This window comes from Coenobita brevimanus, chromosome 44, assembly GCF_032717465.1.
Source record: "Coenobita brevimanus isolate Jiangsu-jjx chromosome 44, ASM3271746v2, whole genome shotgun sequence".
Lineage (NCBI taxonomy): Eukaryota > Metazoa > Arthropoda > Malacostraca > Decapoda > Coenobitidae > Coenobita > Coenobita brevimanus.
Genome location: NC_136997.1, coordinates 22,770,307 through 22,842,395, shown reverse-complemented (window position 1 = coordinate 22,842,395; position 72,089 = coordinate 22,770,307). Strand labels below are relative to the sequence as shown.

General features: G+C 41.5%; 1 protein-coding gene across 1 annotated transcript; it reads left to right on the top strand.

The window, feature by feature from the left end:
• Window positions 1-26,943: 26,943 nt before the first annotated feature.
• LOC145398011 (uncharacterized) lies at window positions 26,944-42,833 on the top strand. Its single transcript, XM_080270977.1, has 5 exons — window positions 26,944-27,000; window positions 27,845-27,947; window positions 28,686-28,867; window positions 30,144-30,660; window positions 42,691-42,833. The coding sequence occupies exons 1-5, from the start codon at window positions 26,944-26,946 to the stop codon at window positions 42,831-42,833; spliced, it is 1,002 nt and encodes a 333-aa protein (XP_080127103.1).
• The last annotated feature ends 29,256 nt before the right edge of the window (window positions 42,834-72,089 follow it).

Here is a 72,089-nt window from a genome sequence, read left to right as displayed (position 1 = left end):
ATACGAAACAAAAGAGAAAATGTAGTAGCCTAAATTTTATGAGAGTGTTATATATATATATATATATATATATATATATATATATATATATATATAGCCCGTTTGCTTTACAATACAAAGATCCATAGAACCTTTCAGATAATGCCATGTGTAGTCAGTTTTGAAGGCAGATTTAACTAGGAAGCAAGGAGACTCGTTCCTCCCTCATATCTACAGCTGATCGAATTTCATGTATTCAAGAGGCAGTATTTGAGGGGTTGCACATCTTAAAGTCCCAATGCACCATAAAAAAAAAAAAAAAAGCCAGAAAACACCAGAAATTGCCTCCCAGGAAGTGATTTCTGGCGTTTTTGTGTATGGCGCATTTGGCTCTTAAGACTGGCAACCCCTGTAACACGTCTTAAGGGCCAGTCGCGCCATCAGCAAAAGAACGCTAGTAATCATATCCCAAAGAGACGACATCTGGCATTTTGTTTAAATGGTGCATTGGAACCTTAATACGTGCGACTGCTCAATTAAGCTTTGGAGTTGCGTAGTTTCAGCAGATAAGTAAATAACTAATAAATAAGTAAATAAATAAATAAGTTGGTAGGTGGGGGCGCTCAGCATCCACTCACTTGATGTAGTGCTGCTTTGGGTTTCTGGCCTTTCCTCTCTTCCCTCCTTCCTCATCTGTCTTTCTTCTCTTCATTTTTTCCTCTTCCTTCTGCCTACAGGTGACTTTACACTCCCTCTTCTTTCTTTCTTTCCTTCACTCTTTCCTCTTCCTTCTGCCTATGGGTGACTCAACACTGCGTGACAAGCCAAATGGTTTCCTGTACACCTGGAAATCATTTACTAAGCTGGGTGGTAACCATATAACCAAATAATGGCCCCTGATGGTTTAGTGGGTAATTTAGATGCACCAATCGGATTGAGCCTGTATAGGTTTATATCCAAGGAGTGGTTTGGGTTTATTGCTCAAGTAATGCCACCCACGGATGAGTGAAGCTGATCACTCTCATCTTAAATGTTAGGACCAACATGCCTAGCCCCGGGCTCCTACGCTCCTCATGGGGAGGTACAGGACTGGATGATGGATGGATGGATGAATAAATAAACGGAGGCTAGGCATAGACAGAAAAGTAATGTTTTTCCTGTCAGAAAAAAAAAAAAAACACGATAATAGAACTACATGCAAAACACGGGCACGGTGCTGGCCACGAAGAAGTGCCGTGGAAAGAATGAAGGGTTACAATATTCAGCCATTTAGTTACGGGAAATAGGATACCGAGGTGTAATGTCCAGAATAAATAGCTGAGAGAAATGCATCACGAAATTTCCACAGCAAATTAGAATAGGACCCTAAAATTAAAGATGAGTTTGACAGAGAAAAATGAAATGAGTGAGGTAAATGAGATGAGTTTACTTTCATCTACAAGTAACTAACCTTAGAGATAGATAGATAGATAGATAGATAGATAGAGAGAGAGAGAGAGAGAGAGAGAGAGAGAGAGAGAGAGAGAGAGAGAGAGAGAGAGAATCACCAGCAATATGGAATGAAAATTTGCTGCATTATTATGGAACCCTTGATATGTAAATGAATTATTTATTATCTGGAGAGAGAGAGAGAGAGAGACAGTAAACAAATCAGCTAATCCAGTGTTAATTTTATAATCAGGGAATATGATAACCTGAAAAATAAATCGCACTTGCAAAATTATTCAGATCTCTATAATAGGCATTTACGCGTTTATCTCTCTATCTATCTACCTGCCTACCCATCTATCCACCTCTGTATGTATATATCTATCCATCCATCTGTCTATTTACCTACCTACTTACCTACCTATCTTTTTGTCTATCTATGAATCTATCTATTCATCGACGTATATATCTGTTTGTCTGTCCATTTATCTATCTCTACCAATCTATCTACCCATTTATCTATCAATTTATCTATTTATCCATCTATTTATCTATTTATATATCTATCAACGTATCTACAAACAATCTGAATATTATTACTATAACAATTCTGTTATAATCATTAACATTAATAATCATGTATAAACAATGACTCTTTATATTATCATTATTATTATGCAAGGAAGAAGAAACCAAAGGCCAGGAACCCGTAAGATTGTCCCCTCCAAGAAAAAAACAAAAACAAGATACCAGAGCCACATTCAAGATCCTTTCACTCTCATTTACACATTTACAAACACAAACACTATTCCTGGCTGTGTAAATGAGTGTAAATGCCTGTTAACATCTCTCTCTCTCTCTCTCTCTCTCTCTCTCTCTCTCTCTCTCTCTCTCTCTGATCTTCAAGTCTCCTTCAAGATGGCCTTACATAAAACTTAGCTTTTATAAGATATAAATGAGACGATTATGTCAAGAAATTGGTTTAGTTCTAAAAACATAGGAAGAGTGGTATTTTGTGTGTGTGTGTGTGTGTGTGTGTGTGTGTGTGTGTGTGTGTGAGAGAGAGAGAGAGAGAGAGAGAGAGAGGTACACAAGTATACCTGCCTGACCCCCTGTTCACCTCAACACAGGTGCACATACCCAACCCAAAGGCTTCTTTACCACAAGTGCACATACCTAACCCCCTGTCCATCTCAACACAGGTGCACAAACCCAACCCCCAGGCTTCCCTACAACAAGTGCACATACCTTATCTCCGGGCTCCCTCACCCCAACCAAGTAACCCTTATCCACTGCCTCCACCTATCAAGACTGGAGGTACACCGGCAACGCCACCCATTACTCAATCCAACAATCCCATCAGCTCTACTGACACTAACATCAGTAATACCAGCAACAACAACATTAGCAGTGACACCAACAACACCAGCAGAATCACCAACACCAACAGCAACAACTCCAATAATACCAGCAGAATCACAAACAACACCAGAAGAAACACAAACAACAACAGCAGATACACCAACACCACCAGCAGATACACCAACAACAGCAGTGGCAACAGCAAGAGCACCAGCAGCTACTCCAACAACACCTGCAGCAGCACCAACAATATCAGTGGCAACACCAACAACACTTTAGAAAATCATCCAACTAAGAGCACCTTCATAATCTGCACCCACAACCCAAAAGGCAAAGCAGGTTGTTGCTTCAACAACAACAACAACAGCGAGAGTTGCCCATCACAGTCTTCTTGGACCTCCCAGGATCATACGCACCCAGCTGCAACCCAGACCCGAGAACCAGGTGGACCTGAATCACAACCAGCCGACTCACTGACCCCTCCCGCAGTCCCCAGACGTGACAACCTACCTGGTAAGAAAGCCAGGACTCCCCCTCACACATCAATCAACAAGACGGACCGGCCAGCCCCACACTGCCACACTGCACGTTCACACAACCCTCATACAGTGACACCCCACCAACCAGCCCCACTACTGCCCTCGTTAGCTACCCGAGGCTCATCAAAGACTTACTACTACCACTGCAAAAGAAGTGGACACTCTGACAAAAATTGCCGCTGGCTTAGCTGGTGTGACCACTGTCACAGAGCAGGTCACACCATTGAAAACTGTCGCACCCTTCAAGCTCAGGAAAGGGAAGAGACAATCTCCCATCAGCTGTCACTGCTGGTTGTCACCCTCAACAGGCACTTCTTGAGGGTTCCACCCATCAGCGGCTCACCAACCCCAACCTCTCAAAACCCAAGAACACACAATTCCCCCAGTCACGCCGGAATTATGCCAGCCGTTAATAATTTAAAGAAATTGACCATCATTTCAGCAAATGTCAGGGGCCTCCAAACCAACATAGGAGACCTGAATCATTCTTTTATTATACCGCACAATCCAGATATCATTGCCACTGTTGAGACCTTTCTCAATCCTTCAGTACCTGCTAATTTCGGCCAAATAAAAGGATACTCAACATGCCATCGAAGGGATCGTACCCACGGCACCTTTGGGGGCATCACTGTCTGCTTCTGAGATGACCTCGCTGTGATGGCCCTAGATGTCAACATGGAGGAGCAACTGGAGATGTCATTCTTCAAGCTGCGGACAAACAACAATGACACCTTCTTACTCTGCATCTGCTACCAGCCTCAGTGGCAGGGAAGTGCCCCCATCCAGTTCATTCATGCCAACTTAGACTCACTGTTCCTCCAGCACTCCTGCAAACACGTTATTATTGTTGGTGACCTGAACCATAACCTTGTGGCAAGACCATTTCAGGAGCTATTAACAGATTATGGACTCACCAATCATGTCACTTCTCCCACCTATATCTCAGGCTCATCCCTGGACCCAGTCATCTTCGGCCTTCCAGAGAAAGCGATCACCTGTGGCCCCTTGGGAATGGTGGGATCATCGGACCACTCAGCGATCCTCACCACTATCAGGACCTCAGTTAAAAGGGACGTGCCTGCGCCCCGCACCAACTGGCTGTGGGCTCAGGGAGACTGGGACAGCCTCATAGGGGAGCTGAACTCAATGGAGTGGACGTTATTACTCCACAGTGACGTCGACTCACAAGTAGACGTCTTCAACAACGTCCTACTATCCCTACAGAGGAAATTCATACCCAGCCAAGATCAGCCATGGTTTGGCTTTCAGTGTCGGACTGCTGCTGATGCCAAGAGCAGGACCTCGACGAGGTACAAGTCTCACCCCTCATAGCAGAACAAAAATGCCCACAAAGAAGCCTGCAAGAACATGAGACGGGTCCAATAATAAGTCATACAATGCTGGAGAGAAGCTGTAAAAACTAAACTCAGTGGTCGGACTGTAAGCAGCAAAGAGTGGCGGAGTGGGGTTCAACAGCATCATGGCCTGGTTGCTGAGAACGCCATCCCATCACTCACCAGGCCTAATGGAAGCATAGCCACCCATGCCACCGACAAGGCCCAACTATTAGCTGCTCACTTCTCCTCCAAAATGTCTGTACCGGATCCCACACTGCCTTCCCCTAAGATTCCTCCTCTCATCACTGCCTCACTGGAGAGTTTTAGCATCATCACTGAGGAGGTCAAGAAACAGCTGCTCCTGCTGGATCCCCAAAAGGCACTTGGGCCTGACAACATCAGTCCTCACTCCCTCAAGAGATGTGCTGTATAGCTGGCCCCACCCCTCACCATCATCTTCAACAACTGCCTCTCCTCATGTAAGTGGCCAACGCAGTGGAAAGAAGCTAGAGTGGTGGCAGTACACAAGAAAATAGCAAAAGTAACCCAAACAACTGCAGACCAATATCCTTTCTCTCCATCGCTGGAAAGGTAATAGAGTCACTCATGGCCAGCAATATCACCAGCTTCCTGGATCCCCACCATCTCCTCAACACCAAGCAGTTTGGCTTCAGGAAGAGGAAGTCAGCTGCAGACCTCCTCCTCCTTCAGTCCGCTGCTTGGAATCACTCTCTCGACAGAGGATTGGACACTTTCGTTTTGGTTCTAGACATAGCTGGAGCCTTTGACAGGGTGTGGCACCAGGGCATCATCGCCAAACTTGGGAGCCTGGGTGTGCGACGGTGCCCTCCTGAACCTTATCCAGGATTACCTAAATTGTTGGACCCTCAGAACGGTTGTAAACAGTCACACATCCAACCAATTCCCCATAATGGCTAGTGTTCCCGAAGACCGTGTACTCGGGCCTCTCCTCTGGAACATATACTTCAATGACATCCTCCAACTCGTCCCAGAGGCTAAAGCATAAGCATATAACTGCACTCTGTCATTTTCCTGTGACAGAAATGAGTGGCAGGACACAGTCTACCGCATCAACCAGGCACTAGAGAACACTGTGTATTGAAGCAAGCGATGGCAAGTCACCCTGGCCCTTGACAAGACACAGATCATGCTTATTTCCCGCAGGCAGGACCTAGCTGACCTGCCCCCACCGGATGTACAGCTAGAGGGAAAAAAGCTTCCCCTACAGGACTCCATCAACATCCTCGGAGTAGAGTACGATGTGGGCCTCTCGTTCACCAGCCATGCCAGGAAAATGGCCAAGAATGCAGCCTGGAGACTGAACTGTGTCCGGCGAGTATCTCACCTGCTGGACGCCAAGGGAGTGGAGGTGCTTTACAAGGCACAAGTACGCTTTGTCATAGAGCATTCTCCACTTGCCTGGTCTTCATGCCCTCCCTCTTACCTAGCCACCCTAGACCGTGTCCAGGCCAGAGATCAACGACTAGTGCAACTAAAAGCAGCCCCACACTAGCCTACCCCTTTCCAACCCCTCCATGAGTGCAGGGACAAGGCAGGTCCGTGTGTGATGCACAAGGCTCACATCTTACATACCCACCACCTAGTGACCCTGCAACTCCCTTCGCCCCCACCGGCCACACACTACCAGAGCAGCCCCATTCAGACAACAACAAGTGGACGTCCCCTACTCCAGGACGGAACACCACCTCCGCTCCTTCCTACCCCGATAAGGACGCCTGTGGAACATGCTGGTGCGCAACACTGACATCGGCCACAGCCTTCAAGCGAGAGGTCAACAGATGGGTGGCGTCAGCAAGAGGCTACAATAATTTATTAGCTACAGGTAGCACTAGTGTCGACAACAGGGTATACTTAACTTAGTATGATCAATATGTATGTAAATATGTAAACTTTCTACTACCAATTACCTATAGATAGCACTAGATTCAAACCTAGTTGCTTTAGCTTAGATTTCGAAGGTAACTTTTAAGTCCTTGACAACATCAAAATGTAACTCTGCAATAAACCATGTTTAAATAGAGAGAGAGAGAGAGAGAGAGAGAGAGAGAGAGAGAGAGAGAGAGAATTACTTTGACTCACTATTTTATTGATGAGTTTTAAGCGAAAACAAGCTGGGAATTTAATGAGAGAGAGAGAGAGAGAGAGAGAGAGAGAGAATTACTTTGAATCATCATTTTATTGATGAGTTTTAAGCGAAAACAAGCTGGGAATTTATTGAGAGAGAGAGAGAGAGAGAGAGAGAGAGAGAGAGAGAGAGAGACTTACTTTCCCATATGCAGATAATGTTTTCCATTTTTTTTTTTTACCTTTTTGCATAACCACGCCCCTCCAAAAAAAAATTTCCTCCCGTACTCCCATTTAAAATAATCTATATTACCATTATTTTATTTATGCATATATTACAGAAAACGAAGCAATAAACAACATATACAAAGAAGTGGTTTAGACTATAATAATAATAATAATAAATATTGAAAATAAAAATAAAAATAATAGTAGTAATACTAGCAGCAGCAGCAGCAGCAGTAGTAGCAGCAGTAGTAGTAGTAGTAGTAGTGGTAGTAGTAAAATAAATGACCGAAGACATTTTCTGACAAATAAAACAACAACAGCAACAGTTCTATTTTATAATTTTCCTTTTTTTTTTTTTTTTTTTTTTTTTTTTTTTACAATTAGGTCCATAGATGAAAAGTTCTTAGTTCCGTTGCGGCTGAAAATTTGACCCGCAGATTTCATTTTTTTTTTTTTTTTTTAAATTCTGAAGGTTATACGAAATGTTTTATTAAAATAGTTGAGATGCACAGTCAAATTACGTTTTGGTATTTTTAATTGTTCTTTTGTTCCAGTGTTGTTGTTCATTCTGTTCTTTGTTCTTGCTTGTGTTGTTTATCCTGTTATTTGTTCTTCCTTATGTTGTTCATCCTGTTGTGTTCTTGTTTTTTGTGTTGATGTTCATCCTGTTGTGTTCTTGCTTGTGTTGTTCTTCATCCTGTTATTTGTTCTCGCTTGTGTTGTTCATCCTGTTGTGTTCTTCCTTGTGTTGTTGTTCATCCTGTTATTTGTTCTTGCTTGTGTTGTTCATCCTGTTACGTGTTCTTGCTTGTGTTAAATTATGTGTTCTTGTTCATCTTGTTACACTCTTGGTTCATCCTATTCTATATTCTTGCTGGTGTTGTTGTTCATCCTGTTATGTTGTTTGTTCTTGCATGTGTTTTTGTTCATTTTGTGTTCTTGCTTGTGTTGTTCATCCTGTTATGTGTTTTTGCTTGTGTTATTTATCCTCTTCTGTGTTCTTGCTTGTGTTATTGGTCACTGAGTTAAATTATGTGTTCTTGTTCATCCTGTTACACTATTCATTCAACCTGTTATACGTCCTTGTTTGTGTTGTTCATCTTGTTATGTGTTCTTGTTCATCCTGTTATACCATATGTTCATCCTGATATACGTGCTTACTTTTTATTGTTCATCCTGTTATTTGTTCACCATCTGTTCTTATGGCGTAGATGTGGCAGCGGTGATCTGTCCTTTCCATAGCACTCCAGCACCAACATAGCACCAGCAGCACCAGCACCCAGGCCCAGTGCTATAAAGGCGCCCTGTAGATGGTCTAGGCTAAGCACTCCGGTACCTCGAGCCTGAAGGAGGAAAAACGAGGCACTGGAGACTCCTTAACACCTCTTCTTTACCGATTTCTTCTGCAGATTTTACTGTAAAATCCCCTTGTTTGAGCGGCATACAATACGCATATTATCACAGTAAATTCGTTCACCACCACCTTTAGCTCTCCTCTTCTATCACTGATCCACCTGGTGAAGAAGCCTTCATCTATTCTGTCCTTAATGACCTAGAGCAGCTTGTACAGCACCCTACCCGTATCCCAGACCGCCTTGGAGAGAGCTCCAACATACTTGACCTCTTCCTTACACCTAATCCCTTTGCTTATACTGTTAATCTTCTCTCCGTTGGGCTCCTCCGATTACAGCCTTATTACCTTAACCTGTCCTATCGCTCCGATACGGCCTGTGGACCCTCCAAAGAAAAGTCGTCTGTGGCACTTTGGAGCTGCAGATTGGGAGGCCCTCAGGCAGTACTTATTTGATTTTCCCTGGAATGATTATTGATCAATGACCGGGAGCCATCTGAGTGTGCCTTGCACATTACAGAGGTTATTCTCTCGGGCATGGAAGCATACATTCCTTTCTCATATCGTTTGACTAATGCGAGAAAGCCTTGGTTTAATCACGCTTGTTCTAATGCTGTCTGCAACAAGGAGAGGGCCTATAAAAGGTATCGGAGCCAACCCTCCCCTGAGTCACATCTTTTTTACGTTTCTGCCCGGAATCGCGCTAAATCTATTCTTTGCTCTGCTAACAATAATTTCATCTGTACTAAATGCTCTCAACTCTCCAACTCGAATTCTTCTCGCTTCTTCTGGCACCTTGCTAAAAAACTTTCTAACAACTTTACCTCACCATCCTTCCCTCCTCTTTTCTACTCTGATTGTTCTGTAGCTATTCCTCCATCACTTCCCCACTCTGACTTTCTCATGGCTGACATTAAAATTTCTTCAGCTGATGTATTTTCTACCATCTCAGGCCTCCATACTAACAAGGCATATGAGCCTGGTGGAGTCCCTCCTGTTGTCCTAAAGAACTGTGCTTCGATCGAGTCTGGCATAAATCTTTAATTTACAAATTGCCCTCTTACGGTTTCTATCCTTATATCTGTGCCTTAATCTATAGCTTCCTTTCTGGTCGTTCTATAGTCGCTGTTGTAGACGATCATCGTCCTTCTCCTAGATCTATCAACAGGGGTGTTCCTCAGGGCTCTGTCCTATCACCCACTCTCTTCCTTTTATTCATCAATGACCAACTAAGCTGTACATCTGACCCAATCCACTCATACGCTGATGACTCCACCCTTCACCTTTCCATTCGGTTCCCGCAACGTCCATCTCAGCAGTTACTTGAACAAGCATGGGATGAGGTTGTCACATCTAATGTCTGACTTGGCTTGTATCTCTGAATGGGGTAATAATATTGTCGTTGTTTTTACTGTATCAAAGACTCAGTTGTTACACCTATCAACCTGACAAAATCTTCCACAGTACTATCCACTAACGTTTAAAATATTCAGCTTAATCCTGCATCATCCTTGAATATGCCTGAGGTTTCATTCACTCGTGACTTATCTTGGAAAGATCATATTACATCTCTTGTAAAATCTGCTTCTAAGAGATTAGGTGTGCTAAGCCGTCTCTGTTCCTTCTTTACCCCTGCACAATTTTTGACTCTATACACAGGTTTTATACCCCCCCCTGTGTAGAGTACAACTCTCATGTGTGGGGAGGCTCCCCACATACAGCTCTTCTCAATAGGGTGGAGTCAAAGGTTTTTCGTTTCATTAACTCTCCTCCTCTTACTGCCTCCCTTCAACCTCTCTTTACCGCACTGTTGCATCTTTATCTCTTTCTATCGCTACTTCAGTGGTCACTGCTCCTCTGAGCTGTCTGCTTGCATCATTCCTCCACCTCTACGACTTGCGTGAAGCACTCGTCTAGCAGCAAACTCTCATCCCTTTTCTGTCCAGGTCTCTAATGCAAGAGTAAACCGTTACTCCCAGTCCTTCATTTATGTAGCAGGTCATCTCTGGAACTGTCTCCCTCTGTCTGTATTTCCTGCTAGCAATGATCTCCAGCCTTTCAAACACAGTGTGTCCAGGCATCTCGAAATGATTGGGTCTTGAATTTGGTTCTCTCTTGTATTTTATTTTTCCCTAGGAGGGAACGGTTATTGCGGGCTCGTGGCCTTTGGTTCCTTCTTCTTAGCATAAAAAAAAACTAATGTTCGTAACCTCGAGCCTGTAGGAGGAAAAACGAGGCACTGAAGCCTTCTTAAAACCTCTTCTTTACCGATTTATTCTGCCCAATTTACTTTAGTATCCACTGATGAAGAGTGCAGAGTGATATTAAAATGTGAACGGCATAAATGACGCACATTACCCTCCACCACTAAGACGGGCATGTAGCACCCGTCCACAAGCAAACCCTCATCCATTTTCTGTCCAACTCTCTGATGCAAGAGTTAACCGTTATCTCCGGTCCTTCGTGACTGCAACAGGTCAACTCTGAAATTATCATACTCTCTCTGTATTTGCTACTGCTTATGACCTCCAGTCTTTTAAACGCAGTGTGTCCGTGCATCTCGAAATGAACGGACTTTGAATTTGGCTCTCTATTGTCTTAGTTTTGTTTTTTTATTGGAGGGAACAATTTGCAGGCTTCTAGTCCTAAGTTTCTCCTTCTTTGCATTAAAAAAAATACCACAGTCAATTTGCAATAAATGGTCATATGCTTCCATAAACAGCAAAGTGAAATGCAAATCCCTAATTACTGAAGGTCATTCTAAGTAACGCCCGTGGTTATTAGCCCTTACACCGCGGGCTTGTTTACCAATGACTTGCGTGTGCCGCAGGGTTATTTGGGCTCCGACAGACTCTCAAAAAATATTTGCCAAAAATCAGTTATTAGTCCTAGAATAATAAAATTACATATGCTTATGGCACATACCTTCAGCTTTCTCCTGGAATGATTGTTGAGCCTTCGTCGGTTACCGTAGGACTTGTGGAGACCTCTGAAGTAGGGTAACGAAGTCTCCACTTTACACTTCCCGACAACCCGTAATATGATTACCACAGCCAGATAAAAACACTATAAACACTATTCTACAATTTTCAAGTAGTTTGGGATCCATACTCAAAAAAAAAACACTGTGAAAGCAATGGAAATTACGAGCGCGTCTGATCGTCGCACTGGCACTAGTTCGCTCTTGGTAGTCTGTCATTTATTATTCATAAAACCCCTCACACTTTATATTTCTATTACTATATAACACTTATATATATCTACAGTCTTTATCCATAAGTTTCCTTCAGTAGTATTAGTTTATTGTCACTGTAGGGATTCAATTTCTTTCAGTAAAATACGTAGCATTCACTTTCTCGTCCTGTATACTGGCATTGAGAGTGAATGTCACTTTCATCTTCACTCTCATAACTCATTGCATTCAGACATGCTAGAGTGAAACTTTCACTTTCATTACTCCTAGGGTATATACTCGTATTCTTATAATACTACTCATTTACATTTCTATTTACTTTCTCTATTTTATTTACGTTATTTACATTTCTATTTTATTTACACTGTGTTGTGCACTGTCACTTGAAGTAACTTATAAAACTATTTTCCATTGTTCACGTATATTTACATTCATTACTTTCACTTGCTGTTTACACATTATTTACACATTATTTACAATTCCACTTGCACTGTTTTACTCAATAGAAAGATCGTAGTCACTCTTTTACCAATTGTCAGCCCTTTACCTCTTTCCACACGAGGTTTAGTAGGGGGTAAAGGTCACAGGGCCATTTGCATGGGGGTGAAAAAAGGCCTTGAAGTCAGCAAGAAGATACATACGTACTCTCGGTTCGGAAGATGAGAGTGAACTGATAACGAAGGACCAGCGTGGAGGCCTGCTAGGGGTTATTCAGAGTTACCAATATTACTTATTGAAACAGCTAAGTCTAGCACTGATATGATTGGCAGGAAATCTAGACAATACATTATTTGGTAGTTCCAGGTGAATGTAAATATCACTTAGGCTTCTCCCTTCCCTCCTTACATGTATATTTATTACGAAAATAGATTAGAGGCCTACTTAGGAGATATATATTCAGAGCTACCAATGTTATATCTTGAAACAGCTTTGTCTAGCACTGATATGATTGGCAGGAAATCTAGACAATACATTATAAATTAGGTAGTTCCAGGTGAATGTAAATATCACTTAGGCTTCTCCCTTCCCTCCTTACATGTATATTTATTACGAAAATAGATTATACGGCATATTTCAAGGGGAAAAAAACAGCGAAAATTAGCGAACGAGTGCACGTGAGGTGTTGTCAGGTGATAATTAGCCAATTCCAGGTGTATGGCACTCTCACTTATCTTATTTCTTTCTTGTATATATTATTTGGTATAAGAATACGACATAGGGCTTATTTCAATGGATGAAATCAGTGAAAAATTCCAGGGAAGATTTACTTAGCGTAGCACGGCCGGGCAGGCGAGAGGATAGGGTAATGGAGGGGGGGTAGGGAGGGGAGTCAAGAACGGGGAGAAATGGCTAAATTGTCAACAATGGATGGGAGTACAGATGAGATTAGGAGTGCTGACTAGTGTTGGACATTGGCAGTACTGATAGATGATACAAGCCCCCACTTGGAAGCCAGGGTGAATTCAAAATAACACAGAATCACAAAAGCGACGCCCCGCGGTATGATCCCTTGCTCCCAAGCGTCACGAAAGTGACGCCCCGCGGTTAAGGGGTTAGGTATGGTTAGTCTGCATCCCATATTACTGAAAGCAGTCAGCAACCATATAGGAAGGCCAGATATGCTCCATCACCACCACGCATCAAAATAATAATAATAATAATAATAATAATAATAATAAAATGGGCTCTGCATCCATATTACAGAAAGCAGTCAGCAACCATATAGGATGGCCAGATACGCTCTATCGCCATCATGCATCAAAATAATAATAATAATATTAATAATAATAATAATAAAATGGGCTCTGCATCCATATTACAGAACGCAGTCAGCAACCATATAGGATGGCCAGATACGCTCCATCGCCATCACGCATCAAAATAATAATAATACTAAAATGGGCTCTGCATCCATATTACAGAACGCAGTCAGCAGCCATATAGGAAGGCCATTTACTCTCACCATCACGCATAAATATAATGATAATAATAATAATAATAATAAAATGGGCTCTGCATCCTACTTCCCGATTTCATGTGTATTATAATCATTTGACAGGAAGATTTATTTTTCCAGAAAGAAAAAGGAAAGGAGATCTTATATACTTTTTGTAAGTGTCGCATGTCCTTAAACTTAAGACAGTTTTTTTTTTTTTTTTTTAAGAAAAAAGAAGAATGCAAGAGTCTTCCCAGTCCTCTTTTCCCTTCTGGAGACAAGCAAATCCCATCAGACAAACAAAACAAGCCATCAGACAAACAAAACAAGCCATCAGACAAGCCAAACGAGCCATGAGACATGCAAAACCAGCCATCAGACAAGCAAAACCAGCCATCAGACAAGTCAAACAAGCCATCAGACAAGCAAAACGAGCCATCAGACAAACAAAACGAGTCATCAGATAAGCAAAACGAGCCATCAGACAAGCAAAACAAGCCATCAGAGCAAAACAAGCCATCAGACAAGCAAATCGAGCAATCAGACAACAAGACAGCATTGCAAGGAAGTTATTCAACGCCGAACTTGGAATCACGTTAAATAAAGTGTGTCTAAGTGAATATTTACTACCTATATATATCTTCTACCTGTATATATCTTCTATACGTCGAAAGTTATAATTCTGAAGATTTAATCATGCCATTTTTACCTCTTTACTATGCAATTTCTAAAACCCTAAATAAAATCAGTCATTGGTTGCAAAAAGAATATTAAAGGATTTACTGCAATGAATAAAGGTTGACATTACTGATAGCAGGTAGAGTGTTAATCCATTCTTCTCATAACCTCTCTGATTTTTCTTTTCTATTTTTTCTCCCCCTTCTCCCCCTCTCCCCTTTTTTTTTTTTAGGTTCACAGACTACATAACTAACCAATAATTTCACGAACCACGCAATATCTCTCTTATGTCTCTTCCTACACCACATGAGCCGTCCCAGGAGCACAAAACTTGGCCAGCACAATATACACACCACCCTACATAAACGGAGTAAAAACCAACTTACCTTGCTGCTCCTAACGGTGTAGATGTCCGTGTGAATTTTGTACATCTTCCCTAAAATTCCGGTTTCCACGATTCGCTTGAGACGGTCTGAGATGAGGCTTGTGTACGGGGTGTTATGGGGCAGGAACCACGTCATGTAGTCCTTGTAGAGCTGTAGAGAGAGGTAGGTTGTAGGTAGGTAGGGAGGTAGGTTGTAGGTAGGTAGGGAGGTAGGTAGGTAGGTAGGGAGATAGGAACATGTGTAAATGAGTAGGTGTGGTTTGGGTTAGGTCAGGATAGGTAGGCAGGAAGGTAGGTAAGTATGTAAGAAGCTAAGTAGGTGGGTAGGCAGGTAGGTGGATATCCTTCTATATGCGTAGCTATGGTAACAAAAATTCAACTCTATTTTCATATCTCCCTTATATAACAGTACGGGTCTGTAAAATACCAACACACACAAAAAAAATCAATTTCTATAGAGCTGTGAGAGAGCGTAATAAAATTTGAGTCAATTTTCGTTTACAGAATAGCTATTAATGTAATATTCTTATACATGTATATTTGGTTTAAAATGTGTGAAAATAAAAAAAAATCTAGCTTTAATTTTCTCATCAATTTTGAAACCATTGCATGAAACGTCTAAAAATATACTCCAGCAATTTTTAAGTGAATGTTATGGGAATGTTTGATGTTGTAAATACTGGTAATATAGTAAAAAATCTGTGTATCTATTGCCAGACGCCACAAGCTCATAAGGGGCGGCCGTTAGCCTTTGAGTTAGCTTGCAGGAAACCATTAGGCTTGTCACTCAACGTAAAGCCACCTGATGAGAGAAAAAGAGTAATTGAAAGTGACAGAAAGGATGGGAGAAAAAGGAAGAGAGGAAGGCAGACAGAAAACGAATGATAAAGGTGAAGGAAGAAGTAGGCAGCACTACATCAAGTGAATGGATAATAGCCACCACCACTTAGGAGGTAACGAGCCTTAATACCACATAAAATACATTCCATTTACAAGTATTTCATGAAGTACACTATCTAGCCTGAGCCATTACACGATATACACCCTCGCTTCAGAAGTACAGAAAATATACTCACAATTTTTAATATATGAAATACTCTTCTAACCTCATCTAACTTAACCTACAGTCGACCAAAAAAAATTTCGCGCTGGATAACGCCCGTAATATCCAAAATCATCAATATAACTCATGATAGAAAGCGTTAGGAAAAAAACATTGAGGTGGTTTGGCCATGTGGAGAGGATGGAGAGTGAGAGACTGACTAGGAGAGTGTATGTAAGTGAAGTGGAGGGGGGCAGAGGGAGGGGGAGGCCAAGGATGAGATGGAGGGATGGAATGGAGAGGTATATGAGAAAGGGGTGTGTGAGGTGGGAGCAGGGCAGCGAAATGGAGGGGGACATGGCGATATGGAGGCTATTTGTTTGTGGCCACCCATTACGGGATTAAGGCGTCTGGCGATAGGTAGATGGACAGATGTTCCTAAATTATTACTCGGTTATTTGAAAGTGCATTTATTAACAGTACTTAATATGGAATTCAAAGAAGCCTTATATATAGCAAATATAAGAATCCAGTTTTATCAACGTGAGACAGAAACATTTTGAATTTTCAGTGGTCATCGTCTGTGTTGTATTTTTGGGGGGCGGAGTGTGGAATGAAATTTTTTGATCATCTGCACTACTTGTTCTATACAATCTCGTATCTTGCTGGTTAAGGTAGCTTCTTAACCCTTACACCGCGGGCATGTTTACCAATGTTTTGCGTGTCCCGCGGGGTTATTCGGGCTCCGACAGACTCTCAAAAAATATTTGCCAAAAATCAGTTATTAGTCCTAGAATGTTAAAATTAAGTATGCTTATGGCACATACCTTCAGCTTTCGCCTGGGATGTTTGTTGAGCCTTCTTCTATTACAGTAGGACTTGTGGAGACCTCTGAAGTTGGGTAACGAAGTCTCCACTTTACACTTCCTGACAACCCGTAATATGATTACCACAGCCAGATATTAACACTATAAACACTACTCTATGATTATCAAGTAGTTTGGGATCCATACTCCAAAAAAAAAACACTATGAAAGCAATGAAAATTACGAGCGCATATGACCTTCCCACTTGCGCTGGTTCATTCTTGGTACTCTGTCATTTATTATTCATAAAACCCCTCACACTTTATATTTCTATTACTATATAACACTTATATATATCTGGAGTCTTCATCCATAAGTTTCCTTCAGTAGTATTAGTTTATTGTCACTGAAGTCATTCAATTTTTCATTCAGGAAAATATGTAGAGAGCCACGGATTCACTTTCACTGTTATAACATCAAGTATTTGTACTCATACTCTTATATTACTAATTACTTACATTACTATTTACATTTTCTATTGTATTTTCAATATTTACCCTTCTATTTTACTTACACTATGTTATTAACTGTCACTTTCAGTAAGATAAAACTATAATTCACTGTTCAATCATATGTACTGAACATCCATTGCTTTCACTTACTATTTACACATTATTTTCACATTACTTTCCTTTCCCACTTGCACGTTTAGAACTGCGTCTGGCTGTGGTACGGGTAATCAAAGAAGCAGGTAACACAGAGGGAAACCTGGCACTCAGCGCACTGCCAAGAGGTGCGTTTGTGCTCAGGTGTGCATCGGGTGGTATGTGCACACACCTGGCACCTGTGGATCGCAGCCTTCCTCTTGCCTGTGGCAGGCATTTGCACCAGTCTGTGCCGATCCATGTACGCCCTCTGCTCAAGTCTGTCGGGAAGTGTTACTGGATGGCGCCTTGGAGTTGCTGCTGTCACCCTACCATATCTTTCCAGCAGCTGCCGAACACAAGTCCTGGTGGACAACCTTAGGGAGAAGGACTTGGGTGGCTTGATGATGCTGAAGGCGTTCAACATCGTCATGTCTATGAGATGCAGAAAAACTTTCCTGTACCACCTAGTACAGGAAAGTTTTTCTTCCTGAGGCAGTCGATCTCACCAATCATCATGTTGGACTTGTCCACCAGCCGCATGTTGATATTGTAGTCTAACACAGCATCAGGTTTCATCACAGGTTCACCTGTCCTACGGTCGACCTTCCCATTGTCTGTCATTTTCCCCTTATGTACGGTGGTGACCATGTGCACGACTCTCTTGTCATGCCACCGTATTGCCAGCATCTACTCAGACTTGCGTAGGTGCACGTCTCCTCGCTGCGAGGTTCCTGCCTCTGAGAATTTAGAGAAGTGGGCACGATTACTTTTGACAGTGCCGCAGGAGCCAATGCCGTGCTCTGAAAGGTATTTGGCAAGTTTCGGTGCTGTATAATAGTTGTCTGTATACAGCACATGATTCCCACCAAAATACTTTTCAAGGAGCATTTTCACTACACAGCCACAGAAGCCAAGGGGGTGTGTTTTATCCAGATCGACAGTGCTGGCTGAATAAATGATGAAGTCAAGGATGTACCCTGTTTTACAGTCGCACAGTACAAAGAACTTGATTCCAAAGCGATGGCGTTTGCTTGGAATGTACTGCACAAACCGAAGACATCCCCTGAACAAAACCAAGAATTCGTCAATGACAACCTTCTGAAAGGGGTGGAAGAATGACAAACTTTTCCTTCATTCTGCTCAGAATCTCCCGGATCTGCGAGAGTGGGTCGGTTTGGGAAGATACATCGTTGTCGGCAAAGTGCAGGTTTCCCATGATGTTCTGGAAGCGATCTCTGGCCATGTACTTATTGAAGGTGGGTGAGGGTAGTAAGGGGTCCATGGACCAGTATTCTTTCAACTCATGCTTCTTGGAGTGTGGCATGAGAAGCATGAGGGCGAAGAACACATACAGGTCCTGCACTCTCAGCATGGACCACTGTTGCATCTTGGCTGCACCTGTACCACTTGCAGCACGTTGTGATTCATACCTGTTGGTCTCATCACAGATGTGCTGCATGACTTCGTCATCTAGGAAGGCCAAAAGGAAGTCCACACACTCAGCATCATCATCAAGAGTGAAGGCAGGCCGTACTCCTGAGGAACTCTCATCAAAATCTAAATGTTCTGGGACAAAATCAGACCCTTCCGTCCACGCGAAGGCATCCAGGATACCCTGTCGTGGCAGTGTAGGGTGGGTGAGGGTGGTGGGTGGCTGTGAGGGAGATTTACCACTTTCAAGGTTACTCGCCTGACCCTGGGTTGCCGTACAGCACTAGCAGCCCTTACTCTAGTAGCAACTCTACTTTTACGGGTCAAGGATTTACCTCTTCCTCTACGGCCTGCCTTCACTGTTGATGCTGGTGGTGACTTCGACAACGAAGACTCCGGAGATAATTCAGCAGAAGAAGAGGAAGAAATGAGTGAAGTGGGGCTTGGGGAACAGGGAGGTGAATCAACTTGGGACTCATGGCGGGCTGGGTCATGCGGGGCCATTGTTCCAGGGCTAACACGCCGCCTTTTCACTCCCTTCCCAAATTCCTTCCCTTGCTGCACTAACAGCTCCTTTCCCTTGGAGCTAGGGATAACTTTGGACTCTGAAGCACTCGTACTAGTACCGTACTTTCTGGCACAATTTCCTCACCCGGCTCATCACACGAATCCTCTGAAGGGTTGAAATCACTATCCATCATCACCATTGACAATTCCGCTAGTTCACATTCCACTGCAGAGTCACTTAGTCCTTTCCTGCTTCCCTCACGAGTTTTTCTGGGTGTAGAGGTCAAGGGGCCCTTTGCAATGGGCGCAGAAGTGGCAGAAATGGCGGGGCGCGAGTGGGACATGTTTTGACCACAGCGGAGGACAAGGAACTAAATGCCGCGGCTTATCTGAGAAGGCAAGGGTTGACAGTGACAATGAGGATGACAGCTGCTAACTTACATGCTAATAAATTATTGGTAGAAAATCTCGGCAATACATAAAGAAATAGGTAGTTCCAGGTGAATGTAAATGTCACTTAGGCTTCTCCCTTCCTTTCTGATATATATTTTTATTACAGAAATAGATTAGAAGGCATAATTCAAAGGGGAAATTACCATGGTAATGTAGCGAATGAATGCATGTGCTGTGTTGTCAGGTGATAATTAGCCAATTCCTGGTGTATACCACTATCACTTACCTTATTTTTTTTTGGTATATATTATTTTGTATAAGTAAAGGGCATAGGGCTTATTTCAATGGATGAACTCTCTGGAAAAATCTGAGGGAGATTTGCTTAGCGCAGCGCAGCGGGGAGGTGAGAGGACAGGGTAATGGAGGGGAGGTAGGGAGGGGAGTCAGGAAGGAGGGAAAATCGCTAAAATCTCAACAATGGATGGGAGTACAGATGAGATTTGGAGTGCTGACTAGTGTTGGACATTGGCAGTACTGATAGATGATACAAGCCACCACTTGAAAGCCCAGGATAATTCAAAATAACAAAGAATCACAAAAGTGATGCCCTGCGGTATGATCCATTGTGCCCGAGCGTCACAAAAGTGATGCCCCTCGGTTAAGGGGTTAACACCTTTTCCTAAGCGATTTAGTTTGCTTATTATACCTTACTGTCCTATTCAGTGTTACACAAATCCTTCTAACATCGCCATACACTGTACAAATAACGCACAAGAGGATACTGACCAGCCATATCCAAATATAAATCGCTAAGGAAGTGTTAGGGACCTTCCTTACCCTACCAGAATACAGGCTTTAGAGACTATTTATCATCTTCTTGAAATACACTTTCATACTGTACTGACTTCACTCTATTTAACAGTTAAGGAAGCTCCCTAACACCTCTTCCTTAGCGATTTATTTTTCGATATGGCTGGTTAATATCCTTTTGAATGTTATTTATGTAGAGTATGCTTTTATTAGAATGGTTTAACTATCACAGAAGAGGACAGTAAGTAATCAGCAAATAAATCACTTAGGAAGAGGTGTTAGGGAGCTTCCTTATTCGAAAAGAATACGATCCTATATTCCTTCCTTGCATACAACATTAACTAAAGTAAATAAAACCTACCGATTCGTCCATAATATAGGTGGACTGCGTGAGACCCTTTTTGTGTTGCGTATATACGAGGTAATCAATAGAGACGATGAGGCCGTGGGTGCCCTTCAACACCTTTCTCAAGAGGAAATCATAAGGGTCGGGGAGGTATATAACAGGATCCAACTCCATCCTGTGGCCCAGAGTGGAATAGACTGGATTTTTGGAGGCTTTAAGGGCTGCTGGAACAAAAGTGCCGTAATCCAACATGCACGGGCTAAGCAGGAAGAAGAATAAATAAATAAATACATAAATAAATAAATGTAGACAGATAAAAATTAATCAATCTATAAAGAATTAGATATCAACAATGCTTTATTTTTAATTTTTATTTTTTTAACTATTGTAACAATTTCTCTGGCGTGTAATGGATTTTTAGTCAAGTTAGATTTTTAAAAAGTAGAAATAGACCTGAGAGACAATGCTTCCTAAACTGGCGATATTTGGAAAAGAAGTTATCGTATTTACTAAAATTTCACACACACACACACACACACACACACACACACACACACACACACACACACACACATACACACACACACAGCTCTCTCTCTAACACACACACACACACACACACACACACACACACACACATACACACACAAAATAGTCGCTTCATGCATAAAACTTATACATAACAATCCAATTAATCCTCTGGCGTGGATTTATCTCACCACAAGAGGTCATGGGAGAGAGATAATAGTGGATTTTTCTTTTTATTACAGGTGGGTGTAGTAAGAAAATTTAAGATCTGTCTTGACTTAATTTTCAGAACTCCAAATTGTCCCCTATCTATTTATGAGACTAAAAAAGAAAAAAAAACCTGTCCTCTTAATTGCAGTCAAACATCTATTTATTTATTTATCTGTCTATTTATCTACCTATTGCCAGATGCCTTAATCCCGTTAGGGGTGGCAACAAATAAATCTCCTCCATGTCGCCCTGTCCCCCTCGATTTTACTGCCCTGCCCCCAGCTCACTCATCCCTCTCTCATATGCCTCTACACTCCATCCCTCCATCTCGTCCTTGGCATCCCCCTCCCTCTCGCTCCCCCTCCACCTCACTCACATATACTCTCCTCGTTAGTCTCTCGCTCTTCTTCCTCTCCACATGGCCAAACATTTTCACACTTAAAAAAAAAAAAAAAAAAAAAACGGAAAAATACTAGGCCATATGAAGTTGAAAATCATAAGGTGGCAGTGGGAAATGAAAGAACAGAAAGGTAATAAATAAAATAAATAAAACCAGCCACTAGCTCGATTAAGGAGGCTACGTGCTAGATAACAAAGGCTACGTGCTAGATAAGGCTACTCGCTTACATGATTTTGGAGTCAGCCAGTTCTTGGAGTGTCTGTATGCGGTGGGGGTAAACCGGCACGGTAAGCACAGACATAAAGTTGCTCATGTAGGCCGCTGCTAAGATATCCACAGTCAGCCACCAGAATATTAGCGAAACACGCGCCCAAGGGAAGTCTCGCACCCTCTTATCGTCCATAGCCTGTCCTAGCAGCCCTGACACCACCTGAGAAGTAGTAGTAATAGTAGTAGTAGTAGTAGTAGTAGTGCTGTGGGTGGTGGAGTGAGAGGACGTGTGCCAGGCGCTCCGTGTTATCGTCTCGAAATCATAGTAAAAATGATTGTGGGCTCTTAGAATTTGATACCCACTCCAACATAAAGTGGACACCGATTCATATGTGAAAGAAATTCTTAAGTATCAGCTATATAGATCTTGAAAAATGTGAAAGTGTTAAAATTACGGTGTGAGTGGGAGAAAGTGTGTGTGTGTGTGTGTTTAGGGACAGTTGGCGACCGAGGTGTTGACCTGAGAGGGTTATCTGGACTGCTGTCAACACCATACATTATATCATCAGCCACCCTGGGACTCACCGCCACATGTGCGCCACCCACACACCCACAATATAAGTATCTCCCACCCCCACTTACAAAACAAGTACCTCTCTCAAGCCAATTCTTCAATTATTAACTTTGTCCACAAATAACAAGGAGATGTGGGATGCCTGTCACACACCTCTCCCTCACTCCATTATCCTTGCAGCACTAACTCCATTTCCCCAACACATCAGCTGTTACCACACACTGTATATCGACTACTAATCACTAGCATACACACCACCTAATAATACGATATATAAACACTGTATCAGACACTACCACGAACTATACAACAATCTCCTACATACACACCACCAGCATAGCCAGGTGGTATATAAGTGTGGGATACAAAAACATTTAGGAAGGGAATCTTACATACACCTTAGATGACACTGGAACGTAAAAACGTCATACACACACACACACACACACACACACACACACACACACACATTATAACTGTTCTTAAATTATTATAAAACATACTGTACATAAATCCTCATCATATATATATATATATATATATATATATATATATATATATATATATATATATATATATATATATATATATATATATATATATATATATATAGCCAATCACAGTAGATAAGTCAATAATACAATAATAATAAATATAGTAATAATTAGAACGTTAATTTTAATATATATAATTAATAGATATAAAAATATAAGAGAGAGTTATATGCAGAAAGAAAGAGAGAGGTGAAAAGATTAGTAAGAGAGAGTAAGAAGAGAGTGGATGAGGAATTTGGATGGAATTTGAGTGTAATGTGGAGGAACTGTAAGAAAATGTTCTGGAAGGAGGTGAAGAGAGTAAGACAGGGTGGAAGTGAGGTTAGAAGGGGAGTGAAAGATAAAAATGGTAAATTACTAGTGGAGAGGGGAGAAAAAGTGAGGAGATGGAGAGAACACTTTAAGGAATTGTTGAACATACAGGATGGAAGTAATGCGAGTATAAGTGGCTGGGGAATGGCTGGGAGAAGGAGGGAGGTGAGAAGACAGGAAGAAATCAGTAGGATAGAAGTTGTGGAAGCAATGAAGAAAGTTAAATTGGGGAAAGCCCCAGGAATTGATGGAGTGTGTGGTGAAATGCGGAAGCATGGGGGAGAGATAGTAGTAGAATGGATGTGGAAGATGTGCAGATTGGCCTGGGAGGAACGTAGAGTCCCAGAGGATTCGAAGTCAGGTATAATTATTCCCTTGTACAAAGGAAAAGGGGAAAAAGAAGTGTGTGGTAATCATAGGGGCATTTGTCTTCTTAGTATAATAGGAAAAGTGTATGGTAGGATACTTATTGACAGAGTTAGAGAAAGAACAGAGGAATTAGTTGGAGAAGAACAGGGAGGCTTTAGAAAGGGAAGAGGTTGTGTAGATCAGATATTCATTCTTAGATCTTTAGTGGAAAAGTTTCTAGAGAAGGGAAAGAAGTTGTATGCGGCTTTCATGAATTTGGAGAAAGCATATGACAGGGTGGATAGACAAGGATTGTGGAAAGTATTAAGAATATATGGAGAAGATGGGAAGTTGTAGAATGCTGTGAAGAGTATGTATGATGGTGCTAAGGCTGCAGTGCGTGTGGATGGTGAACTAAGTGAATTTTTCTCTTTGAAGGTTGGGTTGAAACAGGGATGTCATGTCTCCATGGTTGTTCAATCTGTACATGGATAGGGTAATAAAAGAGGTACAGGGTAGGGTAGAGGATGTTGGAGTGGCCCTGGTGAGAGAGGATAGTGTTTGGAAACTCCCTGTATTGTTGTTTGCAGATGATACTGTGTTGTTGAGTGAAGACGAATGAGAGTTGCAAGGCTTGGTGGATGAGTTTGGAAGAGTGTGTAAGAAACGGAATCTAAAGGTGAATGTAGGGAAGAGTAAAGTAATGGTCTTTGAGAGAGGTGAAGTCAGTGAATGTACAGCGAGGTTGGACGGTGAGGAATTGGAAAATGTGAGTACGTTTAAGTACTTGGGTAGTGTGATGAGTAAGGATGGAGGGTTGGAGGGTGAAGTGCTTGAAAGGGTACAGCAGGGAAGAAAGGTTGCTGGTTCTTTGAAAGCAGTGATAAGAAACAGGGAAGTGAGCATGGAAGTGAAAAAGTTACTACATGACAGTATTGTGATACCAAATCTAACGTATGGAAGTGAAGCTTGGACGTTGTTGGAAGGACACAAGTCAAGAGTGAGAGCAGTGGAAATGAGCTATTTAAGAGGAGCCTGTGGAGTCACATGGAGAGACAGGCTGACGAATGAGAATATAAAGGAGCGTTGTGGTGTGGATGTGGATGTGAGAGGAAGCGTTAGGAGGAACACACTGATGTGGTTTGGCCATGTGGAGAGGATGGAGGGTGAGAGACTGACGAGGAGAGTGTATGTGAATGAAGTAGAGGGGGGAAGAGGGAGGGGGAGGCCGAGGATGAGATAGAGGGATGTGGTGGAGAGGTATATGAGAGAGAGAGGTGTGAGTTGGGAGCAGGGCAGTGAAATGGCGGGGGACAGGGCGACGTGGAGGCGATTTCTTTGTGGCCACCCCAAACGGGATTGAGGCGTCTGGCAATAGATAGATAGATTGATAGAAATATAACTTCAATTTAATAATAAATTTAAGCATATTAACCTAGATTTAAATAAACTGTTACTATTCAATACAGTAGTAATAAGAGTAATTGTAATATATTATCTGTATAATAGGGATAATGTAATCTCCATAAAATTAAAAACTAGAACTGCTAACTCAGCCCTCTCAAAATTCCCTATCACAATCTTGTAATCAAAACAAATACTAAACAAACTTTGTTAATGCCAATGTGTCTCAGTAAACCAAGGTGCCTCTATCTTCACAACACACCACAACCACACATCACAGATCACCTATCACAACACCAACACACACACACACACACACACACACACACACACACACACACACACACACACACGCACACATACACACACACACACACATACACACACACACTGTCTCAACACCACACACCACACCACTCTCACCCCTATACCATAACGTTTGAAGACCCAATATCACTAAACAACACACACACACACACACACACACACACACACACACACACACACACACACACACACACTGGCGCTACGCTACACACCACCCTCACCCCTACACCGTAACGCCTGAAGACCCATTACCAATAAACAAGGCTCCACAGTATTGCACCACCCATTGGCCACCAGTTTTACCCTTAAACAAAGAAGCGTTGTTTTACTTCATATCAAACTTAAAATACAGTACATAACAGTATCGGCTCAGTCGATTATTATTAAAAGACAAACCATCTAGATATTAACTGATACGCAAACCTAGAGAAAAACGAGCAAACTGCTTTAGAACTTGGTCATATCATCTGCAAAAATAGAAGCAAAACAAGCACATTCATCATTTATATCAAATCTAAATTTAAGAATCGTATAATAAAACAGTAGCTCTAGACATTATATTAAATTTTCATTTTAAAATACTACAAAAAGTAACCATAATTTTTATTATTAATACTATACCACAGCACAAAAACTTTAACACCATGGCCAAGCCACAGTATTGTTGTCAGTGCTCCAGTAGGCAGCATAAGTGTATCAGGTGCTCATGTGTAACAAACAGGTCGCCGTGTACATACTGTAGGATGGGACTTTTCTGTATGAATGTGTTAGGGAATCACAGCCCACCAGAAGCGGCACTTGACCGCTTCCAACATGGCAGGCGACAGATTGGTGACATGGAAAATGATGGGGCGGTCACTGATAATGTGCACGATCACACGGACATGCGTGGTGGTGAAAGACCCCGTGGTGAAGCGAGGGATAGATATGGACGCAAAGATGTGAGAGATATGGAAGTGCTGGGTGGGTTAAATCACCATGGGGAAGTGAATAATAGTGAAATTGGAGGTGAGGACCATCAGGAAGTTTATAATAGAAATGAAACTGAGGATGAAGATCACCACAGAGGTGTGCATGAAAGAGGGAATCATCCAGGTATTATACGTCCCCAGAACGGTAGTGACACAAACAATGAGGAAGCAGAACAGCTTCACGGGTCTGTGCGAGAAGGTCGTCCAACATACTGGATGGGCAAATCCCGAGAAAATGCAGTAACCTGGGTGAACACCACATATAATGAAATAGTTGGATGGTCGTCAAGTAACCTTTTCGAACCTCCTAAATGCAATGCTACAACTGACATGGTCATGGAAATCCCCCGCCTGATAGCCAATTACAACAATAACTCACCCATTGCCTCATTCTCTCTTATGGTCCTTGCACTGATACCACATCTCTTCCTTAACAAGACCCGCCTAGAGCTAGCATTGCAGAAAATAATAAGGCCATCCAAAGGTGGGTTGAAACATGGAAAAGAGGTGAAATCGAAAACCTACTTGAGGAAGCAAGGGCCTTGCAGATGAGAATAAACAACCGAGGCAGAAGAAATCAGAACACCAACGATGTGGCATGGATTTTTGGCAGCAGGATGAGACAGGGAAAGGTCTCGATGGCAACAAGATCCCTGTCAGCTGAACCACCAAACGGAGTATTTGACCTGCCAGATGAAACAATGAAACAACTAAAAGAAAAACACCCGATTGCACGACAAGCAAGTTCCCAGTCAAAGCTTGACGGCAACAACACTCCTCTTAATCCCATCATATGTGACTGGAGATATGGTGTGGCGGAAGGCAATGCACACACAGGGAGAGGCAGGACCGTCAGGCCTGAATGCAAAATCTTGGCGAGTAATCCTCAGTAACATCAAGTTTGGGGAGGCAGCAACAGACCTGTGTAACACCATTGCCTCTCTGGCGAGGAAGCTGGCTTCAAGTCAGTGCAGTTACATCGAAGCACTGACGGCTTACAGACTAATCCCTCTTGATAAGAATCCTGGATGCAAGCCCATCGGGGTGGGTGAAGTCTTAAGACGGATTATAGGAAAATGCATCATGGAGGTGGTGAAAGATGATGTGAAGAAGGCAGTTGGCAACCTCCAAGTGTGTGCAGGCCAGCAGGCAGGAGATGAGGCAGCAGTTCACTCCATGAGGAGAATATATGAGGAAGAGGATTGTCAGGCAGTATTATTAGTTGATGCCTCAAATGCATTTAATTCCATCAGCCGGGAAATTGTGCTGCACAACATCAAGGTTAAATGCCCAGCATTTCCCCAATATGTGGAAAACACCTATAAAGAACCAGCAGACCTCTACATTAGGCTATGGTTAAAACAGCTGCTCACGACGTCGGTGTAATCCAATCCACAGAAGGAACTACCCAATGAGACCCAGTTGCCATGGCTATGTACGCCCTGGCGATGACAGTGCTGGAACAACAGATCAAATACTAGGCCACCAATGTAAAACAGGGAGCCTATGCAGATGATCTCACTGGTGCTGGCAAGTTTGATGATGTGAGGAAATGGTGGGACCTTGTAACATGCTCTGAAATATGTTACTACCCTAATGCAAGTAAGTTCAACTTGATCGTGAAACCAGCTTACTATCAAGACGCACAGGAAGCATTTTGAGACACAAACGTGATAGTCACCAAGGAAGGTCAGAGGCATCTAGGTGCTGTGATTGGAACTAAGGAATTCAAAGACAAATATCTGAGTAATAAGGTAGAGACATGGGTAGAAGAAATACATACACTATCCAGCCACACAAAAACAGAACCCCATGCAGCATACAGTGGATTTACCTATGGTGTAAAGCACAAGTGGACCTTCGTGATGAGGACCATACCAGACATCGAGTTGCGGCTACAAACACTGGAGGATGCAATCAGGGATTCATTCCTCCCATCTCTAACCAATGGCCACATTCCCACACCAGAAGAGAGGGACCTTCTAGTACTACCACCCAGGATGGGAGGCCGTGGCATTATAAATCCAGCAGCCGTGGCAAGCTACAAACACAGAAATTCACTCAGGCTCACCGAATCCTTGTCACAGAAGATTGGCGCCCAGGTTGCGACGAGTGAAATCGACCACCAGAGGCAGAAAGACATAAAGACACAGATAAGTAAGGAGAGAGAAACAAGACAATAAGGACCAGCTGCAGCACATAATCCAACATCTAACACCAGACCAGTGCAGAAGAGTTGAAATTGCACAGGAGGTTGGGGCATCGAACCGGCAAAAGGCTTCCACTTCAACAAACAAGAATTTATTAACCCCATAGCCTTGAGATATGGGTGGCCAATAGAGAACCTACCTCAACACTGTGCCTGTGGCACTGCCTTTGATGCAAACTATGCAATAGTATGCAAGAGGGGAGGCTTTGTCTGCATCCGACACAATGAAGTACACGACCTCACTGCCAAAATGCTGCAGGAAATATGCCATGATGTCACGATTGAGCCAGCTCTGCTACCCCTGGGCTGGGATGTTCAAAAGACCGTTGCGAGACGCCGCTATGATCATCGTAACGTGCTCATAGCGGCCATCTTTGATCGTGAGCTACGACTACCGCTAAGGTGTATCTTCTAACACTCGCGACAACGCTCGTAGCTCACGATGATGCGATCATAAAATCCGTTCCGTTCCGTTCCTATCGCTCATAATGCAACCCAGCTGACTATTGCTGGGCCAATCAGAAGAGATTTCATAAACCTTGAAAGATTGTGACCCAATCATAATGCAGTTTCAAAATGTAAACAAATACACTTATCTAAGAACGCCATTACATCATTCAAACAACTATGATATTCATCCCAAGACATATGAGACATGGCAAGTGACTAGCCCCGCACCAAACGAATTTGCCGAGCAAATTTTACAGATGAGGAGATGATGGCGCTAATACAAGGTTGGCTCGACAGACAGACAGTGCTGAAGAATATTCACATCACCTTGGGTATAACTATAGTATGGGTGAAAGATCCACATCATATTAACAAGACATAGTGATAATTTCGAAAATATCGAGATCCAAACTGAGACTCTTTTACTTGAATAAACAATATATCATTGGCTTCAGACTGTATCATTACAACTCCCACAGAGTTCAACCATGTTTTAATGAACAGTGCATTGGTCTGCATTTTTACAGGTGTAAGCAGTAGAAACGAAAAATTCCCCATCTTTGCTTACCTCTTGGCATCTTTACTTCCCTAAGGGATATCCTGTACAACGCGTGTGCCACTCTTATTCTGCTCGCACATCCCTGTGTTAAGCCGAATGTGTCTGCCAACACATTCTGAAATGAGCCACTTGCATAAAATCTGAATGCCATTAACACCTGCAAATGACATGGCACAGCACGGGCCTATAATATCTCAACAAATGTTCGTCACTGTAAACAAATGGATCCATTCAGTCTCTGTAGTTCCTCTCAAGTCTCATCGCTCTTCGTAATGTCAGTTCTACTTGTAAAACCACTTGTAACTCCATCTTCATTCACAGAAAAGGGTAAATAAACAAACTCAGCATCACTTGATACGGTTTGTTTATTAGAGAAACATCCACCATGCGACACTATGATCAGCTTAAGGGTGCTTGTCAGATATCGTAGTGCAACGAGCAAATATGGCGGATGGAGCATCGTCAAATTTTTTTGAACATACACCTTAGCGGTTTACGAGTGCGCTATGATTATCGTACCCGCTACGATAATCTTAGCGGCCGTTACAAGCTTTCGAACATCCCACCCCTGGACGGCGAGCACTTCACCCACAGAACAGCACACACATCAAATGATGCAAGAGTGGATGTCAGTGCTCAAGGTTTCTGGACATGTGGGCAGAGGGCGTTCTTCGACATCAGAATATTCGATCCCATGCCAGCATGTCATCGCGAACTGTCTGTCGAAGCTGCACAGAAAAGAAATGAACAAGAAAAAAATAGAAATTACCAAGAAAGGATCCAACATGCGGACCACGATCGATTCACTTCCCTTGTGTTCACAGCTTCAGGTGGGATGGGTCCAGAGGCGGTGAGATTCTACTCGAGACTGGGAGAGGTTCTTTCTGAGAAGAAACGTCAACCACAGAGTTCTGTTATGGCCTGGATGAGATGTCGACTGTCATTCTCCCTCGTGAGGTCTGCACTGCTATGTCTCATGGGAACAAGATCATCAGCCCTCAGGCCTGTCTCTCTGGCGGGTATGGATTACGAAGCTGCTGTGGTCCAGAGTCACATAGAGCAGCGACTCCAATATGATTATTGTCTTTATTTACACTGTAATATCAATAAATATAAAATAAAATAATAATAGTAATAGTGGATGGTTGGTAACCACATCCTTTGGCGTGCTTGGGGCCAACGGGTTGTAATATGAGGGTTAGTGTTGACCTTCACATTACAACTCCAAATGGTGAACTGTATTAGGAAGCCTGGTTTTGATGTTCACAATTCCCCAATGGATGGAGGTGATTAGAAAAGTGGTAGTGGTAGTGCTAGTGGTAGTAATAGTAGTAGTAGTAGTAGTAGAAGTAGGAAGAGGAGGAGGAGGAGCAGGAGAAGTAATAATAATAATAATAATAATAATAATAATAATAATAATAATAGTGGTAGTAGTAGTAGTAGTGGTAGTAGTAGTAGTAGTGGTAGTAGTAGTAGTAGTGGTAGTAGTAGTAGTAGTAGTGATAGTAGTATTAGTATTAGTAGTAGTAGTAGTAGTAATAGAAGTAGTAGTAGTAATCATAACAGTAATAACAATTGTAGTAGTAGTTGTTATTGTGGTAATCATAATAGTAATAACAAGAGTAGTAGTAGTTGTAGTAGTAATCATAATAGTAATTATAATTATAATGGTATTTGTTGTAGTAGTAATCAAAATAATAATAATAATAGTAGTAGTAGTTGTATTAGTAATCAAAATATTAATAATAATAGTAGTAGTAGCTGTAGTAGTAATCATAACGGTAATAATAATAGTAGTAGTTGTAGTTGTAGTAGTAATCATAGTAGTAGTAGTAGTAGTAGTAGTGGTAGTAGTAGTAGTAGTGGTAGTAGTAGTAGTAGTCATAGTAGTAGTAGCGGTAGTAGTAGCGGTAGTGGTGGTGGTGGTGGGGGTGGTGGTGGTGGTAGTAGTAGTAGTAGTAGTTCAATTCAGTTCAGCTTAGTTCAATCGGCTTTATTTCGCATCTCTCGATACATAGAAAATAATACATTTCATCATCATAAAGGTGGTATAGTCGCGGCGAACGACTCTGAGTTTGTCATTATCGTACCCTGGCAACTTACCATTCAAAAGTGCGTCCGATTTCGTATCATATAACACACGAATCATATTATTATGCACGAATATATTATACACGAATATTATTATACACGAATATATTACACAAGAATCACATGCGTCTCATATTATACACGAAATCAGATGCACTTTTTTTATGGTAGTTGCCAGGGTACGATAACAACAGAGTCGCGCGCCGCGACTATAGTGGTAGCAGCAGCAGTATCGTATAAGCAGCAGCAGCAGCAGTATCGTATAAGCAGCAGCAGCATCAGTATCGTATAAGCAGCAGCAGCAGCAGTATCGTATAAGCAGCAGCAGCAGCTGCAGTAGTACATATACTGTATATACAAAATACTGTACATATGCACATTACATAGTAGGTTGTGTACTGTACAATTACATATAATAGAAAAAAAATCATATTAAAAGACCTGAGGGCATCACAGTGCAAATACACATTATTATCCTATTAGAAAAAAATAACATCAATAAAATATTAAAAAATGTCCAAGGTAAAATATAAAAGCTATCATCAGTACAACAAAAAAGAAGTCCTAGGTGAAATATAAAAGCTGGCATCAATAAACAAAATAGAAAGTCCAAATTAAACATAAAAGCTAGCATCAATACAAAATAAAGAGGTCCATATAAAATATAAAAGCTAGTATCAATAAAAAATAAGGTCCTAATAAAATGCAAAAGCAATACATCAATAAAAATAAAGAGGTCCAAATGAAATATAAAAGCTAGCATCAATAAAAAATAAAATGGTCCAAATAACATACAAAAGCTAGCATCCATAAAAAATATGAACATCCAAATAAAGTATAAAAGCTAGCATCTATTAAAAAAATAGTTGTAGTAGTACTAGTAGTAGTTGTAATAATAATAGTAATAATATTAATAGTAGTAGTAGTAGTAGTAGTAGTTGTAGTAGTAATCATAAAAGGAGTAATAATAATAATAGTAATAGTAATAGTCCATGGTCTTTCCTAGTTGACTCGACACCACCTGCGAATTTATACGCTGTTTTATCATTAGAATATAAAGGAATTTCCATCCCAAAATCTCCACAATCCGCCTCACACGCGCCCACGGGTAGCCACGCACCTTATCGCTCATCACTTGACCCAAAATATCTCAGATAATCCAAAAGCAGAGATGGGGATTTTTATCATGCGATTTTGTTGGAAGGATTTATCGTGAAAATATTAGATGGGGAGCTTTTCATAGAAAGTTCCGAACCCTTGAGTCATTCATTCTTAGACCTGAAATCCCACAATCCAGGAATGAACATGAAAATCCCAACTTAGGAATGCACATGGAAATCCCACATAGTCTAGGAATGTACAGACGTCGGAATAAGTTCGTTTCCTTTTCCGTGTTTGTAACACTGCTCGGTGGAGAGCTATCCCCTCCTCCTCCCTTCCTCATAGTCCCACACTCCCATCCAACCCTCCCACTTCTCTCTCCTACCCCATAACCCCACCCGATACCCCCCATACTCTCGCTCACAGCCATCTAGGGGTTTCTGTACTTCAAGCACCTCTCTAATTGGGTGCTTTCAAAGCTAGTATTCTGGTAGATGTCACCACCATTGAGACAAAAACATTCCCCCCGCTGTTTAATGAGTATATTTTTCTTTGTTAAATATCTACACTGTTATGTGAAACAGTGAATCATAGTAATGTCATATACTGTAATATAAATAATACAAATAGAACACGTATATATAACGTAGCGTGAATTGTTTATATTTATCATAAATGGAAATTAAAATATTATTGATGGACTATGATGGCAACCCATTTCAGTGGTCCTATATTATTTAACTTCTGCTACATTTAGTGCAAGTTAGGTTCTTAATACATAGTTTGTTCAGACTGTAAATTACGCCTAGTGGGTGTCTTGACTCATTCAGTCTATATGTGGGCAGAAATTTAATGTTGAGTAAATACTGTGACTCAACATTTTGCTCACTCCCTTCACCCATGCCCAACACAAGACCCGTGTTGCCACGGTTTGAGATGGCCGTGGTGTTGCCCAATGCCCTCTCAGACTATCCAAAGCAGTTAGAGTACCTTACTTTCTCTAACCTAACCAAACCACAAGTAGCCTAGTCTAAATTGTATTATTTTAAGCATTAGCCCTGGTGCGTTTGTTTTGAAAACAAATCTCTCGTGACGAAACTTAACACTGGACTGTCTTGTGCGCATGCGTGAAGAGAGTGAGCAAAATGTTGTGTCCCAGTATTTACTCAGCATTAAATTTCCGCCCACATACAGACTGAATGAGTCAAGATACCTACTAGGAATAATTTACAAGCTGAACAAACTATGTATTAAGAACCTAACTTGCACTAAATGTAGCAGACATTAAATAATGTAGGACCATCACATTCCATCAATATTATTTTAATTTCCGTTTATGACAAATATAAACAATTGCAAGGAGAGTGGAAAGGTTACAAGAGGATGAGAAAAAGGCAGAGTATAAGAGAGAAGTGGAGGAACGATTGGGCAAATATGAGTTGAAGCAGATGGGGGACGTGGAGGGTGTGTGTAGAATATTTACAGAAGAAATATGTGCAGCATGTGATGTGGTGTGTGGAAGGAAGAGAAGACGGAGGGGGGTGCAAGGAACAGCGTGGTGGACTGAAGAGGTGAAACGGGCTGTGGCACAAAAGAAGAAAGCATACAATGAATGTATGAGAAATAGGGGCGTGGAAGAAGTTGAGAGGCGGAAGAGAGAGTTATATGTAGAAAGAAAGAGAGAGGTGAAAAGATTAGTAAGAGAGAGTAAGAAGAGAGTGGATGAGGAATTTGGAAGGAATTTGAGTGTAAAGTGGAGGGACTGTAAGAAAATGTTCTGGAAAGAGGTGAAAAGAGTAAGACAGGGTGGAAGTGAAGTTAGCAGGGGAGTGAAAGATAAAAATGGTAGATTACTAGTGGAGAAGGGAGAAAAAGTGAGCAGATGGAGAGAACACTTTAAGGAATTGTTGAACGTGGAGGATGGAAGTATTGCGAGTATAAGTGGCTGGGGAATGGCTGGGAGAAGGAGGGAGGTGAGAAGACAGGAAGAAATCAGTAGGATAGAAGTTGTGGAAGCAATGAAGAAAGTTAAATCAGAGAAAGCCCCAGGAATTAATGGAGTGTGTGGTGAAATGCTGAAGCCTGGGGGAGAGACAGTAGTAGAATGGATGTGGAAGATGTGCAGATTGGCCTGGGAGGAAGGTAGAGTCCCAGAGGATTGGAAGTCAGGTATAATTATTCCCTTTTACAAAGGAAAAGGGGAAAAAGAAGTGTGTGGTAATCATAGGGGCATTTGTCTTCTTAGTATAATAGGAAAAGTGTATGGTAGGATACTTATAGACAAAGTTAGAGAAAGAACAGAGAAATTAGTTGGAGAAGAACAGGGAGGCTTTAGGAAGGGAAGAGGTTGTGTAGATCAGATATTCATTCTCAGATCTTTAGTGGAAAAGTTTCTAGAGAAGGGAAAGAAGTTGTATGCGGCTTTCATGGATTTGGAGAAAGCATATGACAGGGTGGATAGACTAGGATTGTGGAAAGTGTTAAGAATATATGGAATAGATGGGAAGTTGTTGAATGCTGTGAAGAGTATGTACGATGGTGCGAAGGCTGCAGTGCGTGTGGATGGTGAACTAAGTGAATTTTTCTCTTTGAAAGTTGGGTTGAAACAGGGATGTGTCATGTCTCCATGGTTGTTCAATCTGTACATGGATGGGGTAATAAAAGAGGTACAAGGTAGGGTAGTGGATGTTGGAGTGGCCCTGGTGAGAGAGGATAGTGTTTGGAAACTCCTTGTACTGTTGTTTGCAGATGATACCGTGTTGTTGAGTGAAGACGAAGGGGAGCTGCAAGGCTTGGTGGATGAGTTTGAGAGAGTGTGTAAGAAACGGAATCTAAAGGTGAATGTAGGGAAGAGTAAAGTGATGGTCTTTGAGAGAGGTGAAGTCAGTGAATGTACGGCGAGGTTGGATGGTGAGGAATTGGAAAATGTGAGTACGTTTAAGTACTTGGGTAGTATGATGAGTAAGGATGGAGGTTTCGAGGGTGAAGTGCTTGAAAGGGTACAGCAGGGAAGAAAGGTTGCTGGTTCTTTGAAAGCAGTGATAAGAAACAGGGAAGTGAGCATGGAAGTGAAAAAGTTACTACATGACAGTATTGTGATACCAACTCTAACGTACGGAAGTGAAGCTTGGACGTTGTTGGAAGGACACAAGTCAAGAGTGAGAGCAGTGGAAATGAGTTATTTAAGAGGAGCCTGTGGAGTCACATGGAGAGACAGGCTGACGAATGAGGATATAAAGGAGCGTTGTGGTGTTGATGTGGATGTGATAGGAAGCGTTATGAGGAACACACTGAGGTGGTTTGGCCATGTGGAGAGGATGGAGGGTCAAAGACTGACGAAGAGAGTGTATGTGAGTGAGGTGGAGGGGGAAAGAGGGAGGGGGAGGCCGAGGATGAGATGGAGAGATGGGGTGGAGAGGTATATGAGAGAGGGGGGTGTGAGTTGGCAGCAGGGGAGTGAAATGGCGGGGGACAGGGCGACTTGGAGGCGATTTGTTTGTGGCCACCCCAAACGGGGTTGAGGCGTCTGGCAATAGATAGATAGATAGATAGATAAACAATTCACGCTACGTTATATATACGTGTTCTATTTGTATTATTTATATTACAGTATATGACATTACTATGATTCACGGTTTCACACAAGTGTAGATATTTAACAAGGAAATATATGCTTTTTAAACAACGCGGGGAATGTGTTTGTCCCAATGGTAGTGACATCTACCCGAATACTAGGCTTTTCAGAAGCACCCCATTACGTCTAGTCCAAACAACTAATAAAGAAATAGTACTGTATATATCATAAACCAAGTTAGGAAAAGGTTTACCACACTGTGTGTGTGTGTGTGTGTGTGTGTGTGTGTGTGTGTGTGTGTGTGTGTGTGTGTGAGAGAGAGAGAGAGAGAGAGAGAGAGAATAAATCTACTGTTAATAAATGTTGCAGTAGTAGACACCTCTTTTACACAGACACACACACACACACACAGAATAAATCTGTTGTGATTAAATGTTGCGGTAGTAGACACCTCTTTCACACACACACACACACACACACACACACACACACACAGTGAGAGAGAGGATTTGCAAGGAAAAGTTAGGATCTTAATGACTATGCAGCCAATACCGTGGAGATACTTCTTGTTTGCCTGGGAATGCATGTCCAGTTCACATTTATTCTAGTGTGCCTTAAACTTCTCTATTGTATACAACGTCCATGTTGAGTCAGTTCCATTTGGAGCAGATCTTGCCCGTGAAAAAATTTTCACGTAATTCTGCTGGTAAATTTTCTCATTTACGGTTTCTAACCATGGTTGTGTGCCGAGTCCATGTTAAGAGTAAGCAACTTTGTATGTAATGATTGTGAAACCCGTTCAGATTTTAAACACTTCAATGAGCTGACCTCGTAGTCTACGAGTTTGTACTAAAAAAGTTCCACAACCCTCAGGCGAACCTGATACCTTAGTCTCCTGAACCCTTTTTAAATCGACGTATGTCTTTTTCAAGCGACCAAAATTCCACAGCAACTCAGGAAGTGGCCGTATTAAGGAGATATAGACTGTGTGAACAATCTCTTTGTTCGCAGAGAGAGAGAGACAGACAGACAGAGAGACAGAGACAGAGACAGAGACAGACAGACAGACAGACAGACAGACAGACAGACAAACTTGGAATGGTAAGAACAATCAGGAGAAATACTGATAAGAAAAGTGAGAAGAGAAACTGAAGTAGAGAAGAGGAAAACACGCAGGTTAAAAAATGGAACAATGTTATAGAAGTGACACAGGGACGGAAGCAGACACACGCACACACACACACACACACACACACACACACACACACACACACACACACACACACACACACACACACACACACACACACACACACACACACACACACACACACACACACATACACACACACACACACACACACACACATACACACACACACACACATACACACACACACACACACACACACACACACACACACACACACACACACACACTCTTTCTGAATATTTGTCGACCAATCTGTCTGTGCCTGGCTGTGTACTGCCCCTCCCCCTCCCCCCCTCATCTCTCTCTCTGGATCCTTTGTCTCACCCCCAGTTTCCTTTTCCCTTCTTCCTTTTTCTTTATAGCTCTCTGCTCAGTCCCTACCTTCCTCCCTCTCGCCTTTCCTTCGTCTGTCTCCCCCTTTGTCACTCCCTTCTTACCTCACTCTTCTTCCTCCCTGTGTCACAACTTTGTCTTACCTTTTTTCATTTGTCACATGTGTTACCTTTTTTTCCCCATTACTCTCTCCGTATTTCTTTACTTGTACTAAACCCATTTCCTTCACTGCTTTGTTTCCCCATTAATAAATGCATGCTCTTTTTTCTGTCTCCTCTCTCCGTCTCTCCCTGTCACCCGAAATCTCTTCTTTCATTCCGCTCTTCCCACTGTCTTTCCCTCCCTTCCTCCCTCCCTCTCCCTCCCCTTGTCTTCCCTTCTTAACATCCCCCTCCCCTTTCTTGCCCTAATAATTAACCTGTTTTCTTCCCACCAGTAATCTGTACTTTCTCTCTGCAGATTTCGCTAATTTCTCTATTTCTCTCCCTCCCTTTTCACCTGAATGTCATACGTTCTACTCAGCCTCAATGCTTTCGTCTTATCTTGCTTAGTTCTTTCCCTGCGTCCTTGCCATAATAACACATTTTCTTCCTCCTCCCCGTTACCTTGTCTTCTTTTCTAATTTTTCTCATATCGTTCTCAGTGTTCCGTAGCTCGCTTTCCCACTTTCTCCTTTTGTTATCCCTATTTCTGTGTTAGCTCCATTCCAATTTTCTCTCAGCTGTCTCCCCTTTTGTCTCTCCTTCCTGTCTCCCAGCCTTCCGATTCACATCACCCTTTTCTCTTTCCCTTTCACACTGCTTGTATCTCATTTCACCTCTCACTGTCTCTTCTTCTCACTCTCTGTTTCTTGACTCTCGTTGTTCTCTCCTTGCCTCTCCTCTTTTTACTTTCTCCGTAACTGCACTCTCATTTCTCATTATTCCACTCACTCTCCCTCTCCACCTGTCGCCCCCTGTCTTTTAACTCTCTCTCTCTCTCTTTCAGTGCAGTAAATTTTTCCTAACTTGGTTTATGTATATACTGTGCTATTTCTTTATTAGTTGTTCGGACTACACGTAATTTGAGAGGTGCTTGAAGTACAGAAACCCCTAGCTGGCTGTGAGCGAGAGCATGGAAGGTACCGGGTGGGGTTATGGGGTCGGAGAGAAAAGTGGGGGGGTTGGGTGGGAGTGTGGGACTATGAGGAAGGGAGGAGGAGGGGGTAGCTCTCCATCGAGCAGTGTTACAAACGCCTTAGTCCACAGAAAAGGAAACGAACTTATTCCGACGTCTGTACATGGAAATCCCAACTTAGGAATGCACATGGAAATCAATACTGAGGAATCCTTATGGAAATCCCACACAGCATAGAAATGCACATGGAAATCCCACACAGTCTAGGAATGCACATGGAAATCCCATCTTAGGAATGCACATGGAAATCCCATCTTAGGAATGCACATGGAAATCCCATCTTAGGAATGCACATGGAAATCCCACACAGCCTAGGAATACACATGGAAATCCCATCTTAGGAATGCACATGGAAATCCCACACAGTCTAGGAATGCACATAGAAATCCCATCTTAGGAATGCACATGGAAATCCCACACAGTCTAGGAATACACATGGAAATCCCATCTTAGGAATGCACATGGAAATCCCACACAGTCTAGGAATACACATGGAAATCTCACACAGCCTAGGAATGCACATGGAAATCCCACACAGCCTAGGAATGCACATGGAAATTTCTAGATGAATCAAATCATCAGGAGATTAACAACAATATAGCGAAAAATACGTTCGGGTCTGACGGAAGTGAAAGGGTGGAAGTACAGACGCCCCCACCCCCTAAATCCTGAAGGTTAAATTTCAAACAAGTTAATTACTGTAATGAAAGAGCATTTCACAGTAAAGGGTAAGATGAATAATGATATAAAATGGTTATCCTGTAGGCATAATATAACACAATCCTATATGTAACTACGATATGAAGCTATATACAGTAGAGATAGGTAACAATATGTAAAACAGGTAGTTATGTCTGAGTTCTCCAGCAAGAGACAACTATACATCTCCTTAACTTGACGAATCAAGAATGCCAAACACTCCTGATCATGTGCCGGAAATATGACCGACACACACGCACAAACGTACGCCCACACACTTTAGCCAGAAGCTAGAGGGAGATATAAGTCCGATATCACACGTAGGAAAGTAAGTAGGACAGGAGGGAACAAGAGATAGACAAGGAGAGAGCAGGAGAGTGAGAGTAAAGTAGGAGGAATGCAGCCAGCAGAAACTGCTACTAACCATAGGCTTCACGGGCCACACCAAGTTTTTAACTTTTATTCACATAATTGTCTCACAATAAACCCCATCGACCAAAGTCTGCCTATTTCATCATCTCACTTAAAATACGAAGAGGATAACGGAACATATAAGGCCTACAACGTCTCACCATTACTGTCTCTCTCCTAGTGCCTCTCCCAAGGACGATTCAACCAGATTATCTTCTCTGTATAATACACCCCTCAGCTACGTCTACTTACATTGGTGGCTAGCGGTAACAACAAACCAACTACGTTTCACTGACGTTGGTGGCTAGCGGTAAAAACGGGAAACTACAACAAATTACGCCTTACGAGTTTATATAATGCTCACTGATAATAGTTTCTATGTTCATCGATATACGCAGCAGACTACTCTCCTGAAACGCTATGACAGTAAACTACAGTAAACTACATTCACTGAGACTAATGGCGAGCGGCGAACGAAGCTGATAAACGTCTCATTCAAAAATCAACGAGCAAACTACAGTCAAAATAATCTACGACTACGCTCAATTTGGTGACTTCATGCAATCACAAGTAACAAGAAACAAACAAACAAAAAACAAACAAAAGTGAAGCAAAAAGCAAGAGCTGGTGGAGCATCTATGCACCTTTTACCCGTCACGTCCTGAGCTATTTCACACCTCCGATACCCCCTAATCCCGAGGTATTTTCAAAAAAATTTTTTCTTCTGGCTAATACCTCCACTTTTGGTGAGAAAAATCGAAATTTAATAGAGAAATCGCTCATCTGAGGTTTAAAATACTCGATCCAGGTAGCAGTATCTCCTTACCTGACTGGGTTTTCTAACAGGCTGGCACCAAAGAAAATGAGTTCTGTGGGAGAGTAACTATTTCACACCACTCATAAACGGTATTTATTTATTTACTTGGTACGAATTTATATGTAGTACGAGAGTATATTGGTTTTCAAACTGTAATATAGGCATTATAAACATTGTTTCACTCACTAACTCATCACCATACCTGACCTTCTTTTGCCACATTACCTGATCATCATTTCTGACTGTTTCTTCCTCTAATGCTATGTAAAGTTTGTCCTCCACATTGTCATCAATTGGAGAATCACTCTGGCCCTGAATGTCTTTATTGGCCAGGTCACTGGTAACAGGTGAATTGCCGAGACAATGGCATGTGTAGGAGGGCCAGGTTATGCGATGTAAGACATTGTCCCTGCTTGGCATCTTGTAGAGGAATAGAGGAAGGTGTCCTGTGTATAAGTACGAAAAATCACATGAGAAAATTGAAAATTGTGCAAATTAGGGACCTTGCAATTGCACGATGTACCAATACGTCGTCGGGACTGGCAAATGCATAATGTTGCAACGTACCCATACGTCAATGGGACGTCTCGGGTTAACTTCATTCCCAATCGCGCCTACCCACCTCAACCACAACTCCATGATTATGAGAAATAATAGCAGTGATACATTACGTCTATCAACAACTCTACAAGCCTACAAGTTAATCTTAACAAGTCAAGAAAATTAAACATACCAGAAGAAGAAACAAAAAAGGTGAGTGAAGTGACACCTGAGTAAAGCACAACACAGCTGAATTTCCCCCACCTGCCCCACCACCCGACCATGACCCCCACCACTATTCCCCACGACCATCATCTCCACCACCAGGAGGACACAAGTGAGTGTCTTGACCTCAGATGTGATGACCAAACGATGCTGACGTTTTGATCTTCAACAACATCTCCCTCACCACACCTCACACCACCACTATGTCCTCTGCTCTTTGAGTTGATCTATTCTAACCAAGGTTGTAATAGTTAACACTTCATCACTTACATAACTATCCATAAAATACTAATACAGTTAATGAACCAAGCAATTATATATATATATATATATATATATATATATATATATATATATATATATATATATATATATATATATATATATATTCGTTTATCATAAATAATACAAACTACACAGTGAGAGACAATTACACAATTTACAATGACATAATTATGTGTTTTATAATTTTATAAGCAATCAAGAGAAAGTTATATCATGATTAAGTGTGTAATCCCATTATGCTAAGTAAAGTTCCAAAATTTGTGCCTGAATGATCAGCATTAACAGTGACTAATACCCTGACACAAAAACTAGAAAACGATCGACAAAATATAAATTTCGAAACACCATCAGAGAACAAGCAGAAAACCAAACTCAGGAAACAAAACACACACTAGATAAAGAACAGCAAACAGATGCAATTTATGCTGAGGTAAATAATGATGACACTTGGTCAGATATTTCAGATGTAGGTAGTGAACTTTATAAAAATTTACCTCCAATTTATTATATCTTAGACCATAGGGTATTAATGCCAGGAAAAACATATACATTTCCTGTAAATGACGATTGCAAGGAAAACACTGTAAAAATGGCTAACTCAGATGCAGCAAGCACAAGTGCAGTACCTTCTCCACAAAATTCCAGTAATACTCCACTTCCAGTGTATACTTGTCATGAAGACAATGATCTCACAAAATTATCTGGTGCTGAAAAAGACAAGATCGACATAAACACACTTATTGAACAGTGTCAACAATATGTCATTAGGAGACACATGACAGATGAGAAAGGAAAAACACAGTAGCTGTTTTTTCAGCTAGAATAAACCAAGAACGATGCCCAGCTGACAATTTGCTCAAGTCAGACAAACTGTTGAGAGCTTCAACATTTGAGCAATTTAAGACAGAATTTCTCAGGACTTTCTCTGGAGGTAGGAATTTTCTTGGTGGTATAACCCCAGAATTACACAAAATCGTAGACCTACTGTGGCAAATACACTCACGCTCAGGTCTAGGGGAAGTAACAGCAGATATTTCCACTGTTAAGACAACCTTGTTACCTACCCTAGAAAACTCAAACTGGGTTACACATGATGGTAATATGTCACCAGAGCATGTCGTTGAAATCACTGGCTACATATCATCCCTATGCAATTTTCCTGACAGGGTGTTAAAAATAGCCAAAACCATCCCATATAATCCAGGGATATGTGTACTTGATTTCGTTTATGAAGTGGAATTAAACTGAAGCAAAGCTGGCGTGACTGACACATCACAGGATAACAGGACAGGGATCAAAGTGCCAGAAATTGTAGCAGGGATAAATAAGTCAAGTCCTGGCAAGGACCACAGACAGTTTCGTCCAGTTCACAAACAAACACACAGTCAAGTTAGCTCAAGGACTCGTTCCCGCACAACAGGTAACAGGGCGGTACAAAAGTCTGGCCGAAGTCCCACTAGACATCGGTCGGCACATGGAAGATCACCTCGTTGGTTGAATTCAAGTAACACGCTTTGTTACTATGGCGCAAATCCTGGTCACACAAAATATGAGTGTTACTTTAAGAATAAAGAGGACAGGCAGGAGGCAAAAGGGTTTGAACCGTATTCCAGGCACCATAAATCTTCCGGTCACTGGACCTCAGACTGTAAGACAATAGAAAGATTAGTATCCATCTATAGGTCGGGGGAAGGTCGTACCAGCACAAACGACGATGATACATAAAACACCCAAATAAACAAATAGTCAACATAGGAAGTCTCTGCTTTATGTGAGGAGGAAGAGATTTTATTACTTTTAGATTCAAGCTCACCACTGAATTTAATAATGCAAGATGAGTTAGAAAGAATTTTTAGAAATAGAAGAAAAATGACGTTTTTGTAAAATTCAGATTTAAATTTATACACAGTGGATGGTAAAGAAACACCAGTTATTGGTATGATTGAGTTAAACATGAAATTCACAGAGACCAGAAAAACATTCAGTTATCAATTAGAGGAAATATGTTGTTTGGACTGAGTATAATGAGGACACAAAATATAATGTTGATGCCCCATTTCAACGGAGTTAACTACGGCAGCGAATTCATAGAGCAAATTTAATCACCTGATACTACAACCAACAATTACAGAGAACTAGAGTCACAAGAGCGATTACACACAACACAAAGAAAGGTAGAGTCTGACTTAGACCAGCCGTTACAAGCCGACACCCTCCCCTTACCCACAATCCAATCAGGACTCACTCACTCATCCAGCAAGCATTAATTATGATTTAAATTTACTACCAAAATCATTCATGCAAGTTACTGTTAAGAGTAAACTAAGAAATATTGTAATGTCATTGTATTAGAAAAGAGAGCTACAATAAATGGTCTTTTGATAGAAAGTGCCCTATGTTAGATGAATGGGAAAGGTGAAACTAATGTCATTTTAGTTAACACCATGAATGGAGATGTGGAGATTAAGAAAGGAACCTGTATTTGTAGGTTAGAGAATTGCCCAGCTCCTTTACGCGAAGTGACAGTGGCAGGAGGTTTGAGCAGAGTAAACTCGTCAGACAGTGAGTGCATAAACGAGCATTTGGTCCGCTCAGATAATTCTCATGTGGAAAATGGTTTACTAACTGTACTACAGAAACATCGACAAGCAGTCACATTACCTGGTGAAAACTTACGGTCTACAAAGCTAATCCAACACCATATTAACGTAAAACAGGATACACAACCGGTCTATGTACCAGCGTACAGAGGTGCACACTCACAAAGTGCACTAGCAAAGCAGTAATGATGATGAAATGTTAAGTTTGGACATCACTGAACCTTCAGTATCCCCATGGAACGCACCACTCTTATTTGTACCTAAACAAAAAGAGGAAATGCGAGCAGTTGTTGATTATCACAAACTTAGGAAACCATTCCCGACCGTTTTCCCATGCCATTGTTAAGTGATGTCCTGCACATCATTGGACCAGTAAATATGGTCTTTTCTACAGTCGATATATTAACCCGTGGATTGCGCAATTACCCTTTTTTTTTTTTTTTCCCCACCCAGTCGTGTGCAAAAATTAAGATCTTTTTTTTATTTAGTTATTGCTTATTAAAAACCTGAAGATAAACACCTAGGGAATCATCTGGTGAATAGAAACAATCTCTCTCTCTCTCTCCGTTTTTGCGCAGGGCCATGCGCAAGTTTACGTGGGGAAGCAGTTAAGAAATGAATTAAATTTGTTTTTTTCTTGATCATTATCATGACGATAAATATTTAGGGCTTCATCTGGTGAAAAAAAAAAAAATCCCACTCTCTCCGTCTTTGCGTAGCGCCATGCGTAAGTTTGCGTGGGGATGGAGTAGTTAGTGGTGATGCACGGCCAGCACAGCCTGAGCTGTTGCTCGCAACGCGACGCTACCCAGTCTGAGCTGTGGCTCACAATCCAAAAGTTAAGTGGCTACTCTCAAAAAGGCCTAGATATAGAATCCCGCAAATACACTGCTTCCTCTACAGACAGTGGGCATTATCAGTATAAGAGAATGCCGATGTGATTAAGGACAGCTCCAGGCACATTCCAGCAATTAATGAATAGCGTATTGGCCGGAATATTAGGTGAAGGTCTATTTGTCTACTTGAACGACATCATAATTGCAACACACACAATACAAGAACATCGACTGAAATTAGACCAGCTCCTACACGAGTTAGCCAATGCAGGTTTTAAAATTAAGCTGTTTAAATGTAAATTTTGCTTTAAGGAAATAAAATTCTTAGGCCACAGACTAGATGCAGAGGGAATCCACACCTCTGAGAACAAAATATAAGCAAGAGATTTCTCTGAACTCACAAATGTGGATGAAGTAAGACAATTTTTAGGGATCACCGGGTACTACACAGCATTTATAAAACAATTTTCTCACATAGCACAACCATAATTTCTCCTACTGAAAAAAACAAGCGGTATTTCAGTGGGGAGAGGAACAAAAAAAAAAAAATGCATTTAATGAATTAAAAGATAAACTTACATGTGCACCTTGCTTGGCCTATCCTAATTTCACAAAACTATTCATAATTTGCACAGTAGCTTCCCTCAGACGTTTAGGTGCTGTATTGACGCAAGAGGATAAACGAGGTAAATACCAACCCAATGTTTTTGCCGTAGACAAATAAAAGGAGCAGAGAATAATTACTGTACAACAGACTTAAAGCCCTAAAGGTTAAAGTTTTGCTCTACAGAAATTTTGTGACCTCGTGTACGGATACGAAATTCACCTAAACACAGACCACAAGCCTCTCGTGGGCATGTTCCAAGAAAAACTCCTCTCTGGGAAGAAAGCACGATAGAAATGTACAATCCAGAACTACAACGTAAATATTCCCTACATAAAAGGTAAAGTAAATTTGGCAGCAGATGCCCTATCGCGAAATCCATTAGCCAGTGTCGCTACAATAAGTCCACGTGAATCACACTCCAACAATGGTGAAACAATCCCTACAAATCAAGAAATCTCAGAGCACAGAGACAGGACCCAGCATGGCCTAAAGTAATATATCATCTCGAGTCAGGCGATGATGTCCCATTACCGAAGTTACATGTACCACTTAAACAATTCACAATGGTAAACAATGCCTTATATAAGGTAAATCCAGGACAACCAAATCATAGAAAAAAATATTAAGCAGTTAGTTATTCCTAGTACAATGATACCACATATTCTAAGGATTATACACGATAGGCCACATGCAGGGCATCCTGGCAAGGACAGGACAGTCAAGAGGTCCGGATGTCATATTATTGGCCAACGTTACACAAAGACATAATATCACAGACAAATGTGATTCATGTGCAAGACACAAAGGTTACAAGTTATCACCTGCATGTACAGTATAGGGAAATATCCTGTACATAACCAACCGTGGGGCATTGTCGTGGTTGATTTAATTACCCTTAACTACCAGTCACAATCAATATCTTTTTGTTGATCCTGATCATTTCTCACGATATGTGTTCTCGGTTCCAATTAACCCCTAGATACCGCAATTCGATCTGGCTTGTCTGCCACTGGAGCCGCAATTCGGGGGTGTTTTTTCGACTTTCACCACGGGGAAAATCAATATGTTCTGGCTAAAGAGGAAGAATTTACACACCTGACAGCGCAATTGGCACTCTCCTAGGCCTGGTGGTTACCGCACAATCGAGGGTCAAATTTAAAAAAAAAAAAAAAGTTACTCCCCAAAATTTTCGAAAGCCCCCATAGTTTTGATAACTAACTATTTCTATTATTGAAATAGGTCATTGCAATATCATGTCACACCAAGCCCGAGAACAGGTATTTTGGGGTGTTGGGAGATTACTTGCTTTTGGGGAGATAAAGTACCCTATGGGGAGAAGGTTTGTAGGTATGAAGGTTGGATAAAACTATCTTTTCTCATCAAAGTAGAGCACTTTAGTTTGTTCTTGACCAACTACTGTGAAAACGGATGTGTATGTACGTGTGGGGAGATAAAATTCGGTCGGGGAGAAGGCCCACAACGAGTACATTGAACCTTGGGAGATCACTTACGGTAACAACAAATTTGGCTAGTTGAAACAAACAAAATCAATGTGATTTAGCATATCAACCATGCAAGCAGGTGTGTCTGCGGGTGTGGGGAGATAATTCACGTATGGGGAGTAATAGATGTATCGAGATGGAGGGGTGGCGGTGAGGGGGAGGGGGCTCAGATGCCTGTGATTGCACGTGTTTGCATGTATAGAATAGTATACAAAGAAGCATTTATTACGAGTATGTTCAGGTACGAAAAGGCACAGGAAAAAAAAATCGAGGCAACACATATAAAGCACGTGTACATGTGTTGGGGGTGGGGGGAATGGGGGAGGGGAGGCATGGGGGTGGAAAGCAAGCCAAGCTGCGTGCTCGCTATCACTCGATGGTTTATTGGGGGTAGGAGGGTAGCATGGGGCCGAAAGGAAGGGAGGGGGTAGGGTAGGTAGGGTGATACAAGGTAGGGGGGAAGGTGGGGAGGCTGGAGGGGGATAGCCTCGTGGTTGGGGGAGGGGTAAGCTTCGACTAACAACGTCCTATTAGGGCGTGCAGAGGCGTGGGAGGGTCTTCAGAGAGGGTTATTACGCGACAGATGACGAAACATTCAAGCAAAGGTTGTGCCGAGAGGGAGGGTGACTCCCCCCCCCCATGCCCTCAGAGTGGCCGGATCACCCAACCCGAGGCTGGAGGGGTTAGTTCTCATTGGCTTGAAGGGATATACGTCACAATCGGGGCGGAGCAATGTGCAGGCAGTTTTTTACAGGGCACCATCACCTTGGATGAACTTAAATATAAGTGCACACATTAAGCTGACTTCACCCAAATAGAAGCCATGCAACTAATAAATCAGACAATACAACCTTGGGAAGAATACAGTAGGATTATGTTCAACCCACATTATGTATACAGCCCAGCTCCAGTCATCTTTGTAATTTTCTCCATCATATTTGTTATATTACTTTTGGCCACGCACAGAATGCAAGCAAGGATTGCTAACCTGGAATCAGTGTTTAAGAACTGTTCTGTACAAGTGAGACAAACGGTGTAAATATTGTAAATATTGTATCTATCTATCTATCTATAATATATATAGATAGAGAGATAGAGAGATATCTATCTATCTATCTATCTATATACCTAGGCTGCTTCCCCCAAGGAAAGAGAGGTAGCCGAGACAGGACGACACACTCTCCATTTACTCATCCATTCAAACACATTCATTCACATCTTAGCCCCAAAGGGGAGAACGGACAGATCCTCACCGCACCACACCGCACAAGGGTCAACTGCGCAATGCAATCAGTGACATCCGCAACAGGGCCCGACAGCAGAACTGGTTTACCCCTGCCACATCATAACAGACCCATCCCCTTACCCGCACCTGACCTGACTAGCTGATCAGACCAAATGCGGGAGAATATCCCCTCAGGGCTGCGTCATCACTTATTCATTCACAACTTCTCTCCATTTATTTCTGTCACGCACAGCCACTCTTCCTTGCTCAACAGACATCCCTCTCACATCCAGCGCTCTCTTTACACTGTCCATCCATCCTATTCGTGGTCTTCCTCTCAGCCTTACACCTCTCACATCAGATCTAGTTATCTTTTTCACCAATCGCTCATTATCCATTCTCTCCATATGCCCAAACCATTGCAACACCCTCTGCTCAACTCTACCAGCCATCTCCCGAACAACTCCAGTTCTCCTTTGCACTTCATCATTTCGCACCCGATCCATACGCGTCACTCCACACATACTCCTCAGACACCTCATCTCCATTACATTCAAACTTTTCCTCTCTGCTGCACCCATATTCCATGTTTCAGCCCCATATAATGCAGTTGGTACCACAACACCCTCATACAGCCTTCTCTTTACATCCATTCTAAGCGAACGACATTTAAACACTTTTTTCATTCCTCCCAGCACCTTTCCTACTTCATTTATTCTAAACTTCACTTCTGCATGTATTCTTCCATCCACAGCAAGATGTGACCCAAAATATTTAAAACAATCTACCTCCTCAAGCAACTCGCCATTCAAAACTATATTCATCCCCCTACCATCTATCAACTTCGTACACTTCATCACTTTACTCTTATTCTCATTTACTTTCAATATTTAAACACTTTTTTCATTCCTCCAAGCACCTTTCCTACTTCATTTATTCTAAACTTCACTTCTGCATCTATTCTTCCATCCACAGCAACATGTGACCCTAGATATTTAAAACAATCTACCTCCTCAAGCAACTCGCCATTCAAAACTATATTCATCCCCCTACCATCTATCAACCTCGCACACTTCATCACTTTACTCTTATTCTCATTTACTTTCAATTTCCTCCTTTCACACACCCTTCCAAACTCCTCTACCAACTGTCTCAATCTCTCCTCTGAATCAGTCACCAGTGCAGTATCATCTGCAAACAGCAGCTGCTTCAGATTCCACTCTCCACCATTAACATTTACCAGACTCAGACCACCTAAAACTCTTGCATTCACCTCCCTTACAACACCATCCATGTAAATATTAAACAACCAAGGCGACATCACACATCCCTGTCGCAGCCCCACTTTCACGGGAAACCAATCACTCACAGCATTTCCCACTCTTACACACGCTCCACTATTTACATAAAAACTTTTCACCCCTTTTAGTAACCTACCATCAAGTCCATACAATCTTTAAACAGTCCACAAAGCCTCCCTATCAATTCTATCATACACTTTCTCTAAATCCATAAATGCCCAAAACACATCCTTGCCTTTTGCTAAATACTTTTCACACACTTGTCTCACAGCAAACACCTGATCAACGCATCCCCTCCCTCTCCTAAAGCCACATTGCTTATCACTAATCACTCCCTCTGTACCCTCTCTACCTCTCATAATTAACACTCTACCATACACCTTACCTACAACACTCAACAGACTTATACTCCTAAAGCTAGTACATTCATACTTATCACCCTTGCCTTTATACAACGGGACCACACAAGCACTTGCCCAGTCAATTGGCACCATACCTTTCTCAAAGCACACATTCAACAATCTTACTAACCAGTCAACAATAGTCACTCCATCACCCTTCAGGCATTCCACAGCACACCCATCCATACCTGCAGCTTTCCCTGTTTTCATCTCCTTTACTGCCTTCTCCACTTCCTCCTTCGTGATCAAAGAATCATTCAACTCTCCCAACACATTTATTCCTTGCACCCTTCCATCCGCCCCAATCTCAGCCACCCTTTCCTCCTCTACATTTAACAATCTTTCAAAATACTCTGCCCATCTCTTCCTTACTGCATCCACCTCAATTAACATCCTTCCATCATTAACATCCTTCCATCCTCTGCTTTTACTCGTTCTTCCTTCCCAGATTCTCATTTTCGCACCCTTTCCACCTCCTTCCAAAACATTTTCTTATTCTGTTGAAAATTCTCTGTCAGCCGCCTACCCCACCTCTCATCTGCTGCTACTTTAGCATCACGCACAGCCCTTCTCGCTCTATTCCTCTTTTCCTTATACCTTTCATATGACATCTCATCCTTCCTCTGCAGCCACACTTCATATGCACGTCTCTTCTCAGCCACAGCCATACTTACTTCCTCGCACCACCATTCACTTCCTTTTCTTACACCACCACCCACACATCTCACACCACACACCTCTTCTGCATGCCCCACCACAGCACTTTTAAACAACTGCCATTCCTCCTCCACGCTGCCATTTTCCCGATCTTTCACTGCGTTCCACTCATCTTTCAATTTCTCCTGATACTCTATCTTTTTCTCTCTTTTATCCAACTCACTCACTTTCAAAACCTCCCTGCCACACCTAACCCTCCTAGCTCTCACCCATCTCTTACCTACTCTTAACTTTCCCTCCACCAGGTAGTGGTCAGACATACCTCCACCTTCCCCTCTCAGAACTCTCACATCCAACAATCTTCCTATTACATTCCTAGACACAACCACATAGTCCATCAAAGTTCTATCAACAACCCTTCAACCCTCCTGTCTCACCCATGAATACTTATAAATATCTTTCTTCTCAAACAGCGTATTCCCAATCACCATCTCTCGCTCAACACACATCGCTATCATTCATTCCCCATTTTCATTTCTTCCAGGCACACCATGCATACCAACTACGCCTTCAACTGCTACATTTCCCACTCTAGCATTCAGATCTCCCATCATTACCACATTCACATTCGCTCCAAAACTCTGCAGACACTCATCAACATCATTCCAGAAAGACTCCCTCTCTTGTTCATCCCTTTCACTACCAGGCCCATATGCACTCACAAACGCCCACAACTCACGTTCATATTTCGCTTTCACCCACATCAGTCTCGATGACACCTCCTTCCATTCAATCACACATTGCTGTACTTCCGGACTCACTAACAAGGCCACACCTTCTCTTGCCCTTCCTCTATCAACACCTGACAATCTTCCATTCACACTTCCAAACATAGATTCCCCCTTCCCTTTCATCTTCGTTTCACTCAAAGCTAACACATCCAACTTTCTTCTCACAAACATTCTCCCAATCTCCTCCCTTTTAGCCTCAATCGTACTACATCCACGCACATTCATAGACCCAGTCTTCAGGGTACGGGGATAACTCCATCCCCCATCCCTTTCTCTGGCCTGTCTCTTTTTAGGAACTAAAAAACAGAGAAGGGGGTCCCTGGTCCCCTCACTCCGCCCCTTTTAGTCGCCTTTTACGACACGCAGGGAATACGGTGGCAGTATTCTTCCTAACACAACCTGACAGCAGAGTAGTAGTACCACCTCATAGTGCGGCCAGGTTGTGTCCCCCCCCCGCCACGGGGGGGGGGGAAACAACCTGGCCACACTACTCTGCGACCGGGTTGTGATAGATATAGATATAGATATTATATAAAATAACAAAATATGGGTCAGATAATACAGGCTTACTTTAATTATATTACAGTGTCTCATGTATACAGTAGATGAATATACAGTATACAGCAAGACCTTCTCATATATATTGTATAATTGACTACAGTTGACTTGCCATTGTATTATTTTAATATAACTATTATAATTATATATCTACTATACATGTACCATTTATTTATGTTACATTTATATTACTACAATGACTACAGTTATAATCACTACATTATCACAATTATGTAACTTTTACAATATGTACTTCACTTAATTAGATACGCGAGAAAGGATGGTCAATGAGTTGTGTGGGTAAGGGATTCTTCCCCTGAGTTAGATTAACTTGCAATTTCATTGTAATGTGTATATGTATGTATCAATACATTATGACAATATTTACTGTCGTTGGTATGACAGTGGGCTTGACCGAGCGATACGCAGGCTAATATGTTATAACACAATACTATATGTAACTACGGTATGCAGTTATATAGACATAGGTAATAATATGTAAAACAGGTAGTTATATCTTTCTCCAAGAAGAGACAACCATACATCCCCCTTACCTAGACAAATCAAGAATGCCAAACACTCATGATCATGTGCCGGAAATATGACCAACACAGACACACGCACAAACATACGCACACGTACGCACACACACTTTAGAGGGAAGCTAGAGGGAGATATAAGTCCGATATCACATGTAGGAAAGTTAGTAGGACAGGAGAGAATAAGAGCTAGACAAGGAGAGAGCGATAGGGAGTAGGAAAGTGAGAGTAAAGTAGGAGGACTGCAACTAACATAAACTGCTACCAACCATAGGCTACACGGGTCACGCCAAGTTCTGAACTTGCATTTGTATAACTGTCTCACAATATACTCCATCGACCCAAATCTGCCTATTTCATCATCCCACTTAAAATACGAAGAGGATAACGAAACAGAAAAGGCCTACACCACGGCTACTCAGCTATTATGAGCAAAGGTCCAGTTAGACATGTTCCAATGTATGCAGAGGTCCGGATTAATATTTTACATGCAATCATGAAAATAAAACAACCAATATGAGTACAGGGTAGTGTATCCATATGGTTTTTATTCATTTCATATTCACTCTTTGACTTATACAAAATATAAAGATAAATAGTGGATATAAAAAATATTCAATTTTGTAGCTAAAATATAACAAGACTTGGATTTTTTTTCTCAAAAACAATTGAAACCGAGAATTTTCAAATGGAAAAATAAAGATATATTTACTGTTCAATGTTATGCTACTTTAGTAATAAAAGTTACACTTTTAAAGCATAACAGGATTTGAACTTTTCCTCTCAGAAAATGAAATGCAGAATTTTCAAATGGAAAAATCAAGATATATTTTCTTTTTAATGTTAGGCCACTTTAGTGAGAAATGTTACACTTCTAAAACATAACAAGACTTGGAGTTTTCCTCTCAACTAACAATTTGTAAACAGAGAAATTCGTACTGGGAAAAATCAAAATATTCTTGCAGTTTTGTGTTACGCTCCTTTACTGAGAAAAGCTAAATTTCTGACACATGAAAAAACTTAGAATTTTCCTCTCAAAATGAAAAATAAGAGTTTTCAGAGAGTTATAAATAAGATATATATACTCGGTTCTCAAACAATTTGATTCATGACAACACAATGTATTTCAATACTCAGTACCCTACGAACGTACTCCTGGCTTATGCATGAACACAGGATACTTTTGATAGGAGGCCTAAAATTACATCAGATACGTGACCAGATTTACTGGAGCTAAAAGCGGGACGCGCGCGCACGAGCGTGTGCGTTCGTGCGTGCGTGTGTGTGTGTGTGTGTGTGTGTGTGTCTATATAGATAGATAGATAGATATAGATAGATAGATAGGTAGGTAGATAGACAAATATACAGATAGATAGATATAGATAAATAGATAGATAGACAGACAGATATTGACTAATGTTACAGCGACCGCTGCTGCGCTACACCTCAAACTTAGGCTGCTAATCAAACACTAACGTCTCTACGAACTTCGAACATACCGTACGGTACAGTGAATGGGTCGACCAAAGTTACCAGCTAGTGAGCATTACAGATTTTATATTAATAACTCGGCATTTCATTTGGTCAGGATTATGTATATTTTTTCTAATTCATCCTAATTTCATAAAAGAAGGTCATGTTATATCTAATACAATAGTAACTTTCTAAAAGCGGGACAATTAATATAATTTGCTCAAAAAGCGGGACATTCTAGTCACAATTAAAAAAGCGGGAGAGACGTCCAAAAAGCGAGACTGTTCCGCCTAAAAGCGGGACTCTGGTCACCTTACAAAAACAACAAAACTCACGCCAAAATTCAGCCGCGCCTCGCCCGCCATAAACACCACCAATCTGATTTGTCCCATTTTCTGTTATTGTTATTGCATGGAAACTATTCTAAACTTATATATTATGGGGGCATTTGTAGGTTAAATACATATGTACGATAGACCCCTAACTTACCCTACAGTCAGTCGAGGAAATACATTTGCAAAAATCCATTGCCAGGACCTTCATGTTATTTATATTTTTCTCCTCCTGGAGTCCGGGGTCCAACTACAACACTCAGAAGGTCCGGATTCGAACCGCGGGCCGCCAGTTGAGTAGCCCTGGCCTACACCAACATCTACAATGCCTCTCCCATTGATGATTCAACCAGATTATCTTCTCTGTATAATTACACCCCTCGGGTACGTCTACTTACAATCCATGGTCTACCTTCATCATGAGCATTACAGAAATATTCATATAATTGAGCCTGCCATCCCCCATGTAAATTTATTTATTTTTTAAATTATTACAGAAATGTGTGTTCAACAGAGACAAAAAAAAATAAAAATAAATGTTGGATGTCAGAGTTGTAAAGTCGAGGGAAAAAAAAAAAAGTTTGCCTATTACTTTGCCTCTTCTGCTTTTTGGTTTACTTTGCTGGTTAATATCCCTAAGCTGAGAGAGGCTTGGTATATTTCTCTGTCCATATATTACAGAACTTCGCCTAATATTTCACCTCTCCTGTCTCTCATTTTCCTCTGCTGGTTAATATTCCCGAGCTGAGAGATGCTTGGTATGTTTCTTTAATCACAGTTGATTCTCTTTTGATATAATGAGTCAGGGAGGAAAGTGACAGGTATGTGTGAAATAGATGCAGTGACGAAGTAGATGAACTCTTTCTACTGAATTTGCGACTGCAGTCATGAATATCGCCCTACTTTTTAGTCCAACAATTATGAAACTCGTACGTAATAAACTGGAAAATATGCAAGGCTTTGAACATCGCATTACTGTGTTTCGAAAGTAACTGTTCACTGCCTTGGAATTTATCGTACGTGGATCAATACTTATGTCACAGCTGTTTATAAGTACCTTGAGAGCAATGTCGACGGGATCCTTGAGGTCATGGAGGTTGTGCACGAGGAGGGAGATAAAAGATGCGAAAATCAGAGTAGTAGCCAACACCAGACCCCACGTCAGGGTAGAGAATGGGTATAAAATGTTCCTCCAGCGAGCTATGGGCGGTGGTACACGTAGGATGACGGCGAAGCGGTACCCCCAGTAAGGATATACGAAGTCAAAATCCCTAAACTCTTCTTCGTTGAGCTTTGTCGAGGTTACCATAATGTGCTTTCCCCCGTACATCAGTTCACCGAGCATTCCCTTCCACGTGCCATTCTCCTTGATGGCCCAGAGGATGATTTTCAGGGGGACGGTCACGTAGGTAAAATTATGCTTCTCTGCAATCAAACCCAGAGCATCCAAATTACCACCAGTGCAGGTGCCGTTTTCCCCAGTATAGACGAATGGTACGTCATGACACACAACAGGTACCTCCATCACAAAGCCACCGAAGTCTCTGAAGCGACATGGGAAAAGGGCTTGGTGACTGTCGAACTTCGCAGCACTCCAGACTCCCAGCGGGACCTTCATGCGTGCGGGTATGCTGGTGTAGGCAATCATGCGCTTATTGCCGGCTTGCTCCTGTGGCTGTAGGAGCAAAATAAACTTGGAACGCTGGATGGCAGGCTGTGCGATGATCGATGTGGTGTTGAGATGTGGACTTAGGCAGAAGAGGACGAGGTAGCCCGGGTTCCATTCCTTGTTTTCTTCCAGGAGGAGAAGGAAATCGGTGGGGTCATAATGGAAAAGGATGAGGGCAGTCAGGAGGGAGCCCTTGGTGTGGTAGACCGGTCGTGCAGTGAGGAAGAAATTGCGCTGTGTGGCGAGGAAGACAGGCGTATGGGAGGCCCCAGCGGCCCCCATGATCTGGTCCATGTGTAGTAGGTTCTGTGTGTGGTCATTGCCCACCAGAAGGAGGTTGTGGCCACGCAGAGGACCCGACACCAGCGCCAGCAGAGCATTGTCAGCCAGGGAGCGGCCGTCTGGGGGAAGATGAAGAGGCAGCCTGTTTTCATCTGACGGAACTGAACCACTTCCACATGAACAATGAGTCACGGCTAAATGAGATTCGATAAGCCTTAGATATGAAGCAGAAATGAGTCTCCTTGGTTACTATCTCTACCTTAATATAGCTCTGATTTTCATCATTTTTGCAGCTAATTTCACGAAGCTCAGCAGCAGGAAAAGGCAATGTTACAACCCTACATCCTTTCCACAGCACTTCTTCGTGACTAATACAGTGTTAGTCAAGTATTACAACTCAGCATTCAAGTGGGAAAGACGGAAATTTTAGACCAAGTTAAAGTGAAAGTAGTATAGTCATATCCATCCTCCAATGTGCTATACTACAGTAAACATACATTTCTATTCTGCTAATTTTCCTCACTTTATTTGTTGTTGTTGTTGTTATTATTATTATTATTATTATTATTATTATTATTATTATCATTATTATTATTATTATTATTATTATTGTTATTATTATCATTATTATTATTATTATTATTATTATTATTGTTGTTGTTGTTGTTGTTGTTGTTGTTGCCACAAAATGTGGTATAATCTTACTTAAACCTACTTCACACCGTTGCTGATTCATTACATACACAGCCAGAAGTTACACACACACACACACACACACACACACACACAGAAGCCGGTGGTAAGAGTCATATTAGTTGCAACCCAGGGCTCATCTGGGCGTGAACCCAGTGGACTGCAGGCTGAAGTTTCCTCCTGCAGTCCACCATCCTCCTCTAGAGGGATAGGGAAGGAGTTGAGCGTCTGAACAACCTGGCAGCTCCAATCCCAGGTCTTACCAGTGCCACCACGTGAAGGCACCTCTCTCCAGCCCAGGAAAAACTTACAAAAATTGAAGACTGGAAATGAAAGGAAAACGACGTGAGAAAATGACTTTGCCTTTGCACAGAGAAAGAAATTAGTGTTTAGAAAATTACTGTGAAACAGAGACATGGTGCACAGAGGGAATATGGTGCACAGGGAAGGAATATGGTGCACACAGAAGGAATATGGTGCATTAGAATATGGTGCACTAGAATATGGTGCATAGAGAAGGACTTTGGTGCACACAGTAGGAATATGATGCACAGAGAGAGAATATGGTGCACAGAGAGGGAATATGGTGCACAGGGAAGGAATATGGTGCACACAGAAGGAATATGGTGCACACAGAAGGAATATGGTGTACTAGAATATGGTGCACAGAGAAGGAATATGGTGCATTAGAATATGGTGCACAGAGAAGGACTTTGGTGCATACTAGGAATACGGTGCACAAAGAGGGAATATGGTGCACAGAGAAGGAATATGATGCACACAGTAGTAATATGGTGCACAGAGAGAATATGGTGCACAGAAAGGGAATATCGTGCACAGAGAGGGAATATGGTGCACACAGTAGTAATATGGTGTATAGAGAGGGAATATGGTGCACAGAGAGGGACTATGGTGCACACAGTAGTAATATGGTGCATAGAGAGGGAATATGGTGCACAGAGAGGGAATATGGTCCACACAGAAGGAATATGGTACACCTACCTTTCAGAATCCTGGTCATTCTCCTTTCGAGACTTCGGCGAAAACTTTGCCATTGCACTTGACATCTCAAAGGCTTTCGATCGAGTCTGCCATAAGTCTTTAATTTCCAAACTGCCCTCTTTCGGTTTCTATCCTGTTATTTGTGCCTTCATCTATAGCTTCCTTTCTGGTCGTTCTATAACCGCTGTTGTAGACGGCCATTGTTCCTCTCCTAGATCTATCAACAGTGGTGTTCCTCAGGGCTCTGTCCTATCACCCACTCTCTTCCTTTTATTCAGTAATGACCTTCTAAGCTGTACATCTAACCCTATCCACTCGTACGCTGATGACTACACCCTTCATCTTTCCATCCGGTTCCCTCAACGTCCATCTCAGCAGTTACTTCAACAAACAAGGGATGAGGTTATGGCACACCTAATGTCTGACTTGGCTCGTATCTCTGACTGGGGTAAAAATAATCTTGTTGTTTTTAAAGCTTCAAAAACTCAGTTCTTACACCTATCAACTAGGGAAAATATTCCACAGGTGTACCCACTAATGTTTTTTTCATAATATTCAGCGTAATCCTACATCATCCTTGATTATGCTTGGGGTTTCATTTACTCGGGACTTATCATGGATAGATCATATTACATCTCTTGTAAAACCTGCATCCAAAAGATTAGGTGTGCTAAGCCGTCTATGTTCCTTCTTTACCCCTGCACAATTGTTGACTCTACACACGGGTTTTATCCGCCCCTGTGTGGAGTACAACTCTCATGTGTGGGGAGGCTCCCCACATTCAGCTCTTCTCAATTGGGCGGAGTCAAAGGCTTTTCGTCTCATTAACTCTCCTCCTCTTTTCAACTTCTGTCTCTTCGCCACACTGTTGCATCTTGATCTCTTCTCTTTCGCTACTTCCATGGTCACTGCTCCTCTGAACTGTTTGTTTGCATTCCTCCACCTCTACGACGGGCGCGTAGCACCAGTCTAGCAGCAAACTCTCATCCCTTTTCTGTCCAACTATCTAATGCAAGAGTTAGCCGTTACTCCCAGTCCTTCATTTATGCAACAGGTCATCTCTGGAACTGTCTCCTTGTGTCTGTATTTCCTGCTTCCTATGATCTCCAGTCTTTCGAACGCAGTGTGTCCAGGCATCTCGAAATGATTGGATCCTGGATTTGGCTCTCGCTTGTATTCTGTTTTTCTCTTGAAGGGAACGATTATTGCGGGCTCAGCCTTTGGTTCCTTCTTCTTAGCATAAAAAAGAAATCATAAAATAAAAAATAAAAAAATACAGAAGGAATATTGTGCACAAAGAAGGAATATGGTGCACACAGAGGGAATATGGTGCACAAAGAAGGAATATGGTGCACAGAGAAGGAATATGGCGCACACAGAGGGAATATGGTGCACACAGAGGGAATATGGTGCACAGAGAAGGGATATGATTCACAGGGAAGAAATGTAGTAACTCCTCGCTGATATAGGAGTCTTCTGAACACGGTTTCCATGGCGAATCATTTAAACGCTCTTTTGCATAGACAGAACACCAGAGAATATTAACATAATAATATGCAGAATAAATCGCTATGGATCAGGAGTTATGAGCAGTTAGAATACGAAGTACAATCTATTTAAAATTAAGTTCGTATAAACTGAGCAATTAACAAGGGATTTCGCAACATATCTTCCTAAGCGATTTATATTGCACATAACACGAACTATATTTACAAGAGAATGTTAAGATGTAATGAGCAAAATAAATCGCTAAAGAAGTGGTGTTACGGACCATCCAATATTTAGGTTAATTAGGGGATGTTTAGGTGTATATGCAAAATGTTAAGGTGTATATGAAAGATAAATCGCTAAGGAAGAGATGCTAGGGAAGAATCACATATCACATATTCTCTGTTTAAGCAGGCGAAAAATTGCCACCTCTCCATCTTGAATACTTCGCTATAATTATTAACACTATAGTGCTAGTCACGATGAAGTGCGATGGAGTGGTTGCCTTAATTTGCCAATGAGATATGGGAAATAAGTTATAAAAGACGAAAACCTGAGCCAATAGGGTTTTCATTTCAACTTGGCCTGATATTCATTTTGCAACTTATTTCACGTAGCTCAGTGGCAGAAAAAGACACTGGTATGGCTTTACACCCTTTCCACAGCACTTCTCCGTGACTAGCATAATATTTAAGTGTTAATCTATTGCCACATTTCAGAATTCAAAATGGGGAGATGGCAAGTCTACGCCAAGTTAAAGTGAATGGGGTATATTATTCTTGATCCTGCCCCATTCCACCTCCGTACTGTGGAATGTGACTGGAATAACAGGAAGAGTGGAAGTGACGATGATGTGGAGTAGGTGGAAATAACTATATCCTTTTTACACAAACTTGGCCTAAAATTGGCATCTCTCCATCACGAAAGCTGAGCTGTAAGAAGAGATTAGCGCTAGAATATGAGGCGTGTCACGAAGAAGTGCTATGGAAAGATGTAAAGCCACACTCCTCTCATTTTCCGCCACTGAGCTACGTGAAAAAAAGAAAAAAAAAAAAAACGTAAAAGGTCGAGAATCTTGGCCAAGTTAGAATAGAAGGAGTATAGCACCTGACAACATGGAGTTAAGTTTGAGAGATGTAGCGGCAGTCAGGGCGGGGGCGGGAGCAAATATGAGAAGCACCAGCAGAAAGTATTGTCTCGAGGAAGGCTTCATGGCGACTGATGCGGCTACAATTCTGCTCGTATTATTACGAACACACCGACCTTTCCTTTGTACCCACTGCGCATGTCAACTACAGGATTCAGAAGTTCATCAGTTTTCGTGTTTTGGCTACTGCGCTGGCTGGGTTACAATATTCAGAAGGTTATACAGGTTAATATGCTTCTTCTGATCAAGCGTCCATCCGCATCCGTGTTTTGGTAACAACGCAAGTCGAGTTACAGTATTCAGGAGATAATTTGAGTTTTCGGGTGAGGCTTTTGAATTATACTCTCGCAACCATCACTGACTCAAGACAAACAGGAGAAAAACAGAGTAAAATATAATAGGGTTTTAATATCAGTGAATCGATGACCCAAATGGCACCAAGCGTTAACGAACAGGATGGAAGAGTTCGATACTGCTGCAGAAATTGCTCCTTGCATCACAGGCAATACAATGACTCTGGAAATGTCTACACTTTTTTGCAGTTTGCATCATACACTGTGCAATGAATCAAGAAACGTATACTTTTTTTCACGTTACTTGCATCATATACTGTGCAATGACTCTGCAAATATCTATTTTTTTCCAGACTGCTTGCATCATATACTGTGCAATGAATCTACAAATATCTATACTTTTTTTCACGCTCTCTGCATCATATACTATGGAATGACTTTGCAAATACCTATCTTTTTTATCACACTGTCTGGGTTATATTATGTGCAATGACTACAAATATCTATCTTTTTTACACACTGTTTGTATCATGCACTGTGCAATGCCGCTACAAATATATATATATATTTTTTCACACTGCATCAAGTACTGTGCAATGAGTTTACAAATATCATTTTGTTTTTCCGAACTCTGAGCATTATGTACTGTACAATGAATCTACAAATACCTATACTTTTTTTTTTTCTCACACTGTTTGCATAATGTACTTTGCAACGATCCTACAAATATCTATGCTTTTTTTTTCACGCTGGTTGCTTCATACACTGTGCAATGAATCTACAAACATCTATGCATTTTTTACCACGCTGTTTGGATTGTATACTGTGCAATGAAATCTACTGATATCTGTCTTTTTTTTACACACCATTTGCATCATAGACTGTGCAGTGGCTACAAATATCCACAATTCTTCCATATTATTTTAAATGGGCCAAGAAAATCACTTTACACAATATCGTGGGAAGATGAATATTCACTTATTTCGATTTCACATCTTCAACTGTTGGAAAAAAAAAAAAACACACCACGTACAGTGCAACATATACCTTCACTTCTTCAATTTTCACTTTTCAATTTTCACATTTTCAGTGTTTGTAGAAAAACCATATGTACTCCAGTTATTTCACCTTAAATTGGCATATATATATATATATATATATATATATATATATATATATATATATATATATATATATATATAGATAGATAGATAGATAGATAGATAGATAGATAGATAGATATAGATATATATAGATATAGATATATAGATAGATGCAGCTTATTTCGCGTACGTCAATGACAGAAAATAAAAAAATTAAGATCTACATTCTTCCCATACCATTTCCTTGTGACGAGAATTGAGCAATATATACGTAAATTGTACTTCTCCAATTTTCATATTTCAAACTCGTACAAGAAATAAACAAATAAATAAATAAAAAAAATCACTACCGGTACCTATTATACGGTCCAGTGACTCAAAAAAATATATACATCTTTTTCCAGTTTGTACATTTTAAACACTGTGGATGAAATGATGATAATGTTAAACTTTCTATGCTCCTTTCACCTTCATTGGCTCACATCCCCCCCTCTCCCTATTGGGTGTTTTTTTTTTTTTTTTTCACGCAACTCGGAAAATTTTTTACTTTAGTATTTTCACCTTAGATTGGTCCAGTTTTTGTTGTTGTTGTTCCTTTTGCTGTTTATTTCACTTAGTTAAGCGGCAGAGAGAGAGAAAGAGAGAGAGAGAGAGAGATACCAGACCTGTACATCCTTTCCATAGCATTTCTTTGTGACGAGCATCATATTCTATGGTTAATCTATTGTAACAACTCTGCACTCAGTATGAAGAGATGGCAGTTTTAGACCAAGTAGGAGTGAAAGGCGTATGGTAACTGTATCAATATGTATGACTGTTGTCTCTAATAATACAAGCATATCCCGTAGAGGGCATGAAATATACTGATACTTTAAGTAGCATGGAATATATCGCATACTTAGAACCAATTGCCTTCGAAAAGAGATGGACAAGTATATACTGTATGTTGGATGAAAATATACCTTAAATTTAGAATTATTTGACTTTACGAAAACACAAAAATTAAAAATAAATAAAAACCGCTTATCGTGAACCAGTCATTATGTGAGCAATGACTCTCAAGCTACTTATTTTTGTTTTCATTTATTATTATTATTATTATTATTATTATTATTATTATTATTATTATTATTGTTATTACCATTATTATTATTATTATTATTATTATTATTATTATTATAACATTATTGTTATTACCTGTATTATTATTATTATTATTATTATTATTATTATTATTATTATTATTATAGCAATATTATTATAACTATTATTATTGTTATTACCTGTATTATTATTATTATTATTATTATTATTATTATTATTATTACTGTTACCATTATTAATATTATCATTATTATTACTTTTGTGGGTATTTATAACGAAAGCAGATGCGATTATGTCTTGGTCTACAGTAAACAGAAACTGTAAATCCACAGTTCTGTTCATCTATCTATCTTTCTATCTATCTATCTGTCTGTCTGTCTCCATCTGTCCATAGAATTACAATATACAAGCCTACATACACATACCATGAACATCTGGACTCCTGAAAAAAACGAAGAAAAAAAAAAAATAGAAATTGCAGTCCTGTCCTCACGCTAACAACCACACTCGCAAAAACCACATTAATATTTTTTATTAACTTATAGGCAGCATTCCCCCCCTCACAAAAAAAGAGAAAAATCGTATATATAGCTTAGGATAATTTCCACGAATTTATAATCACGTTATTTTTAGCATTATTAAATCCCCCAAAAAACTCCATGTTCATCTTTGTTTTTAATATGCATTCCACTAATTAAAAATGCGTACAACAACAATTAGCTTATAATCAATCCTAGTTCAGTACATATTTTAAGAACAAATGCTCATGTATAATCTCAGCTCAGTCAATACACATTCTCATGTATATTCTCAGCTCAGTCAATACACATTCTCTTGTATATTCTCAGCTCAGTCAATACAAATATTCATGTATATTCTCAGCTCAGTCAATACAAAAGCTCATGTATGTTCTCATCTCAGTCAATACAAAAGCTCATGTATATTCTCAGCTCAGTCAATACAAATGCTCATGTATATTCTCATCTCAGTCAATACAAAAGCTCATGTATATTCTCAGCTCAGTCAATACAAATGCTCATGGATATTCTCATCTCAGTCAATACAAATGCTCATGTATATTCTCAGCTGAGTCAATACAAATGCTCATGTTTAGACTCAGCTCAGTCAATGCAAATGCTCATGTTTATCCTCTCAAGCATACCCAGCGAGAGGACCAGCCTGCACAAGAGGGAGAATCGCCACCAGCGCTCATAGTCCTACTATACCCCAGGGGAGCAGCGGCGCAGTAGTATCCACCGTATCTACTGTAGGAGGAGAGTCCACCGGACCTCCTCCTTCTGCCACCCACCTCCGGGAGCAGGCTTGTTGGACCGTCACCTCGACGACCTTCGCCTGTGTTCCCCACCAGGGTGGCGGGCCCCGTGATAGTATCCACCGGATCTGCCACCGGGGGAGAGACCACCGGTCGTCCCCCAGCTGCACTTTCCCCCGATTGCTGAACGAATTCGTTTCCTTTGTGTGTGTTCCCCCCCTTCTCCCCTTGTGTATAATTCCCCCATAGGTAATACCCACACTCCCCAGTGTAATATCTTTGGCCCCACACACGTGCATCGCGACCCCTGTATAATACGAGTGGTGACGTTCAGTGTCCTAGTACAGTGGAATATCCTTCCCCCCCCCCTCTGAGATACACATACATCTGTATAAAAGACCAATGTGATATATCTGATCGGTAGTATATTTCAGTGTTGTAATGTATATTGTGCCTGGATTGTCGATCGTGTTGTTCCCTCCCTGTGCAATACATGCCTAACTTGTGCCACATGTTTGTGAAATATAGTGTCGTGTGTTATACTGTGTTCATGCCCCATATGTGTATTGTACTGTGTCATATAGTGTACTTGTATTTTATATAGTATTGTGTCATAAGTTATAGTGTACTTGTATTTTATATACTATTGTGTCATATAGTGTACTTGTATTTTATATAGGATTCTCCATGTACTAGCGTGTGAACGGTTGTACTCTGTAAGTTAACATAAAAGTGGAACTGGTTAGCCTGTGTTTGAGCCCTAGCCCTTGTTTGCATACTGTAGCCAGGTCCAGGATAAAGAACCCAAGGCCCTTACCCGTATCTGAATCCAAGAAGTTGGGCACAGAATACGCTGCATAACAGTTAAACTGACTAAAATAAGGGATTTTGAAATCTGAAAATCTGCTAATGCCATCAGTGATTTCGTTGGTCTGCCTTTTGGCTGATTTTTATTTCATTGGTCGTGACTTCCTGACATGCGCTGTAGTGGCATGGCGTCATGCTCGGGGGCTTCCTTGACAAGGAGAAAGACCGACGCGAAAGTTTGAATCTGAGGGGAGATCCAAGGTAATATTATATAGGAGTTTTACGTTAACTATACATTTCCGAAAACAAATGTATAGTGGAATATATTTAGAATAACGTGGTCTACAACGAAGTTGTCAGATTTCTTGGATCAAGGAATGTAGTTTTCCGAAAACTGACCGAAAATTGTCTTAGAATTGTCTAAAATACCAAAAATATATATCAAAAACTCGTAATTCTGTTGGGGTTCAAACGATAATTTTACCTTTGTTTTCAATAAGTAAGCTATAAAATAAAAATTGGATTACACGCAAAGAAAAGAAACAGCGCTCACAAGTTTCCAATCACTGCCCAGCTAATGCCACAGTAATGTCACCACTAGCTAATAATTGACATTACAGACCTTGGTGTACAAAGAACACGTGATAAAATGACGACAGTGGTTTGAAGTACGCGTTTTTTTTTTTTTTTTAGGTTCTTTATTTACCATTCAGTACAAGCCCCAACACTCTGGGCAACACTGTCCCTGAAGGCCAAGCAGAGAGGGGTGCATGGGGAAAAACAAAATCGGTGTCATAGGGACTAGAAGGTATAGAAGTAATTATCATTACAAGCACAACAATGAACAAAAACATACAATGATACACACATGGTACAAAGTTGTCACAGTAATTATCATTACATGTTTTGAAATGAGTGAAGTGGTACATAAATACACATGTATGCACACACATATGCAGATTGAGAGGCACATATGCACACATACATATACGTATATATCTATACATATATGCATATATTCACGCACATGTAGCCATAGACATACTGCATGTACAGGGTAGATACGCATATATAGTGATATGGGTATGTGTACAGGCGTGCATAAATATACATGTGTAACATGCACATCTATATGATATATTCCTATATACATAGACAGGGAGACATATATATACATATACACCCCAAGTCGATACTTATACATAGTCACATACAGAGGTAGATAGACAGAAAAAAAATACGATATGCATTATAAAATTACCTCTTGATTCAAAATCCCAGCACTAGGACAATACAAGCACATGCACCTGATGTGTGTATGTGTGCGCGTGTGCGTGGACAACACAAACACACACACACACACACACACACACACACACACACACACACACACACACACCAAAACGTCCGATCATTGCCCTAGTGCCAGGGCATTACAATGAAAGGAAGTTGGGGTGAAGGATGAGAATGTCTTCGAGTACATCAAGATGTGTGATGAAGTAGGTACACAAAGCAAAAAACAAGAGTCCAGGGGGTCTGAAGGGGGCAATAACTGGGCAGTTAAAGATATGATGGGATAATGCTTCATCCATTCGATTGTGACAGAGTTTACATGGCCTGTTGGCGGTCGGTTGTGCAGTGATTTCCCCTGGGGAGCAATACCCCAGGCGAATGCGGGTGACGGCCACATCACAGCGGCGGGTGTGGGGAGGGTGCTTGCCATAGGTGTGTCTCACGCCACGGTAGGTGTCATAGTACTGGATGGTGACACTATGGTCCGTCTATTTTATGAAGAGCGTTTGGGCGTTGTCCCTCTTGGGAATTTCCTAGGCCGCATCTCTGCCAAACGTGTACACCTCTGTCTTATGTCAGCTATTTACTACTTCTAAATGAAGTTTATTTACAGTATATATATATATATATATATATATATATATATATATATATATATATATATATATATATATATATAATTCTTTAATAAGGCCATATAGTGTTATAAATGCCTCTTTTTTTCTTTTAATAACAGTTACTTTTTATAAATACCACAACACTTGACAACATTGCTTTCCAACGTTGCCACGCTTTTAAGGGTAGTGTGACCCCCCCTGGGGGTAGGGGGGCTTCAAGAATACTCCCCCAGTATCCCTGCTTGTCGTACGAGGCGACTAAAAGGGTTGGTGGTGGGTTAGTGCCCCACCCGGTAAAAAGAACTAACTAAAAAAGCGAACAAAGTGCCTATGACCCGGACGGACCATACGTTGACGACTAAGGAACGGACGAAGGACATTCTTAGGGTGGGAACATGGAATGTGAGAGGAGTGAATGATGAAGTGAAAGAGAGAGAGATTGTTCAGGTGCTTGAAGATGCAAAAGTGGATATATGTGGATTGACTGAAACTAAATGGTAAGGTCAAAGGGTGAGAGAATGGGAATATGGTTTAGGTATATGTGCGGGAGTCAATGAAAATGAGAGGGCAAGAGAGGGAGTATGTCTGATGATAAGCAAGAAGTGGAAGGAGAATATAAGAGAGTATGGAACAGTGGGTGCAAGGATTGTATGGGTGAGGATGAAAGTAGGTATACAAGCGTGGGCGATTGTATGTGTGTATGCCCCAACAGAGGATCGAGTGGCAAGAGTGAAAGATGAGTTTTGGGCGAGTGTAGAAGCGTGTATGGACAAGTTTGAGAGGAGCAAGAGAATGCTGTTGATTGGAGACATGAATGGCAAAGTTGGGAATGTACGAGTGGATGGAGTGGTTGGTCAGTGGGGTGTGCCAGCTGACGTAGATGGGAATGGAAGTGCTTTGGTGGACATCTGTGCTTGTAAGGGGTTGGCAATAGCCAACACCTACTTTCGGCATAAGATGATCCACCGGTATACATGGAGAGTAATGAGGAGGATGGATGGTGAACTTGTTGAACGAAAGGCAATGATAGACTACGTGTGTGTGGATGAGCGAATGAGAAGACAAGTGTTGGATGAAAGAGTGTGGAGAGGGTGGGGGAATGGAGTCTCGGACCATCACTTAGTGATGGCCAAGGTAGAGCTGCAAAGAAAGTGGTTGAGGAGACGAAGGGGAAGACAGGAGGAAGCAACTCCTGTGAGAAGAGTGGAGAAATTGCAAGATAGTGAGAAAATGACAGTATAAGAGCATAGTGGAAGAAAGACTGGGAAGGTATGAACTAGAGCAGATGGAAGGGGAGGAAGACGTATGTAAGATATTCACGGAAGAGATAGGCGCAACGTGTGAGGCGGTTTGTGGAGTGAGGAGGAGGTGGAAAGATGTGCAAGGGACAGCATGGTGGAATGATGAGGTGAAACGAGCTGTGGAACAAAAGAAGAAGGCATATAGTGAATGGTTAGCGAGTAGAGGTAGGGGAGAAGATGAGAGAGAGAAGAGAGAGGTATATGTGAGCAGGAGAAGGGAGGTTAAGAGACTGGTGAAGGAGAGTAAAAAGAAAGTGGATGAGGAGTTTGGGAGGAATCTGAGTGTGAAATGGAGGGAGAGTAAGAAATTATTTTGGATGGAGGTAAAGAAAGTAAGGCAGTGTGAAGGGGGAAATAGTAGGGGAGTGAAAGATAGGAATAATAGATTGTTGGTGGAGAAGAAAGAGAAACTGAGGAGATGGAAGGAGCACTTTGAGGATTTGTTGAATGTGGAGAGTGAGAGCAGTGCGAGTATAAGCAGTTGGGGAATGGCTGGGAGAAGAAGAGATGAGAGGAGGGAGGAAGAGATCAGTAGGGCAGAAGTAGTGGAAGCGATGAAGAATATTAAGTTGGGAAAGGCCCCAGGAATTGATGGAGTGTGTGGTGAAATGCTTAGGTATGGGGGTGAGATTGTTGTGGAGTGGATATGGAAGTTGTGTAGATTGGCTTGGGAAGAGGGAAGGGTTCCAGAGGACTGAAAATCAGGTATAATTGTTCCTTTATACAAAGAAAAAGGAGAGAGAGAAGTATGTGGTAATCATAGGGGTATTTGCCTACTTAGTGTGACTGGTAAAATATATGGTAGAATACTCATTGATAGGGTTAAGCATATGACAGAGGAGCTAGTTGGAGAAGAACAAGGGGGATTTAGGAAGGGAAAAGGGTGTGTAGATCAGATATTTGTTCTAAGATGTTTCGTGGAGAAGTATCTAGAGAAGGGAAAGAAAATGTATGCTGCCTTCATGGACTTGGAGAAAGCTTATGACAGAATAGACAGCCAAGGTATGTGGAAGGTATTAAGAATATATGGAGTGGTAGGAAAATTGTTGAGTGCTGTGAAGAGTATGTATGAGGGAGCTAGGGTTATGGTGCGAGTGGATGGTGAGCTGAGCGAGTTCTTTGATCTCAATGTGGGACTGAAACAAGGTTGTATGATGTCTCCATGGCTGTTTAATATATACATGGATGGGGTTGTAAAGGAGGTGCAGGGTAGGGCAGTGGATGTGGGGGTGGCTCTAATGAATGAGGGTGAGATTTGGAAGCTTCCGGTGTTGCTGTTTGCTGATGATACAGTGTTGTTGAGTGAAGATGAATGGGAGTTGCAAGGTTTGGTGAATGAATTTGGGACAGTGTGTAAGAAGAGGAATCTGAAAGTTAATTTAAACATAAGTAAAGTTATGGTGTTTGAGAGGAATGAAGTCACAGAGTGTGCAGTGAGGTTGGATTGTGAGGATATGGAGAATGTGAGTGCATTCAAGTACTTGGATAGTGTGATGAGTAAGGATGGAACTTTGGGGGATGAATTGCGTGAAAGGGTACAGCAGGGAAGGAAGGTTGTTGGTACACTGAGAGCAGTGATGAGGAATAGGGAGGTGAGTATGGAAGTTAAGAAGTCACTGCATAATAGTATTGTGATCCCTACCCTGACGTATGGAAGCGAGGCATGGACCTTGCAAGAGGGGGACAAGTCAAGAGTGAGAGCAGTGGAAATGAGTTACTTGAGAGGAGCATGTGGAGTGACGTGGAGGGACAGGCGGACGAATGAAGAAGTGAAGGAACGCTGTGGGGTGGATGTGGATGTGGTTGAGAAGATTAGGAGAAATACACTGAGGTAGTTTGGACATGTGAAGAGAATGGAGAATGAAAGACTGACTAAGAGGGTGTATGTAGGTGAGGTGGAGGGAGGGAGAGGGAGAGGTAGATCGAGGATGAGGTGGAGGGATGGAGTTGAGAGGTATATGAGGGAGGGGGAGGTCGGCTGGGGGGAGGGTAGTCAAATGGTGGGTGACAGAGCGACTTGGAGGCGTTTTGTCTGCGGCCACCCTTTGCGGGACTACGGCGTCGGGCTATAGATAGATAGATAGATAGTGACCGTGTTAATCCAGGTCATTTCCACTCTGGCCGCCACCTGAGATGGATGCTCATACTCCTGCTACTCGCTCTCGTGTGCTCCAGAGCAGAGAAAAAGAACTTACAGTATTTACAACGTAAATAAGTATTTTTTAGAAGAGAAGGCAAACAGAGGACCTATAATTGATCCCTCAAAAGCTGTTGTAAATCTTAAATAAACATCACACTTTAGGGAGAAAATCACAGTCATAATAAAAAATAATGTTAAGAGAGAGAGAGAGAGAGAGAGAGAGAGAGAGAGACAGACAGACAGACAGGGAGAGACAGACAGACAGACAGAAACAGAAAGCAGGGGGAAAGGTCATGGAGAAAGGGAATGAATAAGAGGCAACAAGACAGACAGACAGTCAGTCTGGAGGCTTTTCCTCAAATTCTAAGAATTCATAAAAGTGTATAGACTTTTAATAGAAATAAATCTATAAAAAATGCAATTTCTATATGCAGAGAGAGAGAGAGAGAGAGAGAGAGAGAGAGAGAGAGAGAGGAGAGAGAGTGATGTGCTGGGAGAGAGAGTTGTCATTAGCACCTTGTTTTTAATCCGATTAAGTTGCCCAGTACAAAGTATAGCAATACTGTGAGACGGGGACTCCCCAAGAGGGAAACGCCCAAACGCTCTTCATAAAATAGACGGACCATAGTGGGAGGTTCAGCATCCGTACGCAGGGCTAGGTCCTCCCTGGACTCGTCGAGAAGGATTCTCTGGACAATTGTCGTGGACACAGGGAGGCAGATGGCAGCTAGGGGAAGGTTACAGGCAGCTCGGGCCAGGCGATCTGCCTGGTCATGGCGGATGTGACCAACATGGGCTGGGATCCAAACAAAAGAATCCCTGAGACCAAGAGCATGAGCCTGATGGAGGCGAGATTAGAGAGGGGCGAAGAGAGGGGAGGGGCATCGGAGGGGGGTTGCGAAGTAAGGCAAAGGCTGGTTAGGAATCACTGATGATTAGATCTGGTAGGTGATGGGAGATGAGGAAGTCAAGGGCAGAGCATATAGCAGATAGTTCACACTGGGTACTGCTGGCCCAGTTGGGAAGG

What these genes read in the sequence shown, in the direction of transcription:
- LOC145398011 (XM_080270977.1), top strand. Translation starts at nt 26,944, where the DNA reads ATGGATTTTTGGCAGCAGGATGAGACAGGGAAAGGTCTCGATGGCAAC. An exon ending in TCGATGGCAACAAGATCCCT is followed by an intron (nt 27,001 to 27,844) that starts GTCAGCTGAACC and finishes AATGTAAAACAG; the next exon opens with GGAGCCTATGCAGATGATCT. An exon ending in TTATTGTCTTTATTTACACT is followed by an intron (nt 30,661 to 42,690) that starts GTAATATCAATA and finishes CTCCACTTCCAG; the next exon opens with TGTATACTTGTCATGAAGAC.